The 70,594-nt window shown below is 49.3% G+C and overlaps 1 protein-coding gene and 3 long non-coding RNA genes across 4 annotated transcripts; 1 reads left to right on the plus strand and 3 right to left on the minus strand.

Annotated features, from left to right (window-relative positions):
* Positions 1-12,994: 12,994 nt before the first annotated feature.
* Positions 12,995-14,291, minus strand: LOC116874598. The gene is made up of 3 exons (XR_004384039.1): positions 14,206-14,291; positions 13,845-13,902; positions 12,995-13,363 (listed from the first exon to the last, which is right to left on the minus strand). It is a non-coding gene; the product is annotated as an uncharacterized LOC116874598 (long non-coding RNA).
* A 3,622-nt stretch (positions 14,292-17,913) lies between these two features.
* Positions 17,914-19,832, minus strand: LOC116874597. Its single transcript, XR_004384038.1, has 3 exons — positions 19,820-19,832; positions 18,115-18,420; positions 17,914-17,961 (listed from the first exon to the last, which is right to left on the minus strand). It is a non-coding gene; the product is annotated as an uncharacterized LOC116874597 (long non-coding RNA).
* Positions 19,833-19,969: 137 nt separating this feature from the next.
* Positions 19,970-29,434, minus strand: LOC116874596. The gene is made up of 4 exons (XR_004384037.1): positions 29,258-29,434; positions 24,707-24,814; positions 20,984-21,173; positions 19,970-20,039 (listed from the first exon to the last, which is right to left on the minus strand). It is a non-coding gene; the product is annotated as an uncharacterized LOC116874596 (long non-coding RNA).
* A 9,221-nt stretch (positions 29,435-38,655) lies between these two features.
* On the plus strand, positions 38,656-41,214 carry HES1 (hes family bHLH transcription factor 1). Its single transcript, XM_032869274.1, has 4 exons — positions 38,656-39,036; positions 39,180-39,275; positions 39,532-39,619; positions 40,289-41,214. Exons 1-4 carry the CDS (start codon positions 38,929-38,931, stop codon positions 40,840-40,842), a joined length of 846 nt encoding a protein of 281 aa, XP_032725165.1. The 5' UTR covers positions 38,656-38,928; the 3' UTR covers positions 40,843-41,214.
* Positions 41,215-70,594: the final 29,380 nt, after the last annotated feature.

Here is a 70,594-nt window from a genome sequence, read left to right on the forward strand (position 1 = left end):
AACACCCATACCCGTGTGCCTTGCTTTCACCCCAGCCTGGACTCGACCACCCAGTTCTGCTTAGTGCTGAGCTGGTTAGTCATTCCTAACGCTCAAGTCATTAATTCAGGAAGGAAGCCGCGTTAGCTGCCTCCCCTTCTCCCTGGGAGTTTGCTGCTGTTGCAAAACAAATGAGTAATCAGACATTCCCGGAGCCCTGATTAAGCCCATTGCCAAGAAAGGTGTCTCTCAGCTCATTTGCTGGTGGGGAAGCCACGCTACAGGCCCTGAATCACCCTGGATCCAGGGGAGAGCAAGGCCAAACTTGCCTGACTGAGTTCAATATGGCATCACTGGGATCAGCACATAAGAGGTTCATGGGTCACCAAGCCTGCCGACCCTCCCCACAGCCATGGCCTGAGGCTGATCCTGGGTGGGCTGCTCTGTGGCTTCTCAGGTGTGGGGAGGCTCAGGGGTTCAGAGATAGGCCGGGAAGGGCACCAGACACCCAGCCAGAGCCCAGGGTCCCCCTGGACAGATGGTGAAACTGAGGCCTAAGGAGGCAGTGGCACTTGACTCAAGTCAAATAGCTAATTGATATAGACAGGGTAGAACGTTCCTCTCTCAGTGCTGGGTCCCCAGCAGTTGTCACTGCATCGAATTACTCCAACAGCTTGTTGAGGCTTGGATGTTAAGGAAACAAGTGAACGGCAAAACAACAAAAACCACCTGGTGCCCATCAGTAGGCAAGTAGTTTTTTAAAAATGAAATGTAGGTTAAAGAAAATGAAATGTGAATCAGCCATCTAGAAAGATTGGCATGACTCTGTTTTGATGTGGAGCTACGTCCCTGATACAGTTGTATACGCAAGAGAACAAGACACAGAAATAGTGCTTATAGTATGTTACCATTTTGGAAGAAGGGAAACGCCTATGTAATGTAATTAAAATCTAAAAATCGTACCCAGCGCAAGACTGGGAGTCAGCAATCCTGGTGAGTGTCAACATGGAGTAGTTTCTTAGGACCCATAAGCATATAAGCTGAATAAACAATGGGTGGATGATCAGAAGATGAGGGAATAAAATTTTTTTTTGTCTGAGCTCCAAGGTAATAATTAAATATATGGCATCACATTTTGGAAAAGACAAGGAACATAGATCACAGTACTTAAGAGCCAGAAAGATGTATCAGGATTCTGAAGGGCAGGCAGCTCTTGGGCAGAGTGATAAGTGTCTGAGAACCTAGGTTCAAGTCCTTGGTCAACTAAAATCTCAGAAACCTCGGTTTCCTCATCTGCAAAATGGGAATAGCAATATCTCCTTCCTGGAATTTTCCTGCAGATCAAACACGCTGGATGGAAAAACACTTCCTAGTATCTAATGTATACAGCAGGTTGAGGGACAATGGCAAACCCCCTTTTCCCGGGCCCCACCTCTCCACCTACAGGTCCAAATGCTTTTCGCAGCCTCTGGCACCTCAGTGCTCAGTGCCTCAGTTTCTACATGCTCAGGGAAAGTTCTGCAGGAGCCTCTTTGACGCCCCTTCCACCCTTTCCCCTCAAGCAGCAAAGGCTCAGACACAATTTGCCTGAGGTCACAAAGGGACAACCCCAGGAAGAGAATGGCTTCATTCCTTCAGGTCTTAAAAGCTTTCCTTCTCTGCAAGTTGTCCGGTCACAGGTAGGGACCTTGAGACAAAAGTCACACCTTGAGCTGAATTAGCCACCACCTCATTATTTACCCGCCAGCCTCTCCTGGGATTAAGTGACATTCTGGGGACAGCAAAGCTCTTAGGAAAGGCAGCCTCACAGGTAGCTGCATGAAGCTAATCCACTTCCAGCTCCCACCCCAGGATGAGGGAGCCGGCCGTCTGAGCCGGATCTGGTGGGGCTGTGGTGAGAACAGACGTCTGGGTTAGGACCGAGGCTGTGGAGAGCCAGAAGGAAAGAAGGTCCCCCACAGTTCCCTGCAAAAGTGGCTCCAGGAACTGCTAGTATTGTCTTCCCACCTCCCAAGCAGCTACCATCCACACCATCAGTAAAGCCTCAGGAGAGTCCAAATATGGCTCCCGTCTTGTGGCTGGGGAAACTGAGGCTCAGGGAGACAAAGAGTGTTCTATGTCTAGGTTTAGAGCCAAGGTCTCCCACTGACGTTCCAGCTGTTTCCATCTATATCCATGTAAAATGGTGCTTGGGAAGAGTAGGACTCCTATCATTTAGGATACAGATATTTGTGGTCTCACTGGAAGAAGAAAGCAGGGCAGTGCCATGGAGACAGGAGGACCACGTACAGATGCGCCCTCGCTCGTTTAGGGCCACCGATCAGGTCCTATTTATGGCTCCTAATTATGCATAAGGGCCACCTGAGGCCTCATTTCCATGCTTGGCTACACCCTATGCCCTCAACGCTTCTACCCACTCCTAATTTTCACAGCTTCTCTCCCCCTCCTCCTCCCCCAGCTGTATCATCGTTACCTTACGTCCCCCTTTCCCTGTCCATTCTCTTCTCATCAGTCCCACAGACTCCTTCCCCAGCCATGGGCGGGGCTGGCCCTTCGCATGGACTAGGCTGGTCTGTGCAAGGACAGAGCTTCCCTTTTTGGAGTCCTCCCACCTTGCATGGATGTGCTCACTCATTCATTAATTCATCAAATATGTACCAAACACCGATAGGCCAGACCCCCCAGTATCATTGCATATGACTTATCATTGAAAATTATGCCGACTTTGGGATGTCTTCCATAGACAGAGAGAAACAAACTTGCAAACAATCTGAAAATGCAATGATCTCTAAGCAACAGGGATGGCAGTAAAAAGCCTGACTTTGTATTAGTGCATTATTATTTATTAACTATATTCCTCTGTCTTCAATTTTCCCTCAGTCACCAGAATGGAATGAGTAAATGGCAACATTTTCCCATCAGATGATTTTAAATGAGATTACAAGACATGGAGTTTTAATTTCACATGCATTAGTTTCTGGGTCTCGGGTTTCCCCCCCCACCCCTCAAAGCAGATAAATGAGGTTCTAACTTAGGATAATAAGGCTTAACAGTGAGGCACTTTTTAAAAAAGTGAATCATTTCTCAGTTCTCCTTTGCTAATCTCTCTTGGTAACATTAATTATGAGTTTGTGCAGCGTGCCCCAAGGCGAGCTCGGCTTTCCCAGGACAATTAAAGTTACTTAATTATTAAAAACTGTGTGTGCTGCTGCCCAGAGAGAAAGCAGCAGCCGGGCCCGGCTCCCACAGCCCCCCCACAGGAGTGACCGGACACTCTGTGGGAACTCGGCTCCTTTCCCTCACCATTGTAATTCTTTCAATATAATCTCTGAAAATCCCCTCGCCAACCCCTCCCACCGACCAGAGGAAGAATGATTGAGAGGCTGCTCTCTCCAGGCTGATAGCTGCCTGCTGCTCCAACCTGCCTGGAGGCTGGCCTCCAGCTACTCCAGGCCAGCGGCCTAGGGCCAAGGGGCCAGCGAGGTTTCAGGGCCTCCGCGTGGGATTCACGCTGGAGCAAGGCCCTTCTGGCCCAAGGGCACTGGGAAATGCTGAGCCCTCGGTTCTGAGTGGGTTCCTTGTGGCCCCCTCTTCATCGGGCCTTCCATCTCACAGCAGTAGGACATGTCACCCCAGAGAAGGGGTGCCAGGGCCAAGCTGCATTTGCAGCAGACATTCCTAAGAGCAGATACTAATTCGTAACAGCTTTTTTTTCTGGAAGCCTCTTTGGTTGTAGTCCTGGTTCTGCCACTGACACCCCAGAGAGACCTCAGGCAAGTCACTCCTGGGATTCTGCGTCTTGGTTTCATAGTCCAAGGCATCCTGCAATGTCTAGGGACCTCCATCCAGATCCAGATTCTTTGATGAGTCTGATACTTAACCTAGAAAGGAAAACTCAAATTTTCCATTCCACTTCCTATTCCCATTCATTCATTTATTCGTTCATTTGGCAAGCACCCACTCTGTGCAGGGCACTGTCCTAGCTCTAGGGACAGAGAAGAGAGGCAACATTCTCAAATCCTAGCCATCCTCTTGCACACAGAGGGGAAGAAAGACTGAGAAGGGAGGACGCTGGTTCTGGGGTCACCCAGAGAGTCATGTCAAGACAGGGGAGAACCCAGTCCCCTGACCTCCAGCCCAGGGGCTTTCAAGAGGTTACTGCCAGCTATCTGCTTCGATTCCTTTGCTTTCTCCCCTTCAGATCTATTTAGCTCCTTTCCATCCCAGCTCCCTCCCTGGACTCCAAGTCTCCCAAAAAAATTTTTTTTACAGTGCTATTTATTTTAATGATACATTTTAACAAATATATTCAAAAATCACAACTTCAGCTTGTAATAAATATGAACATGTGTTAATTAATAAGATAGTTGACATTTTAAAAATTAAATCTTCCAAATGCAGGGAACATTTGACATTTACAGTATACATCCCAGTCCAGCTGACCATGTTTCAAATGCCCAACTGCCACCTGTGGCCAGTGGTTACTATCCAGGACGGCACAAGGCGTAAGATCCCTCTCATCCATAACTGTCCTTCACTCCTCCATATTCAATACAATCCAGGAAGAAAAGTGTGGGATTCATGCTCACAGCTTGGCAGGGGAAGTCGGTGGTACACTTTCCCCAGTACCTGACGGGGATGAATACTATGTAACGGAGAAAGAAAAAGTATCCATCGGTAAGGGCAAAGGGCGAAATAGAAAGTGTCTGTGGAGCTCCGCCCCGGCTGGGAATCTGTGTATTTGCTTGTGTGCGCAGAAACTATGTCTAGAAGTATTCCTAAGAACTAAGCCCTTCATACTGGATAGATGGAGCGCAGAAGGGGGTGGGGGGGCGTTCACTACATATGTATCTTACACTTAGGAATTTCGAAACATGGGGATATATTATTCATTCAAAAATGAAAATCTAAATTCTTCAGTTATTGGGTGCCCTTAGGTCACCAGAGGCCTGCCCAGCACAGCCATCGTCCCTGCTCCTCCTGGCAGTGCACGGGTGGGAGCAAATTCCCGTCCCTGTTGTTCCTGCCGCTCCACAATAGGAAGAGGGAGGCTTGGCAGAGGCCCAGGGCAGGAAGGCATGATATCAAGTGACTTTAAAGGGCTCTTTTGTTTCCGGAAAGGCAGCAGTCTCCATTTCCACTCTGCATCCCTGCCCCCCTTCTCGTTTGGAGCCTGCTTTCTCTGGGCTTCCTCCCACCACCTGCTACAAGAGCATCATCTCTGTATCTCTGCTCACCACCACCCCCGCCCCTTGCCCCTTGCTCACCACACCCCCACCCCCACACCCCCCACCCCGCCAAGACCCCTGGATTTGAGGTGGGAAAGGGAGGGAGGGAGGCACTGGCTGGGAAGGAGCGTCATCCTCTCTTCCCAAAGGATGTCATTCATTCCCAGATGTCATTTCTGGAGAAATGATACCACACTGTAAATCCCAGCACGTCCAGCCTGCGCATGATGTGGAGCAATGCAAGGAGGAGAGCAGAGCATGAACATGGTTGCACATGCCTGTGTCCACCTGCGCACATCTGGGGCCACGCATTGGCATTCATTCACACGCTCATTGATGCTTTTAACAAATACAAGTTGGAAAAAACAAAAACAAATACAAGTTGGGCTTCTACCTCATTCCAGTTACCGTGCTAGACCCTTGGGATACAGCAGGGACAAGGCAAATGAGATCCTGCTGCAGAAACAGTCATGAAATTGAAAAATAATTCACTCTTGGGCCACCTGGGTGGCTCAGTTGGTTAAGCGTCTGTCTGCCTTCACATAAGGCTCCCTGCTTGGCAGAAGTCTGCTTCTTGCTCTCCTCCCCACTCGTGCTCTCTCTAACTCTCTCTCTCTCTCTCTCTCTCTCAAATAAATAAATAAATAAATAAATAAATAAAATCTTTTAAAAAAATAATTCACTCTTAACTGTTGTGATAAGTGGAAGGAAAAGTACATGGAATTGGGGTCCACGATCTAGGCTGGGGGACCAGGGAAAGCTCACTTGAGAATTGGCATTGAAGTCAACTCTAAGAAATAAATAAATCCAGAGATAAGAAGATGTGACAAGTGAGCCTTACATGAAGAGGGTCACCTCCCCCTTGCTATGTCCTTGGATAAACATCCCCTTTTTAAGGAAATTTTTATTTGAAAATATTTGTTAATATTTTATTTATTTAATCGAGAGTGATTTATTTATTTATTTATTTATTTATTTATTTATTTATTTATTTAGAGAGCACAGAGGGAGAGAGAGGGAGCCCATTGAGCAGGGAGCCCTGATGTGGGGCTTGATCCCAGGACCGTGAGCTCATGACCTAAGCTGAAGGCAGACACTCAACTAACTGAGCTACCTAGGCACCCCAGTTTTTTTAAATTTGAAAATAAATTTAAGGGGTGCCTGGGTGGCTCAGTTGGTTAAGCATCTGCTTTCAACTCAGGTCATGATCCCAGGGTCCTGGGATCGTGCCCCATGTTGTTGGGCTCCCTGCTCACCAGGGGAGCCTGTTTCTCCCTTTCCCCCTCTGCTCCTGCTCTCTCTCTCTCTCTCAAATAAATGAATAAAATCTTAAAAAAAAAAAATAAATTTCAAAAAAGTACAAAATAAAATTAAAAAAACATGTATATGGGGGCACCTGGGTGGCTCAGTTGATTGAACAAATGCCTTCAGCTCAGGTCATGATCCTGGAATCCCAGGATCGAGTCCCACATCAGGCTCACTGCTTAGCAGGGTGTCTGCTTCTCCCTCTGCCCCTTCCCCTACCCATGCTCTCTCTTTCTCATTCTCTCTCTCTCTCAAATAAATACATAAAATCTTAAAAAAAAAAAAGTATATGTTTTTACCCAGCTGATTCACTACTATTAACATTTTGCCCCATTTGCTTTGTCAGTTTTTCTCCTCCCTCTCTCTCTCACTTTCTTTCTCAACAATGTGACAGTACCTAACATACACTTGGCCCGTCAGGACTAAACACTTCCGAAGGTCATCCCCTTCTGAGCTTAGAAGGGGGAGATGGTCCCTGTCCTCTCCTCCCAGCACAGCTACAATGAGCGCTTGAAAGCTGCTCTGAGCACATCATGGGCCCATGAAGTAAAATCATTACTATCTTTTTGTTGAGCGCTGCTCGGGATTTAGAAATGAAAATTAGAGTGTTTTCCCAGAGAAACGCCCAAGGTCTCAGTTCCTCCAAAAGACAGACTGTTCCTCAGCCAGGCCTGGAGGGTGGGTTGGGGGGGTTATGTCAGGGGACGCGGTCAGCTGCGCTCCTCCCGAGACCCTCCTCTGGGATAGGCCTGAGCCTGGGGGAGGACGTGTCTGGCTGACCAGCTCTCCCCACAGCTTGGGGAAGCATCTTGAGGCAACTGCAGTTGGCCCAGACAATGCTCCCCCACCCCAGGGAAGGGCTCCTTCTCCCTGATGAAATGGAACAGAGCCAGCCCAGAACCCCTCTTCCCGCTGGTCAGCCCTGCATTCAGGCGCACAATAGTGTTGGTCGTCTCAGCAGGTTTTGAGAGCCATTCCCTTAATGAGAACGATAAATTCACAAGAAAAGCCCGGTTGCCAAGCACAAGCAAGGGAAGTGCTGCCTGGGCCTCACTGGCCCCAGGGGACCACCCCTCTGAGCGTGGGACCTACAGAATCCAACAACTAACCAGACAGGGACCAGGCCCTAACTCCTGAGTCATAGGTCTGGGCTCAGAGCCTGGCTATGTGTACTTTTAAAAGCTTCCCAGGTGACCAGCTGTCAGTTTAGCAACTGCTGGCCTGGTGACCCTCAGATCCTCCCAGGACTGAGATTTCTTGATGGTGGAACAGGGCAGAGGCCTGGAGGGAGAGGACCTGAAGCTGGAGGGCACAGGTTCACGGAGAAACTTCAGGCCTTTGGCTTGCGGACCCAAGAACCTGGGAAGGAAGTGCGTGCAAGGATGTCCTGTAGCATCTGGTCCTTGGTTTACCCAATCACCTCTGATTGTGTCTACAAATTCTCTCTGAGTGGGTGGAGAGAGGCAGAAGAAAATCAGCGAAGCAGCCAAGTTCTGCTCTAGCTGCCCTGATGAAAGCTGGCTGCTGGCGTGGGCCGCTCGCTGGAGCACAGCTGTGGGCAAGACCAGGTGCGGCGGGGCAGCCTCTGGGTGAGCCAGCTGCCCGACTCCTGACTCATTCAGCCCTCCCAGCGGCAGGCCTGGGCCTTCCCCTCCGGCTGCCCTGCAAGCTTCTCCCCCCACCCCCTCCCCCACCACCACCCACTGCTCCCCACCACCTCCTTGTCCCAACACACCTCCCCCCACATCTGTGTGGCCAGCTTATTTTCTTTTACTCTAGTTACCCACACCCCTCAATGGAGTCACCCTGCCCCACGCTGGGGGCTTCTTGAGTTTCTAGGCAAACATGGGGACCCTGCGGCCCTGCAACCTTATCCCTCCCATCATTAAACACTGAGACTCCCAGGGGGCACAAACTGTGTCAGAATGGGCCCCCACCTCCCCTTTGCAGGCACTCAGTCCTGCCCTAGGCAGAGAGCAGGCACTCAGGACTCGAGAGAGGGAGGGAGGGAGGAAGGAAGGGAGGAAGGCAGGCTGCAATAAATCTGTAATAAAATCCAGTTCTTAACTGACCCACTGCATCAGACCTCTCCCCGGGACCTGTTCCAGGAAAGTTCCTGGTCGAACCCAGTCCAGAGTGCCTTCCTCTCCTGTCGCCAACACTCCGGGACTTCTCCTGCATGGGGACAGTGTGAACTTAGCTGAGACTGTAAACTAACTGGATTTTATGAAGATTCACCACATGTGGGAAGCCACCCACACACCGCATGGAATGAACAACTGACAGAAAGAATAAACATCTCTGGATGTCCAATCTGGCCTCTTCCTCAAAACTTAGAGGCAAAAGCCACCTCCTCCATGAAGGTGTCCTGGATTTCTCCCATGGGATGTGATCTCTCCCTCCTCTACCACTACACAGCACCATTCCCATCCCTCTTTCCCTGACCCTGTGAGGCGATCATTCCTACACACATGACAGCTGCTGTAAAGGAACCAGTAAAGGCTTCGCAGTCAGTCTGATCCAAGTTCAAATGCCACATCTCCCTCTATTAGCCACGCAATTATGAAGGAGGAGCTTGGCCCTTCTTACCCTCAGCTTCTTCAAGTATGAAATCAGAAGAACTACGTGCCCTTAATGACTTTTTTCCCTGCTTGCGTGGGGACACCACGTCACATGCGCAGGCCCACACGTCCCCCCACGCATCTACCACGATGGGAGCTGGGGTCCTCTGCTCCGGCGTGTTTGCCACCGGCGGTCCCATCTGGAGGCTTCCCGCAAAGTCACCCTTGCGAATTCCTCAAGCCACCTCACCACCCACAAGGCACACTCCATCTGGGAGGGAAGCCTGAGGAAAGGGATCATGTGGAATTCATCTGTCTTCCAGTCCTGGAAACTCGGGGGGCTGGGCAGGGGGCTGCTGAGCACAAGCAGGAACGGCCCCCGCTGAGGATACACAAGACCTCCACCCAGGAAGGGGCTGAGAATGGACGTGGGCAGCACCTGTCAAGGGCCTGGGGCTTCAAAGCTTACCAAGTACTTTCACATCCAGTATCTGCTGGGCTCCACATAGCAGCCTGATGAAGTTGCCTAAGCCGGAATCATCACTGTCATCATTTTACAAAACAAGAAACCAGGGCTTGGGAGAGAGAGAAACGTTTTATCTCCACAGCATCTAGAGGAGATAGATTGGGTCGCTGATACCAGGAACTTGCTCAGGATTTCCCCTCTGCCCTCCGAAGGGGAGACTGAGAGCTTCTTCACGTGAAAGCTTCTTCACGCCACTTTAAGGACATCCTTTTTCCTCCAGCTGACTTCCACTCTTGATGAAGGGGGCCTATGGCCTGCGTCTCAACTCCCCCCCCCAATCCTCAAAGACTCCCCACAGCTATAAAAAATAAAACATGAAAGAGACAGAGAGGGCAGGAGGAAATGGCACCCTGGAAACCAACAGAAAAACCCAGAAGGAGGGCGGAGGCTGTTTCAGCGGCACCAGCTCCCAGCCCCGTTGCGGAGGAAGGTGTATGCCCCAGAGGCGGGAGGAGTCATGCCCTGAGTGTTCCATCAATCAGTTTTGAGCGGGTTCGAGGCGACAGCAAGGAATCAGCAAGGGTCAGATCCAAAAAGGCAAGGCAAAGCTGGGAGAGCAAAGGCCAGGTCAGGCAGAGCGAGAGTGGGTGTCGAGAGTGAGATCAGGAAGCCTGAGGGTGGTGGGGCTCCCTCTTCTGTGGTGTTTGTGTGGGTCTGAGGACAGGTGTGGTGGCCACAGGGGCCCCACAGGGTGGGGCGTTCCTGACTGCAGTTTCCTTTTCTGGGTGCCACAAGGCTGACACTGGGTTCCTTTGCTTGCCCCCCCGCCCCGAAATGGCTTTCAAGGCTAAAAGCCTTTCGATTCTCTTTCTCTAGACCAGTGGGGGCCGGCTCCCATCCAGACTCCTGGCACAGCAGGTGTCACTGCACTGTGTCCTTTGGTTCGCACCCCCCAAATCCAGCAAGAAGAGCAGTTCACTCCTGTGTGCTACTGGGGACACTGAGGCATGCGGCAGTAAAGTACTTTCCCAAGTCTCACTATTCTTAAGTGGAAGAGTCCACATTTGTGAACAGTCCTACCTGCCTGAACATCTCAGGCAATTGGTCTGCATTGTGCCCCTTCCCAAGCTTATAGTGAAGCTCTACTCAGAGCATTAACCCCCTGGGGCCCTTTTCTTAAAAAGTTGCCAACAGACAACTAAAAGGGACGAGCGATATGGGAAGGTTCTATCTCTTTCTTTTGCTGAAAGATAATAAAACCTAATGCCGAGGGCATTGGTGCAGAAAGCCGTTTGCCCAAATGTCCTTGCCAGAGACAAACAGATAAACCTTTCTGCAAATTCGGTTATATATTAACTCAGCACCCAAGGGCGCGATCCCACACAAGCAAGACAAAGTCCTTGCCTTTAGCTTGGAACAGAGCAAAAAGGAGCCCCAGCAAGCATCCAGCCACTTTCCTGCCATACCGAGGAGCCCCCGGAGCCCCCAGCACTGGGGTCCGACCCCCTTCCTCGTGGAGTTGCACTTGGGTGCGGCATAAGCACACACACCGCCGGCCTGCACCAGCAAGGAGAGCTCAAGCCTGGCACCAAGCTGCAAACCTCCTGAACCGCAGGAGGACTCAGTTCACACCCTGCGTCCGCTCTGCGCTGCACCGACTTCTGCCCACGCCCATATGGTGTCACCCACTTTCCCCTCTGGTCTCACCCACCAGGACCAGACAGAGCCCGGAGGCGTCGTTGGCTATTTGGATGAGAGCCACCTCCCCCACATGTATTGGAGCTTCTGCTATCTGTCCTCTGTCACCTGTGGGCCGGCTGGGAGCCACAGAGCCCTGAGCCTGTGACCGCTGTTGGCTGTGGACACAGCGGGGTGGTCGCAGGGGCCCAGGGGCAACGACACATGTCACTGGAACCAAAGGAGGGCTTCAGCCATTACCTAAACATGTTGACATCTCAATTCTCAGCCAACTAGGTGCCAACTGGCCTTTCCAACTGGGCTGGACAAAATAAATGACATATCTGGAAGCCTGCTTCTGCTCCCTCACTAATCCCTCACTCCCCGGGGTTGTGTTAAAATCTTCAGAAGTAGAACACTGCTGCTGGCACTAAAAACCTCACCCAGCAGAGCAGATGAGGAATAAGAAGAAAAGCCATTAAACAAACAGACCAAAAAATGATGTCTTCCTCTTAGGCGGTTAGCACTGTAAGGAGGACTCTAACGTTCAGGCCGATAACCCCAACATGGGACTGGAAGCTACAGTCAACCAGATGATGGGCCCCAACAAGACTAACCAGGCAGCAGGACCTCGACTGCCCATTCTTACCAATCAAGCCATGGGACCATCTGCAAATACACTCTCACTCTGGTCACTCGTGCTAGATCTTAGGACTAAAGGCCACCCCAAATCCCCCACCCTCTTTCAAGCCTCTAAGCCTCCATCTAGAAGACCCTTCTCTGCCTTCACCTGGGCTCATGCCCATAAGCTCAATGCTAGCCTGTCAGTGAAATCTCTTCTAACCTACCCAGCCTTGAACTTCCATCATGATCAATTTTCACCCACCCTTACCATCTCCTCTTTTGAGCATAGCTATCTGATAGCACTTAACACATTCTGTTACACTTAGTTCCTTTAAAAATCAGACTCCTGGAAGACGGCAAATTTTTTTTCTAGACAGGAATGGTATTGTATGAACCCCAAGCCTGCCTCATAGTAGCTGCTCAGTGAATGTTTATTGAACGGTCCAGGGAGTGACAGCATAAAAGACTGTTATAATTACAAAGTATAGTCGATCTTTGAACAAGGCAGGGATTAGGGGCACTGCCTCCCCTCAAAGACGAACATCTGCATATAATTTTTGACTCCCCAAAACCCTAACCACTAATAGTCTATTGTTGACCGTAAGCCTTACCAATGACAGTCGATCTACACATATCTGTGTGTTATATGTGTTACCTACTGTATTCTTACAATAAAGGGAGCCAAAGGAGGAAAATGTTATTAAGAAAATCATAAGGAAAAGAAAACACATTTACAGCACTCTACTATATTTACTGAAAAAAGTCCGCATGTAAGTGGACCCACACAGTTCAAACCCATGTTGTTCCAGGGCCAACTGTACTTTATGTCATCTCCCAGCATCGCCCCGATGGGAAAGAACAAATATCATTATCCCCATTTTATAGATGAGAGCAAGTCTCATTCACTCTCACTCATTGTGTGCAAGCTTCGGTCCAGGGCCCAGCTTCTCAACTGCAACGTGCACTCTGTGGCCGAACGCAGATTTGGTCTGTCTGGCGTGGAGCCCGAGATCTGCATTTCTAACAAGCTCCCCGGTGGTGCCCAGGCTGCTGGTGCGAGAGCCTCACTTGAGTCTCACCTACGCAGCAGTGTGGAGGCTGAGAGAAAAAAAAAAAAAATCCAATTAGCTTGAATGCAGAGCAGGAACTAGAGTCTTCTTTAAAAGCTTGGGAAGGAGAAAGGACGGAAGGCGTTATGCCCATTTTACAGCTAGGGAAGTCAAGGGTCGGAGAGAAGACATGACTTCTCCAAGGTCTAATCCAACCCTCGGACGCAGGTTCTGTGCTGCACGCCAGGAAGCTTCAGAGATGAAGGCACCAGGTCCCTCCCTCAGGGAGATGACAGGGGAGATGCCTATGCCCAGGGGACTCCAACGCCAAGCTGACTGAGAGAAGAGCCAGAAGTCCAGAAGCGGGCGAACACGTGCCAGCCAGATTTTACTCCCCAAACGTGCCACATCTTTGTTTTTTACCCGCAGCCCAATTAGACTGCGGATGGGGGTCTTCTTCCATCAACCCAATCCCTTTAAAAGAAAGAAAGAAAAAAAAAAAAAAAAAACAGTGGCTTTAGGATTTTTCTTTTAAGCCCTGAACCTCTTCAGTGGAAAGTGCTGCCCTTCCGACCTGTTGATGTAATTGCCGTAATTGAAGATTCCAGGCCCCCATGTGGGTGGACAGGGCCCCATTCATCCATCGGGTCAGCGCAGTGTAAACCTGCTGAGTCCTTCAGATGCCCCGGCCCTCCACCTCCCCCTCCCACCCCCCTTCAGCCCTGCAGGCTGGGCTCCCCGCGACGCCAGGGCAGCCCGGCTCAGGCTGCTCCCTCTCTCGCTCTGGGAACCGTGCCTAATTAAGGGGTCTGTTCTCATCTCCATGGGGCCCGACTTAAGGCCTCCTGACAGTAATGAGAGCCACACGTGTGGGGGTGGGGGACGCAAAGGCCAGCCCCCCTGCTGTCTTAGCACCCTATTAAACAGCAAGTCACATACGCGCACGCGCAGGTACATTGCAATTCTGCAGTAATCACCATCCTATCTTTAGAGCTCCCAGAGCTGCTCCAATTCTGAAAGAGGAAGGAACCCAAGAGAAGAAATAACTTGCCCAAGGGCACACAGTGACGCGGGACTCAGGTGTCCTGGTTGCATCTTGCAGCACAGACTTCCCCTTCGGGAAGGTGGGGCATGCTACTGCAGCCCCAGGGGAACAGATATGAGGGAGGAGGGGGAGGAGACAGACTCCCAGCTCGACATTCTGGAGCAGCCAGTTTCGGAGGGCTGACCAACAGCAGAGCAGAAAGGAGAAGTTAGCTGGGGTTGGGGCTGTTGGCGGCTCCGAGACACCCTTTGATCCCTCCGACAAAGGCAACCTCAGAGTGGGACATTCCCGGCTGCAGGTGGATCCGTTCCTAATCCGGGTCCTCCTGGTGTGAAAAGGAGCCAGTCTTGATAGCCCTCTCCAGCAGTCTTTGTGTCCGGATCTAAGCTCCTCACCTCCCCCTCCCCCACACCCTCTCTCACAACCCCTTCTCCCCTTGGAGACTGAGAGCACCTGAACGCGGGGCTCTGCAGCCCAATCTCTCTCTCTCCCTGGCAGGGGGACTTTGCCCAGCACCCAGCACATAGTTGGTTCTCAGTAAATATTCATGAAATATAACAAACGCGGATGTTTGCTCCAACTCTAAATCATGTTAGTGCCCTGAAATGGGCGCTGAAAATCATGTGGAACAAACGTCAGAGATACTGGATCATTAATAAAGACAGTGAATGAAAGGGACTGAATATTTCAGCCCTGTCTAACTCCAACTCCATGGCACAGCAGTGAATCCCAAGAAAAAAGCCGACAACTTCCTGGGTACTAACAATAGAATCTGGAGACCCAAAGTTCTTCCCCAAGCCCCCTCACCGCATCTCTACTCCCATATTCCCTCCTTCCACATCACAAGCCTCTGTGATTACTAGTTATGGACTGATGGGGTCCTACTACTTGTACATGTGACACTCCCGCTCAAAAGTCTTCAATGGCTCCCTATTTCCTCTGTATGAAATCTGCACTAGACCTCCTCAGTCTGGCTCAGCCTTAACTCAATACCATAATTTTCCATTGCTCTCTAGAACACTTTCTTCCCTTTTAGGTAGGTTGGCCCCCTCCCCCAGCCCAGAGAGTGTAGGACAGAGAGTGGGGTAAAGATGAAATTTGGGGCCAGAAGACCCAGGTATGAGTCCCAGATCCACCACTGGTACTCTCCGAGCCTAGTTTCCCACGGTTAAAACAGGGATGATAATAATATGCAATCGTGGGCTTGGTGTGAAGATTAAGAGGTATAATGGATATTAAAATACTTTACAAACTGTAAAGGGCTAAAAGAATGACAATTGCTCATATCTACTCATGATTATTCCCACCTCCAACACTGCCTTTGATCTCATGATTCTTGGGCTCAGTCCTACCCAGCTCAGGCCCTGTCACCTGTAGATAATTGTCCCGCTGACTTAAGTTCTTGCTGGAGTCCTAGCTCTTTAAGGCCTCACCCCCAAAGAGTCTTGATTTGTTCACTCTTTCTTGCACGTGTTAGCCTTAGAACTCCACGCATTTGGTTATTTACTTGTATGTAATATCATACAAAAATTTAGGTTGCTACAAATAAAAAACAAATATGCTTATGATAGCAAAGCTCAAGAAACAAATGAAGGGAAAAATCCCAAACATCACAGGGGAAAGAAAGGGACAATTATGTTAGCCAGGTTAGCTGGCTACTGCAGTTAAGTACCCTTGGGAATAAACCTCATCTTCTCTTCTTCACTGTTCTGTGGAAGAGGGACTTGTGCACAGCAGCCCACAAAAGGGGAGGGTTGGAGTGGAACTTTTCCAGCTAATGCGACTGGTGAGCACACTCACCAAGAGGTAGTCACTGAATCCAGGGGCACTGTGATGCAGTCCCTGCCTTTTGCACTCTGGTCTCGCGCCTGTTCTCTGCCCCATTCCAGACTTCTGTCCTTGGCCACCTGCACAGGGACTCGCCCCTCGCTGCCCACTACCACCACTACCAAGTAGAATGGTCACCATTCTCTGCTGCTGCCACTCTCTCAGCTTTCTAGAAACTAGCTCCCAATCTTTCCTTGCAGTAGCTTAAACACGTGGGCTCAGGGTCTGCTTGGCAGAATAGGCAGGTCCCACAGTCTAGCACAGGGAAGAAGCTGGAGGTCTCACCTCACTCCCTGATACAGGGGTTAGAGAGGACCTGCAGATTTGGAAGCTTACCTCCTCATCGATTACCCTGATACCTGATGTGCCTTTAGCTGGTGGTGCTTGAACCTGTTCTCCATCTCCCTGAAAGAGGAGGAGAAGCAGTTTCAGAGGCCTTTACTTCCCACAAGCATAAAGGTGAACTCCGAGCTCTTGAGAGCCAAGGTATCATTATTTGATATACAAATGGAAAGAGAAAGAGTTAATATGTCCTGATGCAAGGGACACTAAGTGGCCCAGTGGCTGGGGTTCTCAATGATGGTTTGCAGAAGATGCAAAAAGGAACTTTTATCTTTTGTAATGACACATAAGAAAAGCGAGGGTCATGTTTAATTTACAGTTCAATGTAAAGGAGCCAAACTCATGTAATGCAAACCTATTTCTTTGTGTTGACTCTATCAGATACAAGGACAGGGTTAAATTCATTCTCATTCTCGATCATGTGTTCAGCAAGAGGCAAACAGCAGATAATTTAGAATTAAACTCATCTGCTCCCATATACTGCCGAAATAAAAACTGGCATGACCCTTTGATAAAAAAAAAAATGTGGCAATGTGTTCTTAGGTGCTAAGTTGGAGAATGTCTGTTTTAGGATGTGTTAGGCCAGTACATAAAACAGCATGGTTCCCATGAGATCTGGAGCCAGTGCACAGACAAGCAAATATGGAAGTCTGACCTTGGGAGAGAGGCCCAGAGCTCCATGTAATTATAAATTCATTTATAACTGCAACCTAGAATTGACCAAAGGATAGCCTACGACATCTTTCTGTCAAATGCAAGGACTGGGTCTTATGTGTGCCATAACCAATTTTGTCTCAAAACATTTGGTAATCTAGGGCAGCTGGGTGGCTCAGTCGGTTAAGCATCTGCCTTCGGCTCAGATCATGATCCCAGGATCCTGGGATGAGCCCCATATCAGCTTCTTGCTCAACAGGGAGCCTGCTTCTCCCACAGCCCCTCCCCCCAGCTTGGGCAAGAATGCGCACACTCCCTTTCTCAAATAAATAAATAAAATCTTAAAAAAAAAAAAAGTTTGGGAATCTGCTTTCTTTTGATGTTCCTCTCTGTCTTTTCTAAGGAAAACTTTCATATAAGGAATCTGGAATGAAAATTCCAAGGAGACTACTGGGGTGAACTCTTTCACTTGCCCTGCAACCTCCCACTTGAGGAGGACTGACACCTCTTGGAGGTTCCTTTCGTGGAACACCTGCGATAGCTCTTGCTTAAGTGTCCAGGTAATCCTCAACCCAGGAGAGCAGGCCCCGCTTCCCCAGGGGCCACTGATCAGTTTCTTTGTCCCCAGAACTTTCTCAGCCCCCTGGACAGACTTCCCCTTAGGCACAAGTCACGCTAGCATCACTAAGTTGTGGCCATGTCTTTATTTCCCCAACACATCACACAGTGCACGGCCTGTAATGAACGAATTCAGAAAATGTCCATGTAATGAATGAATAAGAGCATGAATGAGCAAATGCATGAATTTGGTGTCACCACAGAACAATTATATAATTCAGTTTCCCCTAGTTCTTCCGAACCAAACTTGAGGAGACCATGACTTGCTGTTGGGAGACCGTTCCCTGTCCTCCTGGTGTTTGTGGGAATCTGTCAGAGACACTGACTGGGAAGCCAGCAGTTCCACAGATACAACCTAAGGGAGGCCCCCAGTTATCTGCTGAGACCTGGGGAAGATGGTTTTCCCCACCGAAGATTTGTGTATCGAAGATACCCACTATTATTGCTACTGTGGTACCTACGCTGGAAAAATGGCACCGGAAACGTCTCTTTCCTGCCGCAAAGCCCTGGTCAGCCAGGTCAGATTTGAGGGAATGGTGGGGGTAGCTGGTGATGGTTTGGTCTTCTCCACACCTATAGGAGGGGGCTAGAAATCCAGGTTGGGAGATAAATGGTGGATTTTGAATTAAAATACAGTAAGCCCTTCATTCCTTTCAATTTCCATCTTCTGGAAAAGACCCCCTCCCACTCCTGCAAGACTGCTGTAGGCCTAGTTGGAACCAAAGCTACTGCCATTCACCTGAGCACAGCAAGAATCCTCAAGTTGGGTGTTTAGAACAGCACGATGCGGGCGGGGCTTGTTGGAAGGTGTCACTGACGGAAGCTGGAGCAAGCCCGTGCCAGAAGACCAGGTGGGGCTGTGAGGTCATCTGGCCCAACAGGTAGGCAGCTTTGTTTTCTCAGCCCTGACATTCGATGGCCCGCCAGTTACTCAATAACCCGACATGAGGTGGGTCCCACAAATTCCTGAATCTCCTTGGCGATGGAGGAGGGAGGGCCGTGCTTTCTTGATCAAGGGCACCTGGGGGAAGCCAGAGCTGGTAACCTGCTCCCAGGAAGAGGGCCAGTGAAACAAAACTCAGGAAGCATATTCAGAAGCAAGGAGTACCACTTCTGCAGAGGTGTGAACAGTGATTCTGTGTCCCTGCTTTAACCCAGGCAAGCACGCCGAGCTCCTAGAGAGGAAAGTGAAACTCACCCCCAGGCCCCACTCGCATTCAAACTTTCAAGTCAAATGAGTAGCCGATTCTCAGCAAATTTGCCTCAAAAAAAGATGAGGACTAGGACGAGCTAGGACTGGAGTTTTTGGTTTGTTTGGGAGGGAAGTCACTTGCTTTTTGATTTGTCTATTTTACTTTCCAATAAATACACACATATGACCCAATATACAAAGATTTTAGAGCTTTAAATACATGAAGCATTTTGATGAGAGATTGTAATTAATGCTTCAAAACAGTAAATTCAAGCAAACATGTTCCTATGAACACTTCATAGAGGTTAAAGGAAAAAGAGGTTGTAGATTTTTCCTTTTAAGCATAACATTGGGGGTAGAGGGATATAGTCCTTCCTTAGAGCTGCCTTCACAAAGTACTACGGACTGAGTGGCTTAAGACAACAGAAATGTAGGGGCGCCGGGGTGGTTCCATCAGTTAAGCGTCTGCCTTCAGCTCAGGTCATGATCCCAGAGTCCTGGGATCAAGTCCCAAAACAGGCTCCCTGCTCAGTGGGGAGCCTGCTTCTCCCTCTCCCTCAACTGCTGCTCCCCCTGCTTGTGTGCACTCTCTCTCTCTCCCTCTCTCTCTCTGATGAATAAATAAAATCTTTGGGGAAAAAAAAAAGACAACAGAAATGTATTGCCTAACAGTTCTGGGAGCTGTAAGTCTGAGATCAAGGAGTCAGCAGAGCCCAGCTCCCTCTGAAATCTAGAGGGGAGAATCCTGGCCTGCCTCCCCTAGCTTCTGGCACCTGCTGGCGTTCCTCGGCACCACTCGGCTTCTGCGTGCAATCCTCATCTCTGCCTGCATCATCACATGACTGTCGTCCCCCTGTGTGTCTGTGTGTCTCCTTTTCTTCTCGCGAGGACACCAGTCCCCCTGGATTAAGGGCCCACCCTACTCTATCCATCATGACCTCATTTTAGCGAATTACATCTGCAAACCTCTCGCAACGCATATTTCCAAAAAAGATCCCATTCTGAAGTACTAGGGGTTAGGACTTCGATATCTTTTTTAAGGGGACACAGGTGAACCCATACCATGGGATGACCCGCACCGGCCGTAACCAACCCAACTCATAAAAGGATCACACAGAGCTCACAGCATTCACAAAGCTCCAGTCAGTCCCGGGGAGGCCCTTCGAGACGGGGACATCTGTGATTCCTCCCACAGAGGCGAACAAGCCATTCATTCACCAATCCTTTCGGCAAGTAGTTACTAAGCACCTACTCGATGTCCCACGTGGGCTGGCTGTGGGTGAGGGATGTGAGACGAGGTTCCGGTTATGGGGATTAAGGCACAGTGGAGATCTGCAGTCTTTGGTTTCACTGGCAGGCTGGGGACAGTGTGAGCAGTGGAGCGGGGGGGGGGGGGGTTGCCCTCTCCCAGGCAGCCTTTACAGCAAGCCCCACATGCTCCAAATCATCTGCGGACTTGGCTTGCGATGACCCTTTAGAAAGAGAAAAAGAGGGATCCAAGGGGTTAACGCAGAACGTGCTATAGAGCAGGGGAGACAAAGTCCAAAAGCCAGGGAGGCATAAGGGAAGAATCATATGATTTTCTGCGTTGGAAAGGAATTCTGAGTCTCTAAGTTGGTGGTTTTCAAACTTAAACACAAAACCAGTGGAATACTTTCTTTGAACAAAATCGTACGAGGACCATGGAATGTGTGAAGGGGCAAAAGCCAAACTGTTCTGGTAGAAGGATCTGAGGGCTTATAGGAGCCACTGACGCCCAGCATCACCCCCGCGTTCAGAGCCTGCACTGCCTGGGGAGGAAACACCTCCCAAGGCATTGGGTGAAAACCAATGTTTAATGACTGCTGATGGGGAAACCAAGGCCCAGAGAAGGATGCGTGAACACCGCCCGCAGGGACACACACATGAGTCTATGGCACAGACAGGACTAGAACCCGGATCCTTCTCCGACTTCCAGGACAAAGCCTTTGTGTACTGCCTCATGCCCTTAGCACAGATTAGACAAAAACATGAAGTTTCACACTCTGGTCTCCCTTCTCATCCAGAGAGACCCTCCTTTCCCGCAGGGAAAAGGCCCTGCATATTTCCACAGGGCCATAATCAGCTCCAGCCCCTGCAGGCAGGAGAAGGGGGTCAGTCCCTTTCCGGGTCTCTTTCAGCCCAGTGATACTGCAGCTGCTATTTCTGTCGCCCTGACAAAGCCTTGCAAACTACTTGGGACTTACTTCATTCCCCATACAGTCCTTCTCTCGCTGTGAGGAGGAGAAGAATCAAGGTTCACAAGACACAAATGGGGAGAATTCCCTCACAAGTTGCCTCTGAACCCCACTTCTTCTGTTCCACATAACTGACAGAGACAGAGTTAGACAGCTGCAGAGACTTTCACAAGGAACTGGGACCGCTTAGAAATCCATACCTGAAGAACAACACCAGATGCCCACGTTTCTTAGTACAACCAAGTCAATGCTAGGAGAACCTTCCAGCCAAGCAGGGTCTCCTCATGAGATGTCCTGCCCACGTCTGAAGTCACCTTGGCCTCCATCCATTGAAGCGACTCTTTAAGACTCACTGCCACCTTCAAGGAGGTTGCCTCCACAGTCGCCTTCCTGCCAGCCAGAGAAAGGCCAGTTGTCAAGAGAATTCTCTGAGGCCTCTAAGGAGAACTGAGTACTGATGAGCTTCGATGTATGAATTCAAGACCTCTAAGATCAAGTCTGACCTCTGCCACTTACTCCCAAGGGACTCGGGACTGATTTCTTGATTACTTGTGAGGCTGTCTGACCTCTAGAAATTGGGGGTTTACACAACATTTATTCAACAAACCCTCACTGAGCACCTACTCCGTGCCAGGTGCAGTGTAGAGCTGTGGTAAATTTTGCCCCCGCCCACTGCACAGGCTGTGGTGAGGAACAGACCAGCAGGAATGTGAACTCGGCTCATCAGTGGTGGTGTCACGTAAATGTGGTTTCCACTTTAAGACTCCTACAGAGTGGGGGGCGCCTGGGTGGCTCAGTGGGTTAAAGCCTCTGCCTTCAGCTCGGGTCATGATCCCAGGTTCTGGGATCGAGCCCTGCATTGGGCTCTCTGCTCAGCGGGGAGCTTGCTTCTCTTCCTCTCTCTCTGCCTGCCTCTCTGCCTACTTGCCATCTCTGTCAAATAAATAAATAAAATCTTAAAAAAAAAAAAAAAGACACCTACAGAGTGGGAGACATGTGTTTCTTTTCTTTTTCTTTTATTTTTTTTAAGATTTCATTTATTTGTCAGAGAGAGGGCACTAGCAGAGGGGGTGGCAGGCAGAGGGAGAAGCAGGCTCCCAGCTGAGCAAGGAGCCCGATGTGGGGCTTGATCCCAGGACCCTGGGATCATGACCAGAGCTGAAGGCAGATGCCTAACCAACTGAGCCATCCCAGCGTCCCAAGACATGTAGTTTTTTGGCATGTCCCTTACTCTGCCACACTTCATTCTCTCATTTTACATGATTGGAGCTTATGTTTTTCAAGATTTTTTCATCACACCAACTCATTTTGAAGGCTGAGTTGGCACCCAAAAAACCACAATCCATGTAAACAGGCATTCTTCAATTTCCCTTAAAGAAAAGTATATGGCAGGGCACCTGGGTGGCTCAGTCGGTTAAACGTCTGCCTTTGATCTGCGGCCCTGGGATCCAGTCCCTTAGAATTAAGAGGATGAAGATTTTCCCAGAGTTTATTTTACCCAATAGCCTCCCAAATGATAAGCATCTTCTCTGATCCTCTCCTGACGACGGTGAATGACCCGAGGTTGTACCTTTCGTCTCTTCCAGTTCCTGGCAGGAGGACCCTTCGGGCCAGTGGATCTTGAGCATCTTCCAGCAGCCAGGGCCAACTCCAGTCTCCTGACATCTTCCTGTTGCACCAGTTACAGAAAAGGGAGCAGGCGATGAGGGTGTCCCCCGCTACCCTCATGCTAACAGCCGGGGCCAAGTGGAATATTTTCATTCAGCCTTTCTCCCCCTTCCTTTTTCCTTTTAATCTTCTTCTAGTGATAAAAGCTGAAGAAAATTGAAATTGGCAGCTCTGTGGTCTTCACTCAGTGGGAAAAGTACTAGAGATCATGTGAAGCACACTTTTGAGAACTTAGAAAAAAATCTAATCTTGCCTCAATAAAAATGACATCATGTCACTGTAAGCAGCAGGGGGGAAAGGCTTGAAGGTTGCTGGCAGTGGCCCAGCAGAGTTCAGGGGTTCTGTTGGCTGTGCTGAATTCCCATGGGAAAGGTGGCCAAGAGTGCTGCCTCTCAGGTGAGCCTCTGAGGCACAGGAGTGGGGAGGAATGAGAAAGCCCCCCGAAACCTCACTGTCATCGCTCACATTGCTGTGATCACAGTGCAGAGGCTGGCTTCCCCCAACACTCCCCACCTGCCTTTCTTCCCAATGTAGCTTTGCGGGAGAGAGGATCTCAGTGACAGCAGACCTCCCTGTGAGGGCACAGATCCAGAGCCACAGAGGGCAGTGCCAAATGCCCCAATTCCACTTTAGCATGGGGTTTTTGCAAACTTACCCTTAGGGGGCCTGAACCAAAGACGACAATAGAAATGGCAGGTTAGCTGACCCTGTCGCATGGAAGCCACCTTAGCCCTGGGAAGGACATTGCTGGGGGCTGGGTTCCATGCTGCCTCAGTTTACCTTCAGTTGGTCAGCACTTTCTATTACCAGCCATTGACTGTTCATTAGCCATCCCTGGATTGGTATATAGGGGGTGAGTAAGAGTGGCTGTCCTCAAGACAGGACTTGGGGGCTGGGGCCACAGACGGAAGGGTGACTTTTCAGGATCTACCCTTTTGTACTGCTTTAAATTTTTAAACATATGCATTTTTTAAAGTGAAATTGATCACCAGATAAAGAGAAATCCATTCATAGCAAACGAAACCTCAGTGACATCTACCTCTCCCTGCACCCCTCACCTGACTTCTCAAACTATTTTTTTTTATAGCACCCCTCTAAGGGTATGGGGTAGCCCAACGAGAGCAAATCTGGAATTTCCATTTGACTTGAAGAGTTAGGCAGAGGGAGAGGCAGAGACATAATTTTTATATTTAAGGAAATACGAACATACGTGGAGTATAAGGCAAAATGTACTTACATGATTAAGAAGAAACATAATCGTTTCATTCTGAACGTATGCCATACACTGACAGACCAGCTAACAGGCTGCTGAGGCACCTGGGGCAGTCCTGGCATCTAAGGGGCCCTCACACTACAGGCACATTTGTGGTCTCTGTCTCCTGGGGCCGCACATGTGAAGCGGACCTGGTTAGTGTCCCCCACCGACAGGGAAGTGTTCAGAGAGGGGGGCTGGGGGCGGCACAACTGAATCCTTAGAAGATGGGAAGGATCTTGAGAAGATGGAAGGTGATGGGTGGACCAGAACAGAAGCTTGGCCTCGGGGCAGAGCGAGGCGTGCGGTGCAGTGCAGAGAGATAGAAGGTGGACCTGGGTGACAGAAGGCTCCCAGGAGAAGCCACAGAGCCTGGACTCTCTCAGACATGTTGCCTGAAGCCCCACTTCAATGCTGGGGAGGGAGGATTTCCCCCCTGGGGGATCTGGAGGTAGCTTGAAGCTGCTGGCCACAAGGAAGCCCCTTCCTGGCAGTGGTGGTTCTATCTTTAAAATATATCCACAGTACAACCACCTCCTGGATGAATGTGATTGGTTTCCTCCCTGTGGGCTCCTTGCCTCCAACTGGGGCCACCACAGGGCAGCCAAAGCGCTCTTTTAGGAACAGGTGTGACCCCTCTGTTCAAAACCTTGCCAAGGCTCTGGCTCCCTCAGAGCCACAGCCAGGCCATGTGGACCGCCCCAAGCCCACCGCATCTGGTCTGCCACTCTCTGCTTCCTCCTCCCTCTCTCCCCTTTGCATTCTGCTCACTTTGTACAAGCCACACTTTCCTAGGGCCCATCACTAGGCATGGTCCTGCCTCAGGGCCTTTGCACTTGCTGTTTCTCCTCTTTAGACCCCATATTCACGTACTGGTTCCCTCCCTTGCTACATGTCTTCCCTCAGAGGCCTTTCCTGACCATGTGATTTAAACCTGCTACTCCCAGCACTTCCCCCTCCTTCCCTACTTGACTTCTATCTATAGTACTAATATACTACCTACCCCACTCCATTTATTTTGCTTGTCCATCTCTCCATCTAAAATGTAGGCTTCAAAAGAGTATGGATTCCTTATTTCTGCTTTATCACCTGCAACATCATGTAATTCCTCCTTAAGGAGCATTCCAATGGTTAAATGTAAAAAGAATAAGGGAGATCAAAAATCGCTATTAGATTATGACAGCAGTAATTACCACAGGCAAGATTCTTTGATGGATCCTAAATCTGGTGGGCAGAACGGTTAGCAGAAACAGCATATTTGCAGAAACCTTGAAGTATCACCCCCCAAACATTCAGGGACTAGGAAGGGGGAAAGTGTAACGTTACAGTGGACACCCCTGGCAGAAACCGTCTTACCCTCGTAATCATGCTTAACAGCAACAGGGAAATAAGACAGCATATGTCACCCCTTCCCTGTTGCTCTGGGAAGGGCACATCACCTCTGCTATGTGTTCCCCAAAAGCACAGCTCCCTGACCTCATCGTGTGAAAACAGCACACAGACCCCAGGAGGAAAGTCTATAAAAACAGCAGGTTGGTATTCCCAAAAGCATCATGAAAACAAGGATGGACTTCAGAAGAGAGAGAAGGAGACTGAGGTCACCAGACAACTCAAGGCACCTGGAATTCTGGATGGGGTCCCGGAAAAAAAAAAACAAAAACAACAACAACTAGGGAAAAAATGATGAAATTGGAAGGAAGTCTGTCATTTAGAGCACTGGACCAAGATTATTTGCTCAATTCGATGACACTGGGGAAGCTGGTGAAAGGGTATGAGAGCTCCCTTACTAGTTGCAACCTTTCTCTAAGTCTAAAATTATCTCAAAAAAAAAAAAAAAAGTAAAGGGTCATTAGGGGCAAATGTAGCAATCTTTTTTTCACTCAACTCTAGGCTTCAGGGCAGAAAGAAGGGAAAATAAGTCTAGGACCTCTTATTGCAAGTGCAACTGTGGAAGAATTAGCTGTTTGGGTGACAAACCAGGTGTCATCGAGGGGCTCCTCCTTGGCCATCCTGGTCCAGTCTGTCGCCGAGGCCTGTTGCGTCTCTCTATCTGTCGAATCCACCCTCTCAGGGAAATAGCTCCCTTAAAGAACCATCCAGAAACTCCCTTCTAAACAACTGACATGGAGGAACCAGACAGGTGGGAAGACAAGGGATGCGTGTGACCTGGAAAACAAGAGGAAAAGTTGCCTCAATCCTATCAGCAAGTGAAAGGAAAAATCTTTAAAACTCAAATGCCTCATCTTGGTCATTTCACCTGGTCTTGATTCTGGGAGAGAAATCGGTGGGCCCCACGCTGGGTATCAAAGACTGAGATCCCCTGTTATCTCCAGTTTCTGCTCAAAGAATTCAACATATTTGGGTGTTTTTTTTTTTTTCAATCTCCCCCTTTCGTTTATTGTCTCAGGGTAAACACTTGTGATTCATAAATGCCTCAAGAGTGAATCAGTATTCTCCTGTTCAAACCAGCAGAGGCCACATCAAACAATAGCCCACAAGGTATTATTAATCATTAAATAGGCACATAGGAGAACACTCAGGCAAGGCACCCAGTTTTCTTTTCTTTCTTGTCTTTTTTTAAGAAAATAACAAAGAGCAAACCTTGACTTTGACCTATTTGGTGGGGAGAGAAATTGTTTTGGGTTTTTTGGTTTTTTTTTTCTTTCCATAAAAGACTTAGTCAAATACAAGACTAAAAGGGCAAGTATTTCAGGTGGGGAAAATGCTCCTTCCTTTGGGGTCTTCCTTCTGCCATTAAACAAGGGTCTGGATTTCAAATTACGGCACTTGCTTTCTTGTATTCCCATGCCCAGGAGAAACGGATATTGTCAGCCACAGTCGGGAGGTACAAGAGTGGCTAGTGGCATGGCTACCCCAGCCAGCAGTCTGGTGCAGACCAGAAGGTAGGGAGGCTCAAGGCACGTCTGTTCTATGGAAAGGAGACCAAGACCCATCAAACATACTGTAAGCAACCATGACAGGGCCTCCTCTGACCCTCCCTTCTAGATACGCTAAACAAGGTTCTCTAGTCTCAACAACGAGGCTCCTCCCTTTACGGAAGGTAGATCAATGGCATCACCTTCCAGAGACATAGAAGTGCTAAGACATCAATGACCAAGAATGGTGTTCCTTCTTAGGAAGTATCTCTGATAAAAAGACATCTGACTAGCTAGAGGAACGACGTAGCCCATGTCACCACAGGCCACAGAACCAGGATGGCCAAGAGTCCCAAATTAGGCCGGGTGTCCTAACATGATTGGGAACAACACTATCTTTTACTCTCAGAAGTGACCGAGTCGGGACCATAAATTAGACAGTCATCGACAAGAACCTGCTCGGGCAGGAAAGGCCTCAGACGCTCATGTCTCCACCAATTGTACCTCACGTAATGGTGGCTGGATCTAGCGAGGGCCTGCCTGAGTGTGCTCCTGCACATTCAAGTGACCATTGGGAGCTCTTCCCATACCTCCCTGAGGGGCTGGGCCATCCCACACACCTGTGCGCCAGGCCCACACTGATGCCCTTGCCCGCATCCAGAACTCTCCCTTCTGTGAGCCTGAGGCTCATCACAATTATTCGGAGCAGGGCTACTTGTGTGGAGGAGACCCTCTTCTCTGGAAAAGGAGAAGGAGCCAAATGTGTGTGTATGTGTGTGGGTGTGTATGTGGGGGGGGGTGTATTTTTTTTTGAGAGAGAAAAAGCCACTGTGTGTGCATGCGCTAGAGCCACGGTGTGGCCAGGGGAGGGAAAAAGGGAGAGGGGGAGAAAGAATCTTAAGCAGGCTCCATGCCCAGCATGGAGCCCAGCACCTCCCAGGATCCTGAGCTCATGACCTAAGCAGAAACCAAGAGTCAGATGCTCAACCAACTGAGCCACCCAGGCGCCCCGGGAGACAGATAATTTTTTAGGTTTCTCCTGGTCCCCCCAGCCTATGACGCACGCATGAAAGATTGGCTGAAGCCTTGGCTTTGTCAAATAGTCGTGGACCAATTTACCACAGTGGCTGCCCATCCATTTCTTTGAAAATGTTAACTAACATCTTACGATTTCTTTTTCTGATAAATGAGGCTACCTACCTTACATACTGATACACAGACAGCACTGAGAGAAGCGGCAGAAAACTTAACATTGTATTTGTGACATGCCAGGCCCAGTTCTAAGCACAATACATATTAGTCCTCATGGCAATCCTATAAGCACTGGGACTATCTCCCCATTAAACAGGGAAGGAAATCGAGGCAGAGAAGACTGAGGTCCCATAGCTAGAAAGCAAACAAGCTAGAACATGAACTGAGGCCATCTGACTCTGTCGTCCTTGCGTTCTAGCCCCACGGCCATCATTTTCCCTGAATGTATATAGAGATCTGTGTGAAACATTCCTAACAGAAATAATCACCAGGTCAGTCAATCACAGCTGTAAAACACTTGAAGTGCCTATTTAAATACAAGGCCATTTCACCTCAACTTTAAGGGGCCCCTTTATCAATATCATCAGCATCGTAAAACAACAGGTGTGTTGGGGTGTGCTATAAAAACTGGTGTTTTCTTGTGCTGTATTTACACTTATTAAACCCAGCGTGTCTGCACACGATGACACCGTCCTTCCTGGTTACACAGAATGTTCTGTGAGGGCCTGGCGTGAACAGAGCATGAGGGCCAGGGAGGAGGTCAGCGGGGCTCCTTCCTCTGACCGTTTGCGGGCTCCTGGTCCACATGAGTGACTGCCCATCAGCTTTTCCTTTCCCAGGTGACCCCCTTCTCAATTTCTTTTACAGTTTTCCAGAAGGAACAGTGATCTCCCCGCCAGCCTTTCCCCTTCTTCCCATCTGCTGCCCAGTGGTGGAACCCGGCTACCTACACCTTACTGATTAACTGTACATCGATCTGGCAGACTGTGATTACAGTGGAACGGTTTGGGACCTCAGTATCTCACTTCTTCCCACGCACCTTACCCTGGGAATTGCTTTGTACTTTCATATTGCCATGTGGTGGTGTGCCTTTAATAACCATCAATAAAGATAGGCCTGGGAAAATACGGACAACCATGGACTCCTCCAAATTCACCTGAATGCAACAGAGTAGAGCTGTCTGTAGGGGACAGCCCGGGTGGCCAGAGGTGGCCACCAGGAGCAATCAAAGGCAACCGACCTCTTAGATTCCACAACCAAGAAAAATTTGGAAAAAATACGTGGACCCTCTGAGGGTTTCACCCAATTGCCAATAAAACCTATTTCCTTAAGTCAAAGTTCATTCGTGTATTTCTTCTCCAAAGATTTGGGGATGCCAGACACTATAAGGAATTTCGGAGCTTTTTTTTTTTTTTTTTTTTTATCAGAGAAGCGGTAGATATGAAAAAAGTGGAAGGCAAAGGGGAAATTTTTATACTGTAAGTCTCACCACTCTGCACAGATGACCAGCATTCACACAGCAGTGGGGATGGAAGTGATCTGCCGAAAGAGGCGTGTGGGTCTGCTTTACACACAGTAGGTCCTCAAGAATCGTCACGGAACTGAATACAGTGAAATAGGCCACTGGAAATCCTTGGCTAAATTACCTCAGCGCCATTAACACAGGTCCACGCGGCTCAAAGAAAACAAGCTGGGTCTCGCTCCTTCTGTCCAGATAACAAGAAGTGCTAGACACCAAGTCTAGGTCTGTCCCAAGTGCCAGGTGAAGAGGGGGACTCGCCACCGAGGACAAGGAGATCAAATACTTGAATGTGAGTGCTGGCTCCGTCCATAGCCACGGAGGGCTAGAGAGAGAAAGGCCACAGTTGGAGACGTGCCGGATAGACCTACACACCTTGGCAACCTCCTCCAGGAGCCGGCAATGCTCCGGGACTTTACCAAGAGACCTCCATCATTTAGGCAAGCAGCGCTACCCACCACCGTGTTGCAACAGAGCTCTCCCTCACTGGCTCCGGTCAGATTTCAGTCAAGGCTTCTCTGTGGACGTCCCACCCCACGAAAGGAGAGGGTCCTTTTCCCTGCCTCACAGAATGCCTCACACAGAGGAGGGCAGAGCGTGCCCCGAATGCACCATATGTGGGCAGCTGCCCATAAGTGGTTAGGGAGCTGGGGTTGAGCACTCGGTCCTCAGTCCTTTCTTGGAACGGCGAGGATTTTATGCGCTTGCCTTCCCCTTCGTTCTGAGCCATGCAGCCACCCCATCGCCGGGACCATGACCCTCAGACCAACCCTGGCGCAGGATGCAGGGTCTTCATAGCCCCCCTATTCCCTGCCATCACCCCAAACAATCCCACGGCCTTTTCCAGTCTGTGGCATTTTATGTTATGCCTATAGCAATACAAACTAGCACAGAATGAACTATCTAGTGGGGAAAATGATGCAGGTGCCAGAGCTTTCTAAGGGCCCCCTCACTCAGAGCCCCTGTTTCCCTGTAGGTACACTGTCTGCTGAATGAAGCCTCAGCCCAGGGGAGACTATGGCCATTGCCTTTCCTGTATCCTTTCCAGAACCCGCTCAGTCGTCTTCTTGCTAAGTGGGATTCCTTCCCCTTTCTTCTCCCGCACTGGGCTTCCCATCACAAGAAAGGACACTTCCTCCTTGCTTCCCCCCAACACACACACTCCCAAAGACGTGTCCTCCAGATCACCACTATTCTACACCAAGCTGACAGACATCTCTCTTCTCCCTTCTGTTCCATTTTCCTGGAAACTCTATTTTTGCCCATGGCTGAGAAAGAAAAGTTAATTCTCCCCTGGCTGCTAAGCTCCCTGCCCTGTCTTGTCTCTCTAGAGGTACTGTTTTCCAGAAAGCTTACCTGTCCTATATCCTGTGCCCCCCACTGCCCATAGCCTGACCAAATGCCTCCTGAACTGACCACTTGAATTTTCTCCCCCTCCCTAAGCCTCCCACCACAATCCTTCTAGATCATAAAACCATATATGAGGACAAAATGCTGTAATGGACTAGAAAGTGCCCTGTCCTCTACCAAGCAGGGCACAGTGACCACCAGCTCTGTGGATGAGACCAGAAGGCCCGAGCCGTGCTGGAAACCACCAGAGTCTTAAGCCGTGGCCACAGCAGCTGCCTAAACCATCTTCTCTTGTTCCCTAAGGCTGATCTCTAAAAGGAAAAATAGATATTTCACATGCGAATACCACCCCATCAACCACTTGGAAAATCTATTCTGTTCTCACCTCTCCCTCTGCTATGTGTGACGTCAGTCAGCAGCTCAATGGCTTTGGGCTCCAACATTATCCCATCTTCTCTGGTCCCCATAAAAGCCTAGTATTGATAAAGCACAGATTCAGGGCCTGGACGTATTCTCTCCCCACCCCCCTTCCCATCTTCCTTTTAGAGCACAAATGAGGGAAACAGGTTGGCAATTGGAGGAAAGGAAGGATGGTGTGTGGCTTGGCTTGCTTTGGCTGACAGAGAGGCAGGCGGACTTATTCTGTGTGGCCCTGTAAGTGGCTTCCCAGCTCCTGGAACTCAGAAATCAAGATCCTTTCTTTTCCAGAGGTTACAGAGTGATGGGCAAATCCCAAAGAAAATCCCAGTGCAGCAAGCCTGGAATTTACCCGTGCTCTGGGTGGGCATAGCCTGTCACACTACCAAATCACGCACCAGCAGGTAGTTCAGGTTCCCGATTGGAAAATCCATCCTTGATGGATTTTAGCCACTTGCTGTAAATGATATGTCAAGATGTTTTTAGAGAGATATGGTGAGGTGGGTTTCTGTACTGGTGGGTGGAAAATCTAAGCCTAATTCTGGCTTTGCTATTTCCTCTTGGAGAGGCTGCTGAACTTGGGGCAAGTCACTTCTCTCGGGCTCAGTTATACCCCCTCTCAGGACCCTTCCCCAGCCTCCCCTGACCCTTCTCCTGGAAGTAGAGAAATGACGTGAGGATAATAATGATGGAGATTTTAATTTAAAAATGTTGGAACATTCTTCTCATACCATTTTCAGGCTTTAAGTTTTATCCTAATCGTTTTCCAGACTAACTCAGGGTTTTGGTGGGGTTTTTTATTGTTGTTTTTGTTTTGTTTTGTTTTGTTTAAGCAATTTGATCTGATGTCACAACTGAAGCGGCCATCGAGAAGCCAAACAAATGCATGTCCTGGGTTTAAAGGGGCTAGGCTTCACCTCACCTTCTTGAGCCTTCCAGAGACATCCCTCCCCCCAACCCACAGGCACTGGCCCCTGTGCGGTTCTGAACCTTTCACACACAGAGGAGCAGTTAGCAACCCTATGCTCCCCGGGGAATGCCCTTCTCATCCCTGGGCTTGCAGGTTTGCCTCACTGCAGCGCTGTTCAGAGGGTAAAGGTCAGCTAAAAGCAAGTTTAGAGCCTTCCCACCGCACTGCTGCTGCCTGTGACTGGGTCAAATGTGGGAGGTAAGGCATTCCAGAGTGCCCTGCCCCACCCCCACCCCCACCCCCCAACCCGGTTTGGAAAAGGCTTTCTTGGCAGCCATCCTTTTTCAGGGCCTATCAGAAAAGGGCACATTTCCCAGGTCTCCCTGGCTTGGTCAAGTTTTGTAAGGGGGGTGGGGAGTGGGGAGCAGAAAGCATTACAGGCTGCTATTAGCCAATGTTGAATTTTCTGCCTTCACCCCGTTTGCACCTAGAGGTCCCCGCTTGGCTAGAAACCAACCAGGCAGTTTTGTTGAGAAGTAGCAGCTTATTTTTATCAAAGACGGAATGCAGACTTGCAGTTGTTTCTAATGCCTCCTCATGGCCACCAGGACTCTTGTTCCAAGCATCCCTGAGTCCTCTTCTCTTGATGAACACTTGGCTTTCTGGCCTATCCTCTTCTCCATCCAAAAACTGGGTGCAGAGCAGCTCAAGTGCCTCAGAATTTGAAACCAAAAAAGTTCTGGAAATTCAAAGTCCTTTTGTTAATGTGTCTATTCTAAATCCAGGCTTTGGTGGTGAGCGCAACTCGAATAAAACCCCACCCTGAATTTCCCACGGACCACAGCACTGTGGTGGGGTGGAAAGAGTTCTGAGCTGGCTGTCGGCTGCCACTCTGGCCCTGTGTTGCTGGAGGCCCTTAAGTCAGTCCCTGGCCCCTCTGGGGCTTAGAGTACGCACTTGTAAATGGAGATTGTAAGTGGAGATTGCCTAGATCCGTTTCCTCCACCTTCCTGGGTCCCAAGAAGCTTTGAAATTCTGCTGAAAGCTATGGACCCTTCTCTGGGGTGGGTGGGGGGAATGATGCAGCCATCGATTGATTTATTCATTCAAAAAGTATATATTCAGCAACTGCCAAATATGCACGTAGACTTAACTTTGAATTCCATTTGGTTGTTTTTTTGGTTTTTTTTTTTTTTTGGTTCCTCGGAAGAGGGAGCGGGGCGGACATTCTTCCGTGAAACTTCCAGTGAGAAATCCTGGTTGTGAATTCTGCCATGATGAGCATCTCTGGGCTCTTATCTAGAAGGACTACAATCATGATTCCAGCAAAGGATCATAAAACTACCGGTCAGGCGGATGCCAGAAAACGTAGGCAGGGAGGCCTGTCATTCTACAAGTGATCTCTGGCTTCCCAACCCTTCCCCCCACCCCCGCCAGGCTAGCGCGCTGGCAAACACGCGTGCACCGCCCCACCGTCGGCGGCAACGTGCTGTTTCTGGGCACTCAGACTGCGGGTTGCCGGCTGCGGCTCCGGGGAGACAACAAACATCTCTTCTATCCCCGGCTTTATTTTTCTCACGGTCTCTGAAAAGGCTGCGATCAGGTGATATGTGTGGGACTGCTCCCTGTACAGGTGCGCAGCAGGTACTGGGGGAGGAGAAATCCGCCCCGTGTGTACTTACTCAAGGCTCTTTCAATAGCTCTCCCAGGATAGCTCTTGGCCGGGCAGCTACCTCGGCTCTGGCAGGCTGCAGGGAATCCGAGTGTGAGAAAGTCAGTCAAGCGGAGGAAAACGGGGTGGGGGGGGGGACTTCAAGTCCTCAGGCAAAATACCTTTTTTCTTCTCTCACTCTCTGTCTTTTCTGTAGCTTTAAGCCAAACCCACAAACGATTCTGATACCTAGGGACAAAGGGGAAGCTCACTAAAGGTGCAGTTATTTATTTTATGGTTTAAAGCAAACAGGTGATGTCAGAAGACAGAGAAAATCAGCCTTCATGGGCCAGAAAGCCGGCCGGGGACAAAGGGAGCAGTCCCTGGTCCTATTTATCCGGGTTGATACAGTAGGAAAGATTCCTTGTGTTCTGCTGGTCTCACAGTGGGATCAAAGAAGTGACCTCTGTTGATGAACAGGGTGCAATTTTCCCTTTGCTTTGGGGGGTGGGAGGACTGAAAAATAAAGGCCGTCCTATCTAAGTGGGGTGGGGGTGGGGGGCTTCCAATCCCTAAAGTCTTTTCTTGAATGTAGGAGCTTAGATCCGCACTTGAGAAGGGCTGGAAAGAGTGTCAGCTTGGTCCTATTTTCTTTGACCAGGATAAGTAAGGATACTGAAAAATAGTGTATAAGTACCTTCGCAAAGAAATTTTCTTCTTGAATGGTTAGGGAGGAGGGCCAGAGATTTCGTGGGTTTGGGTTTTTTGTTTGTCTGTTCAGCCCAGAGACAAATTCATGGCACATTTCTGGTTACTTGACTGACCCCTCTGTCTCTCCAGAAATGTGTGTGTGTGTGTGTGTGTGTGTGTGTGTGTGTGTCTGTGTTTAAGTTACTTGCTCATTCTACCAGTCTAAGCATTCCTAAAGTGGCAATAAAGAGTTGCTGATTAACTATTTGACCTATGAGAGCTGCCTCAGGTCCAGCAGTGAGACCCTAACCTGACTATAATCAGCATTCCCCATGCACCTTCAGGGTGACAAATCCCGAGATGACAGAGGCAGAGACAAAAAATGATTCAGGCTAGAAGGGACAGGGGGTGGCACACCCAGCTAGTTCCTTAGGGCCAGACAGCAGACCACAATGTCATAGCAGAACTTACTGGAGGAAGTCACAGGCTCTCACAGGCTTGGGGGAGGGTATCTGGAAGGGTTAACATGCTTCCCTGGGAAGGGTTTAGTTCCTTGGAAGAATCTGGGTCAGAGTATTTATGCAGTTTTTTAAAAGTCAGATGCTGAGTAGAGCATTTTAAGAAGCTTGCAAAGTTTGCATGGCAAGAAAGGAGGGTGACTTGGGAGGCTCGTCACCTTTCACCAAGAGGATTTCAAATACACAGAAGACTCCACTTTTTCCTCCCCTGCCCCAAAAGCAACAGACAATTTTCTGTCATCACCACCTTTCCATCTGTTTAAAGTAAGAAAGAAAAGTTCTGTGCCATTGGCCCAGGGTGCAGGTCAACAAAGGAGACATTGTTCATCGTTTCTTCAGAACATGATAGGGCACAGCCCACTCGGCAGTGTGCTAAGAAAACACACCAAAATCCCAGAGAGTAGCCCGAGGGGCAAGAGTGAGTAAACCAAGCCTGCAATGAGGTAAAGGTTTGGCTGCAGACTTGAGGGCTGTCCTGCAAGATGGAAATGATGCTTGGAAGGTACAGTCGGTCAGAGTCCAATGAGTCTTTAGTGAGACTCCACGTCGTGGGGAATGTGGCGTGAAAGGGTGGACAGGTTTCTGCTGAACTTGGGTCACTGGACAGTGTGCAGTCAATGCCCAGGTGAGCTGGTTCTAGGCAGGTGCTTCCCGGTGACAGTCTACACCTGGCACTTAGGAACCTCCTTCACTGCTTGAATCCTCCCAGCTGGGCTCTCTGCTTCTAAATTCTGCAATCCACTCTCCACACTTTTGCCAGAGCCATCATTCTAAAGGAGAAAACCTTGCTGTCCGTGCTCTATTCAAGAGCATTTCACAGCTCTCCATTGTCTGAAGATAAGGCTAAAGTCCTTTAGCGAGAAGTTTAAGGGTCTTGTGATTTGGCTGCAAGCCTCCTCCTTCAGTTTCTTCTTACATTCCTGCCTGTCATCCACCCTGGACTCCAGACCATGCTCCCTGAAGCAGGACCTCAAGATCCAGGCTGTAGGCCTTTAATGCTATGGGTACTCCCATTCCCCCCTGCCCCATGACTCCTATTTCCAGTGCCCCGATCCTACCTATTTTTCAAGATACAAAGCACACACCATTTCCTCCCAGAAGTGTTCCAGGATACCCCCACTTCTTAGTAATTTAACGATCCTAAACCGCCACAGCATTTTACTTCTATCTAGACACACAGATGTTTCTCTTGAACCGACCAGAGGAATACACTGGGAAACAGAGGTCAGCTGCACTCCTGAGTCTAGTATCTGCTGTAGGCTTCCTGAGGGTAATAACCATTTCATTCATCCCTGCATTCCCCCCTCCCACCCCCGCATAGTCGGGCAAGAGTGTTGCCCATACAAGTGTGGTTTAGTGCTTCCTTTAGTTTCTCCTGATCGCTCACGCCATCATCTAAGCCCTAAGGGAGAGGACTAATGGAGGAATGCCCGGTCATCCATCAGAAAATCAGGGTCTGTCTGCCTCCAGTAGACTGTAAACTCCTTGCAGACTGCCACTGTATCTCTCATCTTGGTAATCCCAGGGTTTAACACAGTGTCTGGCACAGAGCGTGCGGTACAGAATGAAAGAACTAGAGGGGCTTGCCCAAGGTTACCCCGAGTCAGGAACCGCTGAATCTCATCCGGACAAGATCTGGTGGAACCATTTACAACATTATCTCAGTGGGGAGCTCGGAGGAAGGAAGGAATGAAGTGTCTGAGAAATGTGTGCCAGGCCTCTGGCGGCCTCCAAGCTTGGAGAAGGGCTGGGAGGGCTGGGAAGGCGGGGGGGGGGGGGGGGGGGGGGGGGGCCGGAGAGGATGAGCGGGGGGTGGGGGTGGGGCCCCGGCCGCGGGGCGGGGGGGGTGCGGGGGGGGGGCGGAGCGGGACATCAAACAAGACGCTGGGCTCCCGGGCTGCCCCAAGCCTCCAGAGCAGCGCGCCGAGCTCCCGGGCGGCGGGAAGGGTGGAGGGGGGGGGCGCGGGGGCCGGCGACCCGCGCTGGCGGGCGGGAGGCGGCGGTGGCGGCCCGCCGGCCAGGGCAGTGCGCGTCGCCCGCCCCGCGCGGCAAATCCCCCAGGGAGGCCGCCGCCAGAGCCCTGGCGCTCCCGGCCCGGCGCCCGCCACGTGGCACCCGGCGGCGGCGGCGGCGGCTCCTCCCGGCGCGCGGCCCGGCCAGCCGGCAGCACGCAGCCGCCTGCGCCGCCCGCCTCCTCCCGGCCGCCCGCCGGCGGCCGCCCGGGCGCAGCGAGGGGGAGCTGCCCGGCCGCCCTGGACCCGGGGAAGGGGCGGGCGGCGCGAAGCCGCTTTAACCGCAGCCGCCGAGCGGAGGCAGGAGGCTGACCCGGCCGCTTCCTAAGTGCGGTCAGGCATCTCGTGACCGCGGCGGGCGCCGGGGGCCCCGCGGGAGGAGGGAGGGAGGGCCCGGGCAAGGAGCAAACAAGAATGCCCCCACCCCTCCCCCGGGCTGTTGCTAGTGAGGCTTTCGGCCGAGTTAAAACCCCAAGCCCGAAATCAGGGGTGGAGTGGGGGGTTGGAATAATTCCCTACTATCCACCCCAGGGCGTGCGCTCCCCGCCCGGAAGGGCTGACCTTGGCCGGGGAAAGGCGGGGGGTGGTGGTAAGCGCCGGGGCTCGGCTCCCAGCCCGCCGCCCCCTCGGATTCCTGGCCCGGCGGGGGCCGGAGGAGGGGGCCCCGGACACACACACACACACCCCACACGCAGCGCGCGCCAATGAGCCCCGGCCAGGCGCAGGGGGCGGGGTTTTCCCAGGCTCGAGCACAGCAGCTGCTATTTACCTTCTTGGCTTCTCCCGGGGACCAAGAACCAGCCCCCGCGCTCCGCCGCCCGCCGCCACCCCCCGCCTCCCTGCCCCCGGGGCGCGCGCACACACACTCACACACGCACGCACACACACATCCTCCCGGCCCGGCCGCAGCCGCGGCGGCAATAAAACATCCTGGCACGTGCTCCGGCTCCAGGCGCGCCCTCGCCGACCGACTGATGTCAAACTGCAGCTCCGCTGGTGTAGCTCTTAAAGGGCCCGCGCGCGCCGGGAGCAGAGGCGGCCCCGGCCGCCCGCGGGGCGAGAAGGAGGGGAGAGGTTGCCGCCCGGCCCACCACCTCAATGGGCCGCAGAACCCAGAGTCTGTGGGTGGAAAGGAAAAGGATGGCGAGGGCGCGCGCGCGTCCCTGAGGCTTTGCCATCAAAGCTCCTCTTGTTCATCTTTCATTTGAAATTCCATTTCCTTTCTGCCCAGTTGGAAATTATTCTGATTGTTTCCTGGGGAATCGCAGGATCCAAGGCCCCAAATCCAGAAGAGGAATGAGGGACGGGCGGGGGGGGGGCGGATTTTAAAACAACAACAACAACAACAAAAAAAAAACCAAAAAAAAAAAAAACCCTTGCTCTGAAAATTCGTAAATGTATGGTGGGAGGCATTTTTTTTTCCTTTTTCTGCATGTAAAAAAATATATTTTTTTTTTTGGCGTCCCTTTTCTGCATGATCTCTTTCCATTATCCTCCTTCTCCCAGTGTATAGTGTCTGAGCGGGAAATCACTTAGATGTTTCGCTAACTCAAACCCTTGCACACGTTCTCCTCTTTTATCCCTGTCCTTCTAAGTCTTTATATATATATATATTTCAAATGAACTTCTTATTAGTGTCAAAGCAGCTCTATTACACATGTGAAAGGAAATAAAGAGCAAAGAACCTGGCCCCAAAAGAAATAAACTAGACTGGGACAAAACCTGCGGAAAAATCCTCTCTAAAGCAAAGCCCAGCAGGAAGAATAGCAAAGGGTTAAAATCCTTTTGATTGACGTTGTAGCCTCCGGTGCCCCGGGCTCAGGCGCGCGCCATTGGCCGCCAGGCCTTGTGCCTGGCGGCCAATGGGGGGGCGCGGTCCACGAGCTGTGCCGCGTGTCTCCTCCTCCCATTGGCTGAAAGTTACTGTGGGAAAGAAAGTTTGGGAAGTTTCACACGAGCCGTTCGCGTGCAGTCCCAGATATATATAGAGGCCGCCAGGGCCTGGGGATCACACAGGATCCGGAGCTGGTGCAGATAACAGTGGAATCCCCCGTCTACCTCTCTCCTTGGTCCTGGAATAGCGCTACCGGTCACCAAGTAGCCATAAGATATTATAGTAAACCCTCAGCACTTGCTCAGTAGTTTTGTGAGAGTCTCAAGTGAAAGGGACATAAACAAAACAATTTTTTGTGTGAAGGACTCCAAAAATAAAATTCTCTAGGGATTAAAAAAAAAAAAAAGCAACAGAAAATGCCAGCTGATATAATGGAGAAAAATTCCTCGTCCCCGGTGGCTGCTACCCCAGCCAGTGTCAACACGACACCGGATAAACCAAAGACAGCATCTGAGCACAGAAAGGTAAGGGCAGTACCACTCTCTCTCTGCAGCCCTAAGAAATTAAGTCGGGGTTGGGGGGGCTCCCTTCTCCCTTGAAACCCGGGGTGAAATGGCATATCCCATGGGAACTCAGGGCTCTTTTTTTTTTTTTTTTTCCCTTACAGTCCTCAAAGCCTATCATGGAGAAAAGACGAAGAGCAAGAATAAATGAAAGTCTGAGCCAGCTGAAAACACTGATTTTGGATGCTCTTAAGAAAGATGTAAGTGGGTAATGATGCCTTTTTTTTTTTTTAATTAAAAATGAAATACCATTTCTCATGTACAAAACGTGACCCACCCCCACCCCCAACTGGCGGGATGGTCCCCGCCTGCACTGCGTTCTCTGAGGCCAGAGGGCCGAGCCCCCTCCAGGGTCTGGGGATGTCGGCGCCGCGGCCGGGAGGTGAAGGGGAGGGACCCCAGACTCCGAGGCCGCTGGCGGGGCTCTCACTTCAGTGCCTTGCCTCTTCTGTGCAGAGCTCGCGGCATTCCAAGCTGGAGAAGGCGGACATTCTGGAAATGACAGTGAAGCACCTCCGGAACCTGCAGCGGGCGCAGATGACGGGTGAGGGCGGCTTGCCGCGTCCCTCTCTGCGGGCGTCCCCTTCGCCCCGCGGTGATTTCTTCCAGACTTCCGCCCGTGGTTGTGAGAGGCATTCAGCTACATTTTACTGCCTTGGCTCACTCTTGCGTTCCCACGGTCTGGGGCTTATTTATAGCCACAACTCCAAGTTGTTACTGTTCCGGAAAGGGAGGGAGAGAGGTTGTAGCGGCGAGGGTGGCGGGCGGCTTGGCAGTCGGGGGAAGCGGGTGGGGACGAAAAGACTCAGAACCGAGGCGGTTTTGAGCTGCGTGGAACCTAGGGGTCACCTGGTTTAGCACTCCCCGCTTCCCCCATTAGAGTAGGGGAAATGAGGTCCGGGTGGCGGGGAAGCGGGGGAAGGGCATTGCCCAAGGTCACTACGCGCGCGAGGACTGTGAGGGCAGATGTGAGGTTGAATGGGTTAAAATAGAGCTGCGGAGAATGGAGAGGAACCGTCTCGACTCCGGCTGCCAAGCTAGTGTTGAGAGGTGGAAGGTTTTTCTAAACCACCACCCTACCCCCAACGCCAGCCGGGAGCTGTTCCGCGGGCGGGTGGTCAGGGAGGAGCGCCGCGGGGACCTCCCAGGGCGGAGGCGGTGGCCTCGGGGCCAGGGCCACTGGGTGACCCGTCTGTCTGCTTCTGGCCCGCAGCCGCGCTTAGCACAGACCCGAGCGTGCTGGGGAAGTACCGCGCAGGCTTCAGCGAGTGCATGAACGAGGTGACCCGCTTCCTGTCCACGTGCGAGGGCGTTAACACTGAGGTGCGCACCCGGCTGCTCGGCCACCTGGCCAACTGCATGACCCAGATCAACGCCATGACCTACCCGGGGCAGCCGCACCCCGCCTTGCAGGCGCCGCCGCCGCCGCCCCCGCCGGGACCCGGCGGGCCGCAGCACGCGCCGTTCGCGCCGCCACCGCCGCTCGTGCCCATCCCCGGGGGCGCGGCGCCCCCTCCCGGCGGCGCGCCCTGCAAGCTGGGCAGTCCCGCTGGAGAGGCTGCTAAAGTGTTCGGCGGTTTCCAGGTGGTGCCGGCTCCGGACGGCCAATTTGCCTTCCTCATCCCCAACGGGGCCTTCGCTCACAGTGGCCCCGTCATTCCAGTCTACACCAGCAACAGCGGGACCTCCGTGGGCCCGAACGCAGTGTCGCCTTCCAGCGGCCCCTCGCTCACGGCGGACTCCATGTGGAGGCCGTGGCGGAACTGAGGGGCTCAGGTCACCCCTCCCCCAAACTCCCAACCCACCTCTCTTCCTTTGGGACACTCAACAGGAACTTGGACACTGGGAGAAAAGAGGACTTTTGTGATTAAGTGGTTATTTTGTTTTTTTTAATTTCTAAAAAGTTACTTTTTTGTAGAGAGCTGTATTAAGTGACTGACCATGCACTATATTTGTATATATTTTATATGTTCATATTGGATTGCGCCTTTGTATTATAAAAGTTCAGATGACATTTCGTTTTTTACACGAGATTTCTTTTTTATGTGATGCCAAAGATGTTTGAAAATGCTCTTAAAATATCTTCCTTTTGGGAAGTTTATTTGAGAAAATATAATAAAAGAAAAAAGAATGAAGGCTCCTATGTCTTAGAGCTGATTATTTCAGAATATATTTTAAAAAAAAAAAGAGGAGGCTCTTGGCAGAATGTGGATTACAGGTAATTTTGAAAATTCAGTCACTGGCTCCTTTGTTATTAAAAGAACATTTTTAAAAATCCATCAAAACTTTTACCAACGCTCTGTGAACTAAATTACACTTAATTTGCAGGAACCCATCTAATATGACTACTCTGATCAATTTGTGGTCTATCTCTTAAAGGATTTCAAAAAATTTTTTGTTGCAGTTTGGGTAAATCATTTAGTCCTGGTTCTCCCACTAGCTCCTTCTGAGGAAGGTTGAACCCGGCTGAAGCCATGAAGTTAATAGAGTAATGCGTGCTCACCTCCCATTAAGGAAGACCCTCGTTGGCACTGTGTCTGTCCAAAGTAAATGGATTCAGGCAGCCTCTAGCCTTCCAGTGTTGGAGCCTGTTTAATTAGTGAATACTAAGGTGCAGCTAGGCATTCCCTTGTACCAGCATCCAAAAGTTTGAAAATGCCTCTCTGCACCCTCTTCAAGCAAGCTGAGAAGGTCAACAGATTCCTTCTGCCAAGGGACAGCTAGTTAGACTCCCAAGTGGAGCCCAAGTCCAGATGATTAACACCAGACATATGTTTTTGATAAGTTTCTGCGCTTGGCTCTAATAGAGAAAGCATGTGGGGGCCGCGCTGGCAGGCACACAGGCCATCTTCCCTTTAATACAAACAGCAAGCGACCCCTTCGCTTGGTCATGCCCCATTTCCAGGCAAGATGTGGGCTCCAGATAGAAGCAAAAGGGTTGTCTCGGGTTTCAGCTCACATAACCCTCCTTAACAAGTCCTAACTCAAAGCGGACAGCTTTAAACTGTGCCAGGATCTGCAGGGAATTTCTTCCAAATCCCATCACAAAGGCTTGTCAGATTTTGTCAGATTTGGCCAGGTGTTTGACTGCATCCAGGTGTTGGGGAAATGAAAACCACGAGCCCTGCGAGACCAGACACATCAGCCGCGCTGTGGGTCTGGCGGGCGCGCCCTCCTCCCCCACCGCCGGCCAGTCCTCCTCCCCGCCCGGCCCCTCCCGCCAGCCTCCTCTCATCCCCCTTCTTTTAGAATGGCTTCTGGGAGGAGAAGGATGAGGCGGGAGAAATCAATCTTTGAAGCCTTCCTAACAAAGATAAAGCCAACGATTTTCTGTCTTGTTTCAAAAGCTTTACCTCTCCCCCGCCTTGCTCTGGCCTTTCCCACAGGCCAGTGTGGATAGCCGCTCTATCACAGGAATGATCGAGCTAGCAGACAGCACTTTTCTACCCGAATACCTTCGACCCAGCTTCGGACCCAGAGGGAGAGTTTTAAAGATACTTTTTAAAATTTGGCTCCTACTTGTCTCATTATGTGAAAGGAGTCCAATACCCACCCCGGAGAAATACACAAATATATACACATACACTCCTTTTTATTGTACCATTTTTGCATGATTTCCCTCTTGTTTAAACACAAACATAAAGCAATTGCTCTGTGAAGACACCCAACACAAGCCTAAATGCTTCATTTGGCAAACCTTTCCTCTGCCTCCCTAGAAGTCCTTAACTGTCCCAGCATAAATAATGGAGGCATCAGGGTCTCATTTTTATAAAAAATACCTGTATGTTTTTTAAAAAGGCACACACACACACACACACACACACACACCAGTGCAATCTCTACACCAACTTAAATCTCTTTGTCTTTCCATGTATTTAAAGGGAACGACTGAAAAAGTGAATTTTTATTAACATCAAAAGTACAGAGATCTCTTGGGGGAGGGAAATTTAAGGAAAAGAAGATCTCTTGGGGGAACGGAGTAATATATTTAAGGAAAAGAGGTAAACATTTGTTCTTTTGATAATCTGAAAATCGGGGTTTTTTTTCCCCCTGGAATCTGGGTCTAGACTCAGATGAAGCATCTGTTTCCGTACAACATGGGGAGAAAGAGTAACATCTTGGGCCCCAATGGGAATTTTCAGGCTCTGGTGCCAGCTACCCCACTAAACTGACTGTGTCACTTTGGATGAGTCATTTCCCTTATCTGGGACATTGCCAAGTCCATAAAACGAGTGGGTTTATTTCGAAGACCTTGTGTCCTCCTGCACCCAGGCTGTTTCTGGAGTAATTGGTCGGGTGGGGAGGGGGTGGGGGACGAAGCTTCAAAGACGACGGCAACCTTGCCCACCCACCCACCCGTCGCCTGGCCAAGTTTTACGACCTCGAGGCACACCCCTGCGGCCCCTCTCTCCCGCCCGGGGCAGTCCCGATGGTTCCAAGAGATAAGGCCCAGCTCGCAGCTCCACGTCCGGATGCGGGCAGGCGGCCTCCGCTGCAACGCGCATTATCCTCTCAATGGAGACCCTCCAGGGCCCCGGCCCCCTGCGGTCCCTGGCAGCATCCGGAGCGGGAAAGGCGGTGAACTGGAAGGGGAGCTCTCCCTGGTGGAGACGCGAGCCTTTTCTAATGAATAAGCGCGACCCCGGGGCGCGCCCCCTCCTCGCGCCCCATTCCACCCCACGTGTTTCTGGAATGGGGACCCAGGGGTTAAACTGGACCCCCTCATCGTCACCACCGTCCCGGGAAACCTGTCATTAAAGTCAATTAACTTTTCCCACACCCCTTGGCCGGTAACAGCCCGCTGCTAGCTTCCTCCTCGGCTCCTAAGTGCAACCAGATGGGCCGCCGAGCTGCCCCCGCCGCGCGCCCGCCAGGGAGGCCCGGGGGTTCCAAGGGAGGCCGCCGGGGCCCGCGGCCCCGGGCGGGAGCAGGCCAGGGCGGCCACGCCGGGCCAGCCCCGGCGGCCCTGCGGCCAAGGTGGTTTGCTTAGCAGGCCTGGCTGCTTTCTGGCAGGAAATGAATAGCTCCCAGATGAGCTCAGGCAACCTGAGAGGTCGTGAGAACGGCGCGAACCCCCGCCTGTGCAGCCGGCAACCTGCCAGGCCGCGGGGGGAGCGGGCGGCGGCGGCGGCGGGAGGCCGGGAGGCCCGGCGGGCGGGCGGGCGGGCGGCGGCAGGGGGAGAGGGAGGAGGGAGCCGCTGACACACGAGCCCGCGCCCGCTCCCGCTGACAGGCAGGCAGCCGCCCGCGCCCGGCCGCCTCCCCCGCTTCCCCCGCCCCGGGCCCCAGCGCCTCCCAAGCAGCAGGCCCCAGCCGCAGAAATGCGGCCGCCCGGCCCCGCCAGGGCCTGGGGGTGGGGCGGCCTGCCAGTGTTTTTCCAGTTCCCCCGGTAGCTCCGGGCCGCATTTAGAAGCCGGGGAAACTGGGCCGAGGCCAGTGTCAGGGCACCCGAGGCCCTGCCAAGCGTCAGGCCAAGCCAGGGCGGGAGTGGGCAGGGAGGGGGTGGAGGAGGGGCGGGGGATAGGGGGGAAGGGCATCTCGGCCCACACGGGCGTCCCAAAAAAGACAGAGCCGCCCCACAGCAACTCTGAACTCCTAAAAAAAAAAAAAAAAAATCTCGTTTCTAAAAACCCTGAGCACCTACTAAGTGTCCAGCAGGCCCACCGCAAGAGTTGCGAAGATAGCAGTAACTTCCACCCAGCCCCTAACTCCCAGAGCTCTGGTTTAGCTAGGAAGACAGACAAACATTCAGGTGACTCATCCCAAGTATGATGAGGTAAGCGCCAAAAATGAAGTTTAAACAAAGGGCACCTAAGAACAGAGAGATTAATTCTGATTTGAGAGGAAACTAGGTAAGTTTTTCAGGGAGTTGGCACTGGAAGCTGAGAGCTGAAAGATGAGATCAACAGGAAGAGAAAGGAGGCATAAGGAAGGTGAACGAAGAGGCAGAGATGGGTAAATATTTAGGTCCAGTTTGAGAAATTTCCGGACGTTTGCCATGGTAGTCCTATTTAAATTTTCAAATATATAACTTGGCTTAGAGGCCGGGGGTGGGGGAGGGGGGAGGACCAAGCTGTCTGCTTCAGTCCTTGGTTTACTGCAGAAGTCGGAGGGTTTAAAGCATAGCGTCTGGCTTCAGGTTGCTTAGGTTGTAAGACCAAGGCGAATTAAGTACTCTGAGCCTCGTCTGTACCTTGGGGCTCAGAGGGGCAGTATTTCATAAGGTGGTGAGGATAAAATAAGTAAGTGCACGTAAAGCATTTAGAACGGTTCTTGGCACAGGAGACCTCAACGCATGGTCAAAGCCACGCCAGGGAGGGAGGGATGCTCACCAAACGAGGATGCCAACCCTGAACTTTGCCCAGTGGGCCGCTTTTAATTGCACCAGGCCCTATGTGAAAGGCCTGCTGCTTCTTCCATAGTTTTTGAATTTCACGTACTCATTCAATAATTCCTGGGGCCCCTGCGTGGCTCAGTTGGTTAAGCTTCTGCCTTGCGCTCAGGTCATGACCCCAGGGTGCTGGGATCGAGCCCCCGCATAGGGCTCTCTGCTTAGCAGGAAGCCTGCTTCTCCCTCTCCCACTCTCCCTGCTTGTGTTCTCTCTGGGTCTCTCTCTGTCAAATAAATAAAATCTTTTTAAAAAATTACTGAATGAGGCACTACGGGAATAAAGGCTGAAGAAAGGCATGAGCTCTACAGCTGCAAAGCTCACGGTCTAGTAGGCGAGACAAACCAGTAAAAAAAATTAATAACAATAATAGTTAGTCTGTGTTAAGTGCCATAAAAAAGGAGTAGTGCACCTTGCTGGTGCAAAAGAAGGGGACATGTCATAGCAGGCAAGTTTTTGGTCCTCCAAATTATGATTAACCTGGGAATCTGTGTAACCACAGACACGGCAGGCATGGTATGTAACTAGTCAAATTCCACAGAAGAAAAGCTATTGTCAAATGGTTAATTTGAAGATTAATCCTTTTAAGATATTAGTATGTTCCAAATGAGCACAGTCTACGAGATATGGTCAAAGAACTGGACACAATTCAAGGAATCCGGGTTCCAAATTGGCCACTACCTGTGAAATGCTGAGTGAGTCCCCTATAGTCTCTGGGCTTCCATTTCCTCCCCGACAAGGTGGGAAGTTTAGACCGGAAGTCTCTATAAAGTCCTTTTCAACTCCATGCCCTCTTTCCTCAGCTTGCTTCCATGTGTCTCTACATTTTGACACATGCTTTGTGGCTCTGAGAACCTGTATCTGGCATAGTGCAAAACTTTCGACCATGGTCTGGAATGATTTTACAACCAAGTATTTCCATCCGCAGTGAAAGATGGGGATGCAGACCCGAATAGATGGGCGTTGTAGTTCCACTGTTGCAAGCAAACAGACCACACGTTAGATTCTGTAGCCGGGCCGTGTTGGTGAGAATCATGTTCACAGCACAGCACATCAAAGGAAGACGGTATCTCCTGGGATTTGCTCACATATCTGCTCCTAAGACCCTATACTTTACTGTAATATCTTGTTATCTTACTGGGAAAACTGAAAAACAAGAGTTAAAAATACCACCACTTTCCTTCTTGATCCTAAAAAATTGCTTCCCATCCTTCTCATTTCCCCACTTCTTTTCTGAAAAAAAAGAACGTGATCTGTTGTTTATCAGGACTCCTTCCATTTAGGAAACATAGTTCCCCAACTGGCTAGAATTTTTCCACTAGTACACTTACTGGAATAAATAAACTTACTGAATTAGTCTCATTAAACAAGAATGTCAGTCTGAATTAGGGAAAAATCTAAATTTTAAAAATCCAATAGGGAGAGCAGTAAATTTTGTAAATACTTGTAGTGAGTCTGAATTCATAGCTTACAAAAGCACTTGCTCTTATAAAACGAAGAAAGTCATTTAAAGAACGTATTCTCCTAAACCGGTTAAACATGGCTTTTGCAATATTATTTATAAAATAGGTGACCCTTGAAGAATGCAGGTTTGACCTCTGCATCTCCCCTTGTATGAGGACTTTTTTTTTTCAGTAAATACAGTACAGTACTATAAAATATATTTTCTCTTCCTTATTATTTTCTTCATAACATTTTCTTTTCTGTGGTTTACCATAAGAATACAGTATGTAATACACGTAACATACAAAATATGTGTTAATTGTTTAGGTTATCACTAAGGTTTCTGATCAACACTTCATTAGTAGTTTATTAGGAGATAAACTTTTGGCAGTCAAAAATTATATGCAGATTTGAGGATGGGAGAGATCCATGCTACAGTTCCTGCATTGTTCAAAAGCAAACCGTATAAATCTTTCTTTGGAGTAAGAAAAAGAGCTCTGATTGCAACCCAAGTAAATAATTGTAGCCTAAATTAATAATAAGGCCTTACTGTAGCTAGTCTATGTCTGGATATGTTTGAGTTGTAGTCTGCCTTTGGGCAAACAGAGATTGATGCATTTTTTTTTTTCCTTTAAAATTGCAAGTATCACTCAATGAGAGCAATGTTATTTAAGGAATACTATTTGTAGTTTACTATTTCATTATTCACAAATGTGATCTGTTTTCATGTTAGATTCATTTCCCTTATTTACTCATAAGCATGAGACCTGACCTTTGTAAGTCCAGCTCACAGAAAACTCCTGCCTAGAGAAACACTGGCGTGGACAAACCCCAGCACCCAAAATGTCATGTTTCCTGCTCCATAGTTTCTCTTCTATGAGCCTTCCCCCCTTAGCCATAAAAATCTGTCCTTATGGCATCAAAATATATAACAGGAATACCATTCCTTAACAAGGCCAGGAGAAAAAAAAAAAAAAAAGAAAGAAAAAACAGGGCCCGGAGAGGGCAAAGGCAATGTCAAATTAGTTTCAAAAGCAACTGCCATATATGACGTTGAGGAGTCAAAGTTAAGTGGGAAAGTGGTGAGGGCATTTCTTCATTTAAGGGAATGCCCAATAGATATGTGGGCTCAGGGACGGGATACAAAATGTAAAGGAAGTCTTCCTACATCCCAGATTTGTAAAGAACAAATACTCTTGAACATGCAAAGTTCTTCTTTCTTGTGTTCTGTTCCATAATTAGGACCTCCTGATTATTTTTATACAAATTGAATCTTTAAAAGGGGCGCCTGGGTGGCTCAGCCATTTAAGCATCTGCCTTCAGCTGGGGTCATGGTCCTGAAGTCCTGAGATTGAGTCCATGTCAGGCTCCCTCGCATGAGAGAAGCAGGGGAGTCTGCTTCCCCCTCTCCCTTTGCTCCTCCCCCCGCTTGTGCGCATGCGCTCTCTCTCTCTCAAATAAATAAAATATTAAAAAACAAACCAACAGAATCTTGCAGATATCACACAGATATTTCCCTTGAAACTCTACATAACAAGGTAACTGGAGAATTGGCCATTAATGCCTAGCAGAAGAGAGCAAGACTCAAAAACAAAACAAAACAAAATCCGAACTAAAGACTCATTTGTGTGCTTTTTTGTTTTTTGGTTTTTTGGCAGCAAAAAGCTTTATTGTGGTCCATTTGATCCAGGCTCGGGAGAGAGCTCCAGGGCAGTTAAAAAGCTGCCTAGTGGTTGCAGAGAGATGCTCAGGCACAATCCCTGGGACCAGGGAGAGGCCAGAGGGGCCCCTGGAAGGCTGCTGGGCTCTGGAGGCTCCTAGGTGGGTGGCTGCCCATCTACTTGCTGACTCTCACCTCCTCATCTAGGAAGTGGCTCTCCAGGAAGTCACAGAGGTGGGGGCCTGAGCGGGCAGAACCCAGAGCAGGCAGATTCCAAAGGGACCGGCCCAGGCTCTTCTCTGGAACTAGGGCGCCTTCCATGGCATCCAGGGTTCCCCCCCCTCCCCCACTCATCTGCTTCTGCACGTCCTAGAAGAGGGCCCTGCCACTGGACTGGTTTTGCACCTGCAAGAGAAGCTCAGTGCCCTAGTGCTTCTCCTGGGCCACGCCCTCCAGAGCCACACTGTGGTTGTGGAAATAGGAGCCCAGACAGAGGGAGGGGTAGGACCCCGCGGATGGATGTTGAGCAGGGCCAACAGCAGCCTCCACCTTAGTGGAATAATTCTCACGAATCTGGGAGATCTGGTGGATCTGTAATAAGGAGCTAAGCTCAAAAGAGGGTGTTGGCCATCCTGGAGGCAGAGGGTGGCCAGGAAGATGGCTCCGAAGGTTGCATCTAGAACAAAGGTTGGAGGGTGGTAGGAGGCTGGTAGAAGGGGCTTCCCTGGGTCTGTTCTGTCCAAACACCCGTAAAGCAAGAGGCAGATCCGTGGGACCTCCCCCCATAACCTGAGCCCTGCCTCATTCGTGCTATTTTTGTTTTCCTGTTTCGGGGTAGGGGCAGAGGCAAGATGGGGAGGCCGAGGTTGGAGGGGCTGCATAATATATGATCCTCTAGAGAACCCTGAAACTACTTTTGTGTGATATGTTTGAGATTTCATTGTCGGTTCAAAACAGCCACAGAAGACGCATTTTTGAAGCAGTTGAATGCTGGGAGCCTTTCAGAAAGGATAACGTAGGGACACCTGGGTGGCTCAGTGGGTTAAGCGTCTGCCTTCGGCTCAGGTCATGATCCCAGGGTCCTGGGATGGAGTCCTGCATCTGGCTCCTTGCTCAGCGGGGAGCCTGCTTCTCTCTCTCCTCTGCCTGCCACTCTGCCTGCTTGTGCTCTCTCTCTCTCTCTCTCTCTGAAAACAAATAAATAAAATCTTTAAAACAAAAAGGATAACTTAAAATGTTGCTCTCGCCTCACCAAGTCACAAAGACCTCAGGCCAGAGTCATATTTAAACATACACTGGCTTAAAAAAGAGAAGTTGCCTTTCCCACAGTCCATCATCTTGAAATCTGGCAATCAGTGTCTAAACTGATGGCAGGCTGAATTCAGCTTCCTCTTTAAAAGCCAGCTTTTAGGGTTAGCCCATGGCTTCCAGCCTGGGGTCCCGGCCTCAACTCTGTGCTTTCTCTCCTTTGCCAGGAGCCCCCTCAGCCTCTCCACTGTACTCCCTGGAAACTTGTTCTGTTTTCAGTGGATTCCCCTTTACCCGCAGCCTGGGTGTGAACCCCCTCATTGTCTGGTTCTCCCTTTGTTGTGAGCCTGCTGGATGAATGACTCTTCATGTCCCCCACCCAGGGCGCCAGTAGGGGGGAAGTCGGGTCGGGGGGTGGGGTGAGGAGTGTGCACACCCAGGCTGGGGAATGGGGTCCCGGAAGTCGGGGTTTGTACCTGGGTCAGGGAGCATGGATGCCATGGGCTATGAGTGAGGACACAGTCTCTGCCTCCCCAGACCCTTGCCAAACCATGGCTCCTCCTTCTTCGGGTGAAGATCTGTCCTTGGTGGCATCCAGTTCTCTTTAATCTCTGTTCCTCCTCATCTCCTGACCTCCCTCAAGCTCGCCTTCACCTGGCTGTTCCTCCCTCCTTTTTCAGAGATGGGCTGTGATGCCACCCCTTTCCCCTTCATGGAAGGTGTGGGCCACCAAAACATCTACTTTTATTCCTGACTTTCAACCTCCCTTATCTTATTTTTACTTTTCTCCACAGCCTAGAATTACATTTATTTCTCCACAGTCTCCACAGAACCAACTTCAAGCATGCTGCTGTCTCCACCAGCAACTTCTCTCCCTTCTCACCAGGAAAATCCTGACATGTCCCTCGCGGCCCCCACTGTCTCAGTCTTCTCATGGCCACCTTCGCGGCCAGGCTTCTGTGTCCCCCTCTCCACAGAATTTTCTGGCCAGGGCAAAACTCAGTGAACAAGCCAGATAGTCACTTTTCTGTCTTCTCCTCTGTCAGCATTCCTGAGGTTTCGACCAGGTGCAAACTCCATCCTTGAAATTCCCTCCTTCCTTAGCCCCTGGGGCATATCTTCCTCCTAACTTCTTCCAACCTGTCTAGCAACTTCTCAACATCCATCATTGGATTCTTTCCTTGTACTCACCCCATTAAGGTCACTGCCCCTGAAAACCCCATTCATGTCCTGTTTCCCTTGTTGCTTGGCCACCCACGGCAGTGACTGGCATCTGCACGAAGACCATCAAATCTGCCATCTCCCATCTAGAATTCTCTCCTGAGCTCCAAACCAGAGCCCTGCTGCCCACCAGACAGTCAGTATGTCTCAAACCCTGTGCCTATGACATGCCTATCTCTGCCTCCCAGGCTCAACGTGACTTCCTCCGCCCTACCCATCTCCTCCCTGAGTGTCAGGGGTCACCAGGAGTTTTGGGCTTTTGCTTTGCCCTCCTCCAGCCTGAGCTCCTTGCCTTCAGTCGTGCTCCCTCTCAAAACCATCAGCTATATCCCATCATCTATCCCAGCAACCACATCAATGGGAGAAAACTTCCAGAGGCTTCCTATCGCCTCTGAGACTGAAAAACTTGTATGATTTGCTCCCAGCCTATTCACCTGCCTTACTGACCCTAAGGAAGCTGCATCCTATTCATGCACCACCCACATGCCAGGCTGCTTCAGTGCCCTCCAAGCTCCCTCTGGCTTCTTTCCCTTTACGCACGCTGTCCTGTGCTGGGGCAGCAGACTCCTCCGCTTCTCCATCTAGGGACCTGCTACCCCATGGGTCCCACAAGATTTTGCTCCACCTGCTTCCTTCTGAAAGCCCATCCAGATGCCTCCAGTTCCCTGCCAGGACCCCTTTCCTCCTGCCCCATCCTGGGGCCTCGAACACAGCACTGATGCTACTGGATTAGAGTGTCTGTTTCTCTGTCTCCCCAACCCAGACTGGGCAAGTTTTTTAGAGGCAAAAACAACATATTTTTCTGTACTTTCAGCATATGGCACAGTGCCTGCCACCCAGAAGACATCCAGAAATCTGTATTCCAGCATAGTAAGGGGCTGGGTATTAATAAAAACAATAACCAATGTTTGAATAATACTTCAACGTTCACAAAATGCTTTCATAAACACCACCTCATTTGATCCCCAAGCAATCCACGGACGTAAGCAGGACAAAATGCTTTCATAAACACCACCTCATTTGATCCCCAAGCAATCCACGGACGTAAGCAGGACTCAAAGATAGTAGTTGGTTTGGCCCGGAGGCAGCTAGACAGTAGCAGAGAGGGGTCTCTGGAACCCGCATCTTCTGGCTGGAGCGCTAGCCTTCCCTCATTCTCTGCAGCACTGGAGGGGCCTGAGCCCTGCTCTAACGCCTGTCTCAGTGGTTGCCCAAGTACCCCTTCCCTGCTGACTTCTAAGGGAAGCCTACATTCAGTCCCCACGGTCCATCACTTTTGCTACATATGTAATGTGAACCAAGTCAGAGCAGCTGGAAATCTGTTCTCCTTAGTCCTGCTTTGCTGCCTTAATACACATAACTTAAATCTCTCAGGCACAAGAACTGCAGGTTCCTTCCCCTCGTCTCCCAGGTGTCAGAGAATAAATGCAATCAAAGGCAAGTTGGGTTTTCTTGTTGTGGTGTTGTTGTTGTTGTTGTTGTTGTTGTTGTTGTTGTTGTTGTTTCAACAGAAAGATTCATGATCCTCAACACAAATGCATCACCAGGAATTTTTCAGAATCAAAAATTCTATAGAGGGAATGGGAAAGGAAATCTCCAACTTTAAGAAGGAAGAAAAGCCTTCCAATTTTGAAGGTCTTACGTTCATGGCTGTTTTGAAATAAAGCCATCCTGCAATAGGTGAACGAGTCACACCGGGACCCAGAGAAAGCAGAGGGGAAGGCACAGAAGGGTGTAACACATGATCCCAGAGCACCAGCTACAGATGAGGCCACCCCAGAAAAAAATGCTTCTTTCATGTACGGTCTCTGTAAGCTGAATGTTCCCTAGCGGTGAAGCAGTTGCTAACTTTCTAGATATGCTACGTTTGGCTTTTCTCTCCTGCCTGGAGCTGCCAGTGGTTCGCATTTGGCTTTGTGGTAGATCAAAATGAGCCTCTCTTACCTGAGGGGTTTCTTTAGAGGAGAAGCTAGTGTTTGTTCGGGTCACCTGCAGCTGGGGGCCCAGTACCCGCAGGGAGGGGCATCCTGCCCAGGATGGGTCACTGGCCAACCGAGCAGCTCCCGGTGGGGACTGGCTAGGCAATCACTAGGAGTTACCGCATTGCCTATTCTGTACCAGGCACTGTTCCAGGCACCAGAGTTTCTGCAAGGAACAAGATAGGGAGGCCATGGCTCTCAGCACACATTCCATTTCCACGTGCAGAAGGCAATAAAAAAGAAAAGAAAGAAAGAAATGAAGGAGAGAATGTCAGCTCACGATAGATACTAAGAGGAAACTAAAACAGGACGCAGGGCTGAAGGGGACTGAAGTGGGGCTAGGGTCTAATTTAGAATGGGTAATCAGGGAAGGCCTCACTGAGGAGGTGACTCCTGAAGCCCTGAAGGTCAGTCAAACAAAAAGCCTAACCCAATTTTGGGGACCCAGTCAGTGAAGACAGAAGATGTTACTTCCGGCCAGCCTAGGCAAGGCTTATGAATGGCTGACCATGGCACCCGGGGCCACAGAGAGGGCTCACACTGCTCCTACCCTGCACCCCAAGGCAACCTTTGTCTTGGTGTGTCCTCCCTCCTTTCTTGCCTCTTTCCGTCCCTCTTTTTCCTACCTCCAGGCACAGCATTGGACCCCCGTGCACCTGTTCTCCACACCAGGGATCCACCGAGCCCTGACTTCCTCAGCGTTCCTGGGAGACTCTTCATATCGCCCTTGCCTGCCACTCACCCTGGCCATCCTGGTTTGATGAATGACAGGACACCTGAGAAGAACCCCGCCTGCCACTCACTCTGGCTGTCCTGGTTTGATGAATGACAGGAGACCCGAGAAGAGCCCCGATGGAGCCACTTCTCCCAGCGGGTTCCTTTGTAAAGGACCGAGAAGTCCTCTCTGTATCCCTCTGAGCAAGCCCCCCAAAGCCACCCGTTCCTTAACAGTTCCCAGGTATGTGCACTGCACCCACTCACAGGACAAGGCTGGGAGGGAGCACGCAGGCACTATCCAAGCACCTGGGTTAGGGAAGGAGCAGGTTGGTGAGGTTATTCCTTTTCCCATTTTCCAAATACTCTGTAAAGTACGTATGCTCCTTTTATAACCGGTGTTTCTATTTTAAGAAAACGAGTCTTGAGCAACAGCTTGGAGAAACTATTTCTCCTTTCCGAATGCCCCCTATGCTAATAATCAGGACAGTTCAGCTCATCATTTAATTACCATCTTCTGGAGTCCTGAGTGTCTTTGTTGGGTCTCTCACGGCAAGGCTGGCGCACAGGGACAATGAGATGCTTTTCTCCGCATCCGTCTGTTAAGATCAGCCCAGAGAGTGCCTGGCATACTGTGGCTTCTCAGAAACATTGTTAGGCTCCTCTGCTTGTAGGACAGGATTGACTCAGCCCCAGGGCTTCACCTTGAGGATCGAGGAGAAGCCTCCCCATCTTCTCAGCCTTGCTTCAGCCTCTGGCTCCACTCTTCTCCCCAGTCGTGATGACTAATGAGCATCTAAGTCTCTGAATTCAGCTCTCTGGGAGATCAAGATGTCATGACTGCAGTTGAGAGGTGGAGTTTTTTCTCCTTCCCTTGATGCTGGCCCTGTGACCGTTTCAATGAAAAGAAGGTAGTAGAGGTGCTGCTGTTCCAGGCCTAAGCCTTAAGAAGGACTGGCAGCCTCGCTCTTGTACACCGGGGAGCCCTGAGCTGCCATTGTGAGAATTCAGCTACACTGATCGAGAGAGAGAGAGAGAGAGAGAGAGTGGGAGAGGGCAGCCGCAGGAGAGGGAGAGACCTCAACACCTCTCCACCTGGAGAGAGAGACAGAGGTCCTGCCATCCCAGCATCCTGGCTGAGGTCAGCCTTCCGGCCATCACCACCAAGGCACCAGACATTCCAGGCAGCCATCTTGGATGTTTCAGCTGGTGGAGTCCTAAGACAACGGCAGCGCAACATGTGGAACAGAAGAGCCGGCCAGGGCGCCTGGGTGGCTCAGCGGGTTAAAGCCTCTGCCTTCGGCTCAGGTCATGATCCCAGGGTCCTGGGATCGAGCCCCACATCGGGCTCTCTGTTGAGCAGAGAGCCCGCTTCCTCCTCTCTCTCTGCCTGCCTCTCTGCCTACTTGTGATCTCTGTCTGTCAAATAAATAAAATAAAAATCTTAAAAAAAAAAAAAAGAAGAAGAAGAAGAGCTGGCCAGCTGAGCCCCGTCATCCCACATGATGACAGTTGTTCTGTTAAGCCTAAAAAGCTGGCCCCAAGGAAAATGAACACAGTCTGTGGATAAGACAAAGATAAATTCATTGCTTACTGTAGTAAGGGAGAACCCCTAGCAGAGCCTTGTCAGCATCTCCAAGACAGGAGAGAAGGTCAGAATTTATTGATAACTAGAAGCCTGGTCTAAGGCAGTCTTTCCATATGGGGATATAATTAGAATTGGGCAAGAATCACCCCGTGACAATCCAAGACTATTGGAAACCCAAGGCAAGGATTTTCAGCTGAGCAATTCAGAGGATTTTTAGGACACATTGTCTGTCACTATCTCCCTTGAATAGTGGAAGGGAAATTCCTTTAATGAACAATCGAACCATTTCCCTGGGCAGGAGACTCCTGGAGAACTAGGGTCATACTAACAAAGAGGAATACTAAAGTTCTGCTAATGAAGACAGAGAAAGAGCATGAAGTCAGGCTAATTCAGACAGTAAGATGTAGCTTCTGTTCTCAGCATCCCGGCCGGCCAGTGTCCATTCTCCAGCCACTAAGTTTAGGGATGGGGTTTTTACACAGCAAATAACAATTCAGACATTCTCCAAACCTTCCACTTTTCAATGTTTCTGTATTTCTCCATTCATTCCTTCATCCATATTGACGTATACCCGTTATGTCCCAGGCACTGTGCTAGGCACTGACAATACAAAAGGGACAAAGACAGGTTCCCCGCCTTCTAGGAGTTTAAATAGTAATCAGGAAGAGATAGGAAAGCATCAAACAAAACAATTAACAAGGTAATCTCCATACAGATGAAGTGTTCTGAGGAAAATAAAAAGGCAAGAGGATAGCGTGATATTGCAGGGAGGAGATAAAATTGTTTTAGAAACAGCTGTGGTCAAAAGAAGCACTCTCAAAAGACAACGTCTGTGCTGATGGCGTGTGAATGGTGAAAGGATCCAACAGGTTAAGATCTCGGGAGAGAACGTACAGGCAGGGGCACAGCCAGGGCCAAGTCCTCGAGGCAGGGAAGAGCACTGGCATGCTGGGAGACCAGAAAGGCCAGCGTGCCTGAAACATACTGACCAAAGGGAGTGTGGCCCATGCTGAGGCCAGCAAGGCTGGCAGAGGTCAGATCGCAGAGGGCCTTGACAGTCATGGTGAGAAATTTGGATGTGAATCAAGGGGTAATGGGAAGCCATGGGAGCAGCATTGCCCAAGAGAGATCGCATGCCAGCAGCAGAGGCAATTTAAAATTTTCTAGTAGCCACATTATTTAAAAGTATATTTTAAAAACTCTAATAAATTTTAATATTTTATTTAACCCTATGATATACCCAAAATATTTCAACATGTAATCCACATGCAATATGATTAATGGGGTATTTTACATTCCTTTTTGGTACAGAGTCTTTGAAATATGTGTATATGCTACAGTGACAGCTCCTTTCAGTGGAGACTGACCATATTTCAGGGGCTCAACAGACACCTGTGGCCAGTGGCTGCCATTCTAGCCAGAAGAACACTGGAGGATCTAATGACCATCGTCGTCCCAGATCCCCGGGCTCAGAGCTGTCTTTTAGTCCTCTCTTTCCCTCACGCCTACCTGCTATCACATCCACCAAGAGCTTGGATAATTCTATCTAAATACCCTCACAGCTAGCCCATCATCTTTACCCCAGCTCAGATGTCTTCCCTATTTCACACATCAGTTAATGCTACAGTCTCTGAACTGGGCTTTTTGCCTCCCCCTCTGCCAATCTGTCTCCATGAGGATACTGACACGTTCTGCTAAACACAACACCCACCTTCTCCCCTCTACCCTGCAACATCTTCCATAGCTCTCCCTGCCTGTGAGGTTCAAACTCCTTCAGAAGGCCTATAAGACCCCTCAAAGACCAGCCCCACCCCTCCTGTTAGCCTTATTTCCCGCTGTGCCCTTTACCTAATACAGTTAAAACCCAGGGCCCAGTTTGGTCCACTTCAACACACTTGCTCCAGTAACTTATGACAGTAAAGTTATTTTATTTTCCAAAATATCCCTAACCACCATGGAACGATGGTAGTCAAACATTGACAGCTTTCAGGGTTTGCTTCCATGTATTATGCCCCTTTAATAAGAATTTCCCTCTCCGTACGAAGTTTTGTGTTTTTTTCTTCTTTGAAAGTTTATATTTTGTAAATTTTTTTTTCTTTTAAAGGCAATTCCAGTGACTTTGCCGCGTGTGGATATGAGTTGCCTGCTTGCTGCTTGATTTCTTGCTTGTGCTCGTCCCACAATCCAACTCTTAGCAAAAGTGTTCCATGGCAAATATACATAATGAAGCATCATATGGTGTGCGTGTGTGTGTGTGAATTTTGAGGCTAAAGTATACGTCATTGTATTTTGAACAACCTCTGACATCAAAATTACAAGAAACACTATGGGTTATGACAAGTCCAGGCTGGGAATCTCTAAACTCCTCCTTGACTTTGGTTATGACCTTAAAAATGCTGCCATCTTTGAAGTACGGTTGAAAGCCATTCCTTGTGTTTTTCTTTTCCCCCTTGATTGAAACATTTAAGTAACTGAATATGTAATTTTGCAGACTCCACTCCAAAAGAGCCATCAAAACAAAATTCACATGATGTGTCCTCTGCCAGTACCCATCCCACAGCTGCTCCTGACTAGTCATGGCCGTGAGATACCAACTCCGGAATTAGACTGGAAGTGAACTGAGTCATAAATTGCTACTGAAGGAAGCCTGTACTTGCATCTCTGGAAATTCATGTGCAAAGGCAAGGGGATCACAAGCCTGCGCCAGCAACAGTCTCCATTACCGAACTCTTCCCTACCAACTTGATCTGGTTTGATTTTAACTTGCTTTGGGAGCCGAGTTCAATCCTTTGCATATATTTGAGTATAAATGCATGTCTAAGAGCAAACACTTATTGCTTGTCTAACAGGCACAGAAAGGCATTACTCCAGGCCACACCATAGGGGCAGGGCTTTGCTGAGAAGACCCACTAACAAAGCTCAAAACTCATGACTCCCCAGGTTGCCTAGAGTTCTGGTCTCCGTCCTTCCCCACCTCCTCCCAACAGCACACTCTGACTGAGCACCTACTATGTGCTGTCTCTGTAGAGAAACAGATGAGTGAGACACTCTCAATTGCTGGGGAATTTAGGTATCAACAAAGAATTTCTTTTTTTTTTTTTTTAGGTTTTTTTTTTTTCCTTTTTCTTTCTTTCTTTCACTTTTTTTTTTTTTTAAGATTTTATCCATTTATTTGACAGAGAGAAAGACAGCTAGAGAGGGAACACAAGCAAGGGGAATGGGAGAAGGAGAAGCAGGTTTCTGGCTGAGCAGGGAGCTTGATGTGGGGCTCAACCCAGGACCCTGGGATCATGATCTGAGCTGAAGGCAAACGCTTAAGAACTGAGCCACCCAGGTGCCCCAACAAAGAATTTCACATAAAAGTCCCCCTCAGGTGATTCAAGGGAAATGTGTGCTTCTTTTTTGAAAGCCTGGGAATTGCAGGCAGCTTGGTAGGTGAGAGCAGCCAGCGAAGTAGAGAAGAGGTTACAGGAGGCTCCGGGGCTGGAGGTGATTTCAAAAGGGAGGGCAGAGAAAGGCCAGGTCTGACTGGTTCCATGTGCTTATGAGTCACAACCATCAATCAATGTTGTCCAGGAAAAGCTGCCTCTTCAAATCCCCTGGAGGAGGACAGGTGGAGCCAGAAGAACGTGACCTGGAGATGGTATGGGCCCTGCTCCAACTCGGAATGACCTTGGCAATGTCACTCACCTGCCTTTAACTCGTTTCTTGTTATTTAAGAGGGTGGGATCCCATGGTCCCGGGGTCCTCCAGCTTTGAGACAGAATCTCCTGAATTACTGTCCCAATACGCCTATTGCCGAATGGGGGGTCTGTGCTTGCCGACAGTGTGAGCTGTGGAACTATTTATGTCAGTGTCACAGTTAGCTGGGTGTGACTCGTGAACTCCAAGTGCACATTATCTGCCCCAGAACACAGAACTCCCTTTCAACCTCTCACCTCCCGCCCTCATCCCCAGGCTCTGACCCTCCTGATTTCCACCTACCGTCTCGCGTTATTCCCCCTCTCTAGTTGGTTCATGTTTTCATCATTCACTCATTCCCTTGTTCATTCAACTAATATGTTTAGCCCCTGATGTGTGCTGGGCACTAGATCAGGCCCCGAATCTATGCCTTCCTGACTCAAGTGAGCTAAGTGGGAAGGAGGAAGGGGAGGCAGGGAGGATGTCCAGGACACCGGACCCAGGAGGCTCTGGGGAGGGCTCTGGCCACCCTGCTGGGCCCTCTTGCAGCAGCACCCATTTTCTGGATGTTTGCCAGATTACCTGGATGGAAGGGTGAGGGGAGTCGCTGCACAGGGTGTCCTAGCACACTGCAGACTCAACCTTCCAGACTGAAGTTCAAGACGGCACCTCCCTCACACCACAACCCCTCAGTGAACAGGAATGCCCTCTCTTTTTCTCTCTATATTTCTCTTTTCACTCAGCTATACTTGGGTGCATTGATGGGCCCACAGAGGAGGCAAGTGACCCCAAGAAGTGGAAGGGCGTATGTGGTCATTGGTGGGCAAGTGACCAGGTGGCAGTGGGCCTCTGGCGGCAGATTCAAGCAGCAGAGAGACGCAGTGTGGGGGGTGGGAGAAGGCCCAGGGCTTGCCGGAGGGAGGGTTGCTGAGTACTTTGGGTCTCAGGGTTCAGAAATGCCAGCAGCTGGCATTCCTCCACCATCTCCAAGTCACTTTCTTTGCCATCCCTGTGGCTTTTTATTTGCTTAGAACTGGGAGAGCCTGCTATGGCGTCTAACAGAGAGGCTCAGAGCTGGAGTCCCTACCTCAAGGGAGACTGGGCAAGCTCCCAGGCCGTGGGCAGAACAGGCAGGCAGGCCTGGGCTTCTGCTGGAGTGCAGGGCCCGCACCATCCCCAGCCTGACCTGGAGACTTGCCACCTCCCATAGGAACTGTCACCTTTCCCTTCAGGTCTATGGGAAGCCCACTCTCAGCCTCACTCTTCTCTGTCCCCAAGAGAGTTCAAATATGGAATTCAGGAGGGGTGAAGGCGGGAAAGAGGAGTCCTGAATTAGGAACCCAGGGGCAGCCCAAAGTCCCCAAACCTCCAAATGCAAGGAGAAAGAATGCTCTGAGCTGGGATGGGGGGAGCTGTTTCAAGGCAGAAATGAACTGGGGTGACAAAGTGGGGCGGTGGGTATGGAGAGAGAGAGAGGGAGAGAGAGAAGGAGACAGATTGACAGAATTCTGAGGGCAAACTGAATCTTTCCTCCCCCTCCACAGCTGAATCTCAGCTCAGCCTGAGGGTCTCCAGATTTCAATCTCTCTCCCTCCCCATGCCCCCCACCCTCCTCCTCCCCACCCCCAGGATCCACTTACCTTCCCCGCTTCCTGCTTCCCCTTCCCTCTCCCTCTCTCCCTCCCACCTCCCTCTTCTTTGGCTTCAGGGCTTTGCATTATCATTGGTGGAGCATCTTGGGACCTGGTATTGACTTCAGCCCCAGCTGCAAACCTTCCCTCTCACTCCAGGAATTGCACAAATAAACCATGAGGAGCAGAGCCCTCCTCACCACAAACATTGAAGGGGCTTCTGCTGGCTTCTGCTCAGCCTCTGAGGCTTTGAACCAGCTCCTGGGAAGGGCCCCTGTCTGGTGACAGGCACCAACACAGCCTGCCTGTCCCCTACAGACAACCCTGGGGACCCTCTCCCCCACCTCCCATGTGAGTGGGCAGGGCTTAGTGGGATCACAGTCACCCCTCCCCCCAGATAAAGCTGGGTCCAAGGCACAAGGCTTCTCTCCCAGGGGACCAACCACACAATTCGGTGACCTTGAGAAAGTTATTTTAGCTTCCATAGACTTCCCTTTCCCTGTTTTTAAATAGATCAGAGATTTATGCTTCTTAATTCACAAAGAAGCTGCACGGGAAAAGACTGATTTGTTCTGAAGGGTTCTGGCTTCCTGAGAGGAACCCGAGGTTCCAGGCAGCTCAGACATGCATCGACTCACGGATTGGACTCTGAGGTCCAGCCACAGGGATGCTGCTGCGTGCCCTTCCGGGTCCCCTGCAGTATTGTGCTTGGAACAAAATGAATGCTCAATACTGACTGAATGAATGCACTTGGCAAACGTTTCCTGCATTCCTTCCTTGGGCCAGGCACCATGCTCAGAGCTGAGACAGCCCAGGCCCTTGAGGTGCTCACACACCAGGAGGGAGACACGCACATCCACAGATACAGCCCATAGAGAGTGTTAATGGGCTGGTGCGAGGACGGAAGAGAACAGGGCACAGGGAGGCTCAGAAAAGAGAGCTCAGGCCTGCCCTTTGTGGGGAAGGAGGACAGGGGAGTGGCAACTCTGAGCTTTGAAAGAAGGGAAGCATTCAGGGGTCCGACAAGGCAGGGAGTAGGGGTGGCCCGTGTCTTCCAGCAGACGGAAACATGTTCAAAAGCACTGAGTCCTGAAATGGTGTGACAGAGTCCTGTCACCATGAATGACTCCTGGGGCAGGACCACAGGTGGTTAGGAGATAAGCAGGGAGGTGAAAGGGCAGATAAGGAGGGCTGGATCCCTTAGGTCATTATGTCCCCGTATTTTCCAGGGATTCCTATATGTGACTTCAACATTCACCTTAGATGATTAAAATGTAGTAGTCTTATTTTGACTGAGAAACTCTAGAAGCATGATGGACTCACAGACCATCTACAGTAAGTCTAAGAGCCTACCTCCCTACCCCCATGCCTGACTCCACACTCTGCCCCATACTTGGGGCCATACCCAGTACTTAGGGGGACCATACAGTTTCTCATCCAGATTGGTCCACTTTGGAGAGTGAATGGGGTCACTATGAATCATTGCACCAGAGAAACAAGGAAGAACTAGGACTATTCTGGGCAAACCAGGATGCATGGTCACACCAGCTAAAGACCTTGGGCTGCCACTGAAGGGTTCTACAGAGTAAATGGTACCATCAGATTCACATTATTGGAATCGAGTCACTGTCCTGCTCTCACTTTTCCACAGAACAGTGGGAATAAGAGGAGAAGGTTGGTTCAGATGGTCCCGGAGGCCTTTTCCAGCTTCGGCATTCTATAAATCTGTGTTTGGTTGGCATCTGAGCAACGAGAAGGGTTGGATAGAATGTAACCTCAAGGAAGTTTTGGTGGTGGCCTGCAATTCAACCTAAACCATGAAGATCCATACCAATATCCTGTGTTTATAGTTGAAACCCAATGAAAGTGCCCAAGAAAAACACTCCCAAGGAAACTCCACTCATTCACCCATCCAGGAAGGGAAAGGCAATGCCCAGGAAAACATTCCATTGAAATTAAAGCCCTGCTGCCAGTCAGCCTCTCCCACAAGTCCTAGTCCTCCCTTCCTCTTCTTCCTCCTCCTCCTGCGTCTAGAAGCCAGCAGGTGAGATGTGATTGGATCTGTAACAGGACTTGAGCTTCAAGTGGTTCAGCTAAGGCCGTGGGTTCAACTCCCATGACAATCTCCTCCCAATTAGAAACCTTCTCTCTCTGAAACAAAACAAAACAAAACAACTCCATGGCTCCTCATCACCCGGAAAATTAAGCACAAACTCTTCAACCTCCATTTCAAGACTCTCTACAGTCTGAAGACAACCCCTTTTTTCAGCTTTGTCTCCCATTGTACTTTTTATACAGCCTTTCTCACAATCCAATTGGAATTCTTGCTGAAAGTATTTTATATAATTCTCTCTAGATGCTAACTCATGTCCTATCTACTCCCTACTTATCAAATTTCTACCAATAAATTTCATCTCTTCCATAAACTTTATCTTCCCTCCTCCCTCATTTCCTGTTTTTCAAGTTATCAAACACGTATCTTTCAAGATACTTGTGTACTTACTTCTAAATAAAGGTATGGGGCACTTGGGTGGCTCAGTGGGTTAAAGCCTCTGCCTTCGGTTCGGGTCATGATCCCAGGGTCCTGGGATCAAGCCCCACATCAGGGTCTCTGCTCTGTAGGGAGCCTGCTTCCCCCTCTCTCTCTGCCTGCCTCTCTGCCTACTTGTGATCTCTCTCTGTCACATAAATAAATAAATAAATAAATAAATAAATAAATATAAATAAATAAAGGTATAATGACTGAGTATCTATCTCTGAATCCTCTTTTATAAGGAGCTGATGGCAAGTGTGGTTTAACGAAGTTTGGACTCTCATCTGTGTGTCCCACACGAGGCTAGTCCTGTCCAATTTAGAAATGCAAAGAAACTAGAATAGCCAAAACACTTCTGAAAAATAACAAAACTGAAGACTTACACACGTATTTCAAGACTCATTTAAAGCTACAGTAATCTTGACAATATGACATTGGTGTAGCAATGGGCAAACTGATCAATAAAATAGTACAGAGAATCTACACGTGGATACCACATGTATACAGAGGCAGAAACTAAAATTTAGCGAAGAAAAAGTGATCTACTTAAACAAACTGCACTGGAACAATTGGATAACAATGCAAAAAAAAAAAAGGAACTTCAATCTATGCCTCCTGTCATGTTCAAGAAATAACCCATGATACATCTTAAGATATAAATATAAAATGTAAAACTATAAAATTTCTTTTTTTTAAATACTTTTTATTTATTTATTTGAGAGAAAGAGCACAAACAGGGAGGGGAGCAGAGAGAGAGAGGGAGAAGCAGACTCCCCACTGAGCAGAGAGCCTGATGCGGGGCTCAATCCCAGGACCCTGGGATCATGACCTGAGCCGAAGGCAGATGCTTAACCCACTGAGCCACCCAGGTGCCCCTAAAACTACAAAATTTCTCTAAGAAACATAGGAGAAAATCCTTGTGACCCAGGATTAAGCCAGTATTTCTTAGATACAACACCAAAAAGCACAGTGCTTTACAAAAATTCAGCAAATTAGAATTTACCAAAATTAAGAGCTTCTCTTCCAAAAACAATGTTTTGAAAATAAAAAACAAATAAATAAACAAAAACACTTTGGAGAAAAAAAGAAAAAAGAATTTGGAGAATATCACAGATCTGATAAGAGGATTGCACCCAAATTAAATTTAAAAACTTTTAAACTCTGGGGACCTGGGTGGCTCAGTTGATTGGGTGTTTGCCTTCAGCTACTGTCATGATCCTGGAGTCTCAGGATCAAGTCCTGGGGCAGGACCCCTGCTCAGCAGGGAGTCTGCTTCTCCCTCTGACCCTCCTCCCTGCTCCTGTTCTCTCTCTCTCACTCTCTTTCTCAAACAAATAAATAAAGTCTTTTTTAAAAATTAAAAAATTAAAAACCAAAAAGTTTTAAAACTCAATAATAGGGGCACCTGGGTGGCTCAGTGGGTTAAGCCTCTGCCTTGGGCTCAGGTCATGATCTCAGGGTCCTGGGATTGAGACCCACATCAGGCTCCCTGCTCAACAGGGAGCCTGCTTCCCCCCACCACTGCCTACTTGTGATCTCACTTTCGCTCTGTTAAATAAATAAATAAAATCTTTGGGGGGAAAAAAAACCTCAATAATAGGAAAACAAAGAAACAAATTAAAAAATAGGCAAAAGATTTAAACAGATGCTTTATCTAAGAAGAATATAGATGGCAAACAACTCATGAAAAGATATATATCGGTGCACCTGGGTGACTCAGTCCTTAAGCGTTTGCCTTTGGCTCAGTTCATGATCTCAGGGTCCTAGGCTCGAGCCCCACATCAGGCTCCCTTCTCCGTGGGAAGCCTGCTTCTCCCTCTCCCACTCCCCCTGCTTATGTTCCCTCTCTGCTGTGTCTTTCTCTGTCAAATAAATTAAAAAAAAAAAAAAAACTTTAAAAAAAAAAAGAAAAGATATGTGTCATCTGTCATTAGGGAAACACAAATTAAAATTACAATGAGATCCCATGTCCCCATGACACATTCACTAAAATTAGCCCAAATAGAACAAAAAAAAACCCTAACTGTATCAAGTGTTGGCAAGGATATGGAACAACCGGAACTCTCACACACCACCAGTGAGAATGTAAAACAATAAAAACATTTTGGAAAACAGTTTCTTTAAACATGTGCCTAACATATGACCCAGCCCTTCCACTCCCCGGTGCTCACCCAAGAGAAATAAAAGCATATGTCCACACAAAGACTTATACCTGAATATTAAAGGGAGCATTATTTGTAAGAGCCCCAAAATGGAAATGGTAGAAAGGTCTATCAATAAGTGAACGGATAAACAAATTGCAATATTTCCCTCCAATAGATTCCTACCTAGCAATAAAATGGAATAAATTATTGATATATACAACAACAAGGGTGCATCTCGAAATAATCATGCTGAGTGAAAGAAGCCGGAAAAAGAAAAGAAAAAAAAAGAGTAACTCCTTTATGATTCCACTTATATGACATTCTACAAAATGCAAACTAATATAGGGATATAAGGCAAATCATCTAGTTGCCTAGAGATGGAAGTGGAGGAGGGGGCAAAGAGGGCACCAAGGGTTGGGGGGGGATGGGGACGCAAATAGAGAGGGGGAAACTTTCGTGGGTGATGGATATATTCACTATCTTGATTGTGGTGATGGTTTCACAGGTGCATACATATGTCAAAATATCAAATTGTGTATTTTAGATATGTGCAATTGATTTCATGGCAAGAATACCTCAAGAAAGCTTAATTTTTAAAAAAACAGACATTGTCATTTAGGAGCTTAGAATCATGGTCTTACTGAAGAGATACCACTCAAAGAAGAGCAGGGTTTCAGTTTGACTGTTTTACTTTAATATTGTCTAGATCAGCCTTCTCCACAATCACTCAACACCTGGCCTACCTTATTACCCATGTCCCCATACCTGCTGTTTGAGCTTCTGGGTTAGAAGAGGGGTAAGGGTCTGGGTCTGATTTCTTGATCCACACCAATTGCTTCTGAACCACAGAGACACTCTAGGACATTACTGAGGGGCCTTCAAACTGAAAGGGACCTTTGGGGTTTTCTGGTCCCCCTTCCATCCAGTGCAGGAACACCCCTACTTTGAAGAAACCATTATCTAGTCACTGACAATGTCTCCTGGGATGGGAAACTCCCACTGTTACCTGCTCATACAGCAAGTAGCCACAGTCCAAGGGGAAACAATGGGAGCAGGACAAGAGGGAGTGAAAAAGCTATCCCTGAAATTGGCCAGGATCCATATCCTCCTCCAATGTAGTTCCTTGGGAATCTTACACTTAGGGAGAAATCAAATCAATGCCTTCAAGAGACAAATACACTTTCTCTGGCCCATGATGGAAGAAGGATGGGAGGAAGGAGAGACAGGCAGATTTGTTAAATAAAACCTGAGTTAGCAACAAATTCTTTAAAAAAGAAATTCTATTTCTGACCCAGTGGGCTGTTTCTTTTTTACTTTTTTAAAAATATGACTTTATTTTTAAGTAATCTCTACACCCAATGTGGGGCTTAAACTCACCACCCCAAGATCAAAAGTCGCACACTCTATTGACTGAGCCAACCAGGTGCCCTTCGATGGGCTACTTCTGTTTGGTTGGAGTGGTTTTTTGTCAGTTAGCTCTAACTTTGAGCCCATCTCTTAATGTCTCATCACCTTGGCTTTCCCAATTTTGTGCATTTAGAATCAAGATCCTGGACCTTCCTTCCTCCTGATGAGCATGAAGGCTCATGAGAACTTTGGGTCCTGGGGAGAGAAAAAAATCCTTGATTGGAAGACCAGGACTACATCATTTCTGTTTCACTTGACACCTTTTCATGCTTGGTGATTTCGGCTACTTCTCGAAGGGAATAATCTCTTAAGCTCTCCATCTAATCTGTTCTCAGACAGGAGTTTAAACTCTCCCCCATTCGAAGTTTATCAGACAGATCTACAGAGACTTTTCCGGGAGGATGTTTACAAAGGACTTTTAGTGTTGCCAAGAAAAGAAAGAAGTGGGGGAAGATAGGGTTTCTGAAGGGCAGTTTCAGAGGCAGCGAGACTGAAACATAAAAGAACCTTTCTTTCCCCTACTAGCAGGTTGTCCAAAGGCCAGTGGTGGGCAAAATGGTTTGAGCCAGGGGCAAATGGCTTCCCTGGCGGAGAGTGTCCCTTGTAATCACTGGAGCCGGTGGGGTCTGCTCTTAGGGTAGAGATTTGTTCTCTCCTTTTGTAGAGCTGGAATCTTTCCAGAGATGAAAGCCTGTAGTTCTACTCCTCGACTTCCTTTTCGATCACTTCATTCTCTGGGAGGTCTTCTTAAACAGTGACATCTCGCTTCGTAACGACATCATATCTACATGACTGTGTAGCGCTAGCCCTGTAGCATCTCCTTTGGGAAGAGAGGAATTCGAGAGCATGCTAACCAGCATATCCAGTAAATCACATGACACAGACACAGAGCGTTTTGAGTATGTCTTCAGTAAATCAGAATTATTTAGAAATTGTTTACCTGTTCAGGTATATACAACTCTGGAAGTTTCCACTGTAGAAATCTAAATGCATTTGGCTTACTAAGTTTAGATTCCTATGTGAGAAAATGTCCCCCATATTCAAACCCACACTAATACAGAGCTAGGTCTAGAGAGCAACTTTCTTTAATGTGTCACTTGAGAGGCTCTGTTATTGTTATTTCCAGAAAAACAAACACTTCTGAGGCCAGTCTTAGGAAACAGTTTTCCTCTCTGATAAGAAGGACTTCAGTTTATCCCAGTAAAAGATACGTTTTCACCATCATAATCAAGCAGAAGAAAAATTATTCCCTGTGAGCTGCCTGGCACGTTGTATAATTGGAGTTCATTTTAATTAACCGGCTCCATTTTTGAATTGTTAATCTCCATTTCTTTCATTTTAGTCAGGACTAAAACTAAATGGATTTCAACAGTGCGTTTCCCCCACCCCTTTCAATGAACGACTATGTTTCAAGTGTCTTCTAGAGGAGAGAATGAATTTATCCCATTTGTCATAAAGCTGAAGTCTTCAGCTGCAGAAAGAAAAGCCTTGTTGTTCATGGCAACATCCTTGCGTGGTGAAAAAGAAAGTCTAAAAGAGAGCTTCTAGAGCATCTACTGCAAGGGGAGCCAAGGGAACACGTGTGTCCGGACAGAGGGGAGGAAGGCTGGCATTCCTCAGGAAATTTCCACACAACCTCCATAAATAGGGAAATCCGAGGCTCTAGCCTTCAAGTCACGTAACATATCGGCACGAAGAAAAGTTGGGAAACAGATTTTAATTTTCCTGGCACTACTTTCAGCACGCACACACACCATACACACACACAGGCACGCACGTATTTTTCAGAGTCTTTATTTTTTGAGCACTTTTAGGTTCACGGTAGTTTTTTACAAGAAGAAAAACCATGAGTCTCCACATATTTGCCAAGAAAGACCTCCAAGAACAAAGAGTGGCCGTGAGGTTATTGAGAATTAAGCAAAATCCTAGAATGGGCTTCATTTGCCCTCCTTACTTCTACCCACCACTGGGCGGTGGTGTGATTGAAACCTTCTTCCCAGGTACACTGGCCTCTGATGATCTCCCCCATTCTGCCCAGGTCACCGGTGTCACCGGCTGGGAAGTGTGTGTGTGTGTGTGTGTGTGTGTGTGTGTACGCGCGTGTGTGTCTTTTGAATCAATAGAATGCTGTCCTGATTGAATGTGATCTGCAGCCATCCTGACAGAAGGAATTGTTCTGCCCTTTTCAATCAACAGCTTTCCATCTAGAGAACACAGAGGTGGCTTGGAAAGAGGTCATCACAGGGCATGCAGCCTGCACCATGGTCCTGAGCCTGTTTTACGACACCAGAAGACATGCATAGTCAGCCCAAGGGAATGAAATGAAAGTGTCTCAATTAAATTTTAATCATACACATAGGTCCCCTCCACTGTCACACAGAAAATCAAAACATCGCTGTCACCTGGTGTAAAGAATCAACCCATCTCCGAGCTATTAGCTTTGTGAGATTTTTGCCTACCTATGGGATACTTTTCTTTTTCTTAAGATTGTATTTTTTATGTAATCTCTACATCCAACGTGGGGCTTGAACTCATGACCCTGAGATCAAGAGTGGCGCCCTCTACTGATTGAGCCTGCCAGGCGCCCCCATGTGCTATTTTTGTTAAATGAATCAGTTTCCCATTTTTCATTAATCAAAGCTACTAATGGTAATAGCTATCTTCAATCGAGGGCTTCCTATGGACTAACCCCAGCAACTCTGTGAAGTGGGTATTATTACTATACTTAGTTCACAGACAAGAAAATGGAGGTTCAGGAAGCTCCATCAAAGCCATTCTGCAAGGAAGCGGACGAGCAGGGGCTTGACCCCAGATCTGCCTGCTGTCAAAGCTCAGGTGATTCATCGCATTTCCATTTGGCCCAGGAGAGATCCTGGTTTGCATGAGGTGGTCCCCGGTATAACCACACTGCCAAAAGCAAAAAAAAGGGGGGGGGGGCGTGTCTTGGTAAGACTGGAACCCATATCCAAACAAACGTGGAATTCCCATTAAGCTCTTTGAAATACGGAAAATTGTTCACAGACCTCATCTTCCCCATCAGTAACACCTGTAACTCTCCCTATAAGTCTATGGGCTCAGAGATAGAGGATCACTTGCTGCATCCCATCGGCTCACCTAAGAGACAGTTCGGTTGTCAGTGGGGCTGGGGGATGGGTATATGTACAAGGCTCCCAGCCCCCCTCCGTTGAGATATCCTGCATGAGCTTAAACAAGATATTCTTCTTTTCCTTCGCAAAATGGCTTTCCTGGGATTCTATCCCTTGCTGCCCGAAAAGCAAAGTCTTCAGCCTTGACCAACAAAGAACAGAAAATTCTATATTTTTTTTTTTAATTCCTTGAGTTGTATGATATTACCAGCATGGGACCTAGTGTCTCTAAGATTTTGGAAAGACCCCATGTTGACTGCTTCTGGCCATTTTGAAACAATCTGGGATCTAAACCTACAGGCCAAGGAATACAAAGCCAGAGCAGGGCCATCAATCATGAGCGGAAGGTCTGAAGGGTGCTTTCTCCCACTTTAGAGGTGGGAGTGGGGCCAGGGCAGAAGAATGTGAACATTTAAATAGATCTTCCCAGAACTTAAAAAATGAATTACTATCAAAAGATCTTTGAGACAAGCTGAGTCGATGTTGAAAATAATATTTGAGGAGCACCATGAGCCAGCTTCTCTGTTGACATTTAGCAGCTGGGGGTCTGGCCCCCGCTGCTTCATCCCTGTGCCCCTACAGCGCCTAATACACAACTTGGCACCCTGGAGTGTTATGGAAATATTGGCTTTATTACTAAAAATAAAGTCCAGAAGCTCCAGGATTGGCCCTGGAAAGAGCCTGCCTAGGGGCAGAGTGGGGGTGTAGGGAAGGCTGCTCCAGGGACCCTCCGGC

Source organism: Lontra canadensis, unplaced genomic scaffold (genome assembly GCF_010015895.1).
Source record: "Lontra canadensis isolate GAN:19392208 unplaced genomic scaffold, GSC_riverotter_1.0 scaffold38, whole genome shotgun sequence".
In the NCBI taxonomy this organism is placed as follows: Eukaryota; Metazoa; Chordata; class Mammalia; order Carnivora; family Mustelidae; genus Lontra; species Lontra canadensis.

Coding starts and splice junctions, on each gene's coding strand:
- HES1 (XM_032869274.1), top strand. CDS start 38,929: ATGCCAGCTGATATAATGGAGAAAAATTCCTCGTCCCCGGTGGCTGCT. Junction 39,276..39,531: donor TGGATGCTCTTAAGAAAGAT/GTAAGTGGGTAA, acceptor TCTTCTGTGCAG/AGCTCGCGGCATTCCAAGCT. Junction 39,620..40,288: donor GCAGCGGGCGCAGATGACGG/GTGAGGGCGGCT, acceptor TCTGGCCCGCAG/CCGCGCTTAGCACAGACCCG.